General features: G+C 44.0%; 4 protein-coding genes and 1 pseudogene across 5 annotated transcripts; 2 read left to right on the top strand and 3 right to left on the bottom strand.

Annotated features, from left to right (window-relative positions):
- Nucleotides 1-14264: 14264 nt before the first annotated feature.
- LOC112267379 (myb-like protein X) lies at nt 14265-28013 on the bottom strand. Of its 2 annotated transcripts, none has more exons than XM_042297228.1 (6): nt 27657-28013; nt 17491-17531; nt 17187-17262; nt 16769-16828; nt 15452-16473; nt 14265-15302 (listed from the first exon to the last, which is right to left on the bottom strand). In XM_042297228.1, exons 1-6 carry the CDS (start codon nt 28003-28005, stop codon nt 15231-15233), a joined length of 1620 nt encoding a protein of 539 aa, XP_042153162.1. In that variant the 5' UTR covers nt 28006-28013; the 3' UTR covers nt 14265-15230. The 2 variants fall into 2 exon arrangements, with proteins under 2 accessions (XP_042153162.1, XP_024301427.2); XM_024445659.2 differs by having other exon boundaries at nt 16754-16828; nt 27657-28011.
- Nucleotides 28014-28815: 802 nt separating this feature from the next.
- Nucleotides 28816-34149, bottom strand: sars2 (seryl-tRNA synthetase 2, mitochondrial). Its single transcript, XM_024444744.2, has 16 exons — nt 33870-34149; nt 33511-33606; nt 33363-33392; nt 33117-33257; nt 32872-32926; nt 32704-32767; nt 31385-31490; nt 31026-31073; nt 30695-30803; nt 30500-30545; nt 30295-30382; nt 30065-30177; nt 29743-29836; nt 29495-29587; nt 29280-29345; nt 28816-29160 (listed from the first exon to the last, which is right to left on the bottom strand). Exons 1-16 carry the CDS (start codon nt 34137-34139, stop codon nt 29020-29022), a joined length of 1560 nt encoding a protein of 519 aa, XP_024300512.1. The 5' UTR covers nt 34140-34149; the 3' UTR covers nt 28816-29019.
- Nucleotides 34150-34357: 208 nt separating this feature from the next.
- LOC112266858 (kelch-like protein 12) lies at nt 34358-39783 on the top strand. The gene is made up of 5 exons (XM_024444742.2): nt 34358-34897; nt 35244-35397; nt 37082-37160; nt 37341-37568; nt 37748-39783. The coding sequence occupies exons 1-5, from the start codon at nt 34892-34894 to the stop codon at nt 39228-39230; spliced, it is 1950 nt and encodes a 649-aa protein (XP_024300510.2). The 5' UTR covers nt 34358-34891; the 3' UTR covers nt 39231-39783.
- Nucleotides 39784-42903: 3120 nt separating this feature from the next.
- On the top strand, nt 42904-52298 carry LOC112267560 (annotated as a pseudogene).
- Nucleotides 52299-53259: 961 nt separating this feature from the next.
- Nucleotides 53260-63110, bottom strand: fbxo46 (F-box protein 46). Its single transcript, XM_024444741.2, has 2 exons — nt 62973-63110; nt 53260-56705 (listed from the first exon to the last, which is right to left on the bottom strand). Exon 2 carries the CDS (start codon nt 56587-56589, stop codon nt 54553-54555), a length of 2037 nt encoding a protein of 678 aa, XP_024300509.1. The 5' UTR covers nt 56590-56705; nt 62973-63110; the 3' UTR covers nt 53260-54552.
- Between the last annotated feature and the right edge of the window lie 8233 nt (nt 63111-71343).

The following is a 71343-nucleotide window of genomic DNA, read 5'->3' as shown; positions in this document are numbered from 1 at the left end:
GCCCCTAGGAAGCTTGTTCAGCTCAAAGATGCTCTCTATAGCTGTATTCGCAGGCCTATGGGGAAACTCAGGTGTGTTAGCTCTGACAAAGTTCCTAGTCTAGAGATAGTGGAAAAAGTGGGATTGGGGGAGGTTGAAATGTTCCTGTAGCTGAGCAAAAGAGGCAAATGTATCATCAAAGAATGATTGGGCTAGTGAGGAGAGGCCTAGTGAGTGCCAGAAGGCCAAAGCCCCATCATTCAAAGATGGAGGAAATAAAATGTTCTGATTGATTGGGCCTGATAGAGAAAAGCCTAGGAGGCTAAAGGCTAAACGGAACTGATTCCAAATTTTAAGAGACTGCTTTACAATTGGGTTGACACACATTTTGTCTAGGGACACTGGGAGAGACAAGCACAACACAGACGAAAGTGCAGCAGGTTTACATGATTCAAACTCCATCTGGACCCAGAGTGTTCTAGGGCCAGTAGGATCAGTCTGCAGCCAGTACAAAAGGGCTCTGAAATTTGAAGCCCAATAGTATGTCTGAAAATTTGGTAGGCTTCTGTAAATGTTTTTTTACCAATCCATGGTACCTTGCCATCCCAAATAAAATACATGAATGTTTGATCCAGTGAATTAAAAAAATATTTTGGAGTAAAAATGGGTGAACATTGAAATAAATATAAAAATTTGGGCAACACATTCATTTTAATGACATTAATCCTTCCAATAAGAGAAAGAGGTAGCGAATTCCAAAAAGTAAAAGATTGTTTCAAACTGTCTGCTAGAGCAACAAAGTTTTCCTGAAACAAATTTGAATATTTCCTTGTCATTTTAACTCCCAAGTAGGTGAATTGATCCCAGGCAATCATAAACTGAAAACTTGTAAAAGAGCACCTTAATAAAGCAGCCTTATTTACAGGAAAAAGCTCACTCTTGCCTAGATTCACTCTTGCCTAGATTCAGCTTTTACCCTGAGATTGATCCAAATGTTTTAAGAATAGATAAGGCACGTGACAATGAGGTATCAGGGTTGGAGATAAACAAAAGGAGGTCATCAGCATTTAGCAAGATTTTCTGCTCTAAGCCAATCCTGATTATACTTTGAGCATAGTGCAATGGCGAGAGGCTCGATTGCCAAAGCAAACAACAAGGGGGAGAGTGGACAACCGTGTGTGGATCCGCAGTGCAAGGGAAAATAGTCAGAGGACAAGTTGTTAGTCCGTACCGAAGCCATGGGAGAAAAATAAAGAATCTTTATCCACGCAATGAATTTGGGGCCAAAGCCAAATCTATAAAGGGCAGCCGTTAGGTAATCCCACTCAGGGTAGCCTAGTGGTTAGAGCGTTGGACTAGTAACCAGAAGGTTGCAAGTTCAAATCCCCGAGCTGACAAGGTACAAATCTGTCGTTCTGCCCCTGAACAGGCAGTTTAACCCACTGTTCCTAGGCAGTCATTGAAAATAAGAATTTGTTCTTAACTGACTTGCCTAGTTAAATAAAGGTTAAAAAAAATGTATTTTTTAAAAACACTGTCAAAATCTTTTTCTGCATCAAGTGAGACCACCACCTCCGGGTCCCCCGACGCTGGGGAGTACAGTATATTCATAAGGCGTCTAATATTGAAAAACAAATGCCTATTTCTCACAAAGCCAGTCTGGTCAGAGTGTATTACTTGGTGCAGCGAGATGGCGAAAAGCGATGGCGAATGGTGAAAAGCTTGGCTAGGATTTTGTAATCACAGTTTAAAAGCGAGATTGGGCGATAGGATCTACATTCCAGGGGGTCTTTGTTTTTCTTTAATAGTAATGACATTGAAGCATGATAAAGACTAGGCGGTAGCTTTGAGGTATTAAGGCACTCTGCAAATAATTGAGACAAGAATGGGCAAAGCAGACCAGAAAATGTCCTGTATAATTCAGTTGGGAAACCGTCCGGACCCGGTGATTTACCACTTTTCATTGAGGACACTGCTGTTGCAATCTCCTCTGGTGTAAATTCTTCTTCTATACAGTCATGGGAGTCTGTATCAATTGAAGGCATATTCAAGGCATTAAAGAATTAATCAATCAGCAAAAGGTCTTGGGGAGATTCAGAGGTGTATAGCGCAGAGTAAAATTGTTTGAATTGATCATTGATCTCTTTATGTATAACTGTGGTGGCACCAGACAGGGTCCTTATTTGTGGAATTAAACGCGAGGCCTCAAATTTATGGATCTGATGTGCAAGGAGTTTACTGGCCTTGTTGCCTTGTTCATACACTCTGTATCGAGCTCGCAAGAGTAACTGTTCAGCTTGCCTGGTAGAAAGCTCATCAAATTCAGATTGGAGTAGTTGGCGCTCTTTATGTAGATCAGAGGAAGGATCCGTAGCATACTTCTCATCCAATGTGTCTATGGCTTTGCTCAGATCCCGAAGCCGCTGAGAGCGAGCTTTGTTTTGATTGGCTGTATAAGAAATAATTTGGCCACGTATGTATGCTTTAAGAGACTCCCATATGGTAGAGCAGGACATACCTACCGTTGAATTAGTTTCTAGGAATAAGGCGATTTCAGAAGAAATGAAATTGACAAACTCCTTATCTGAGAGTAAAATGGGGTTAAGACACCATTCATAACACATAGGAGGTCGCTGGGGAAACTCTCGTTCAAGCACTAAGGGTGATTGGTCAGAAATAACAATACTCTCATAAGGACACCGCTGAAGGTTAGGCAGAAGTTTTTTGTACAAAAATAAGTAATCAATGCGGGAGTATTTTTGATGAACATGAGAATAAAAGGAATACTGTCTATATGTATGCCTCACACATGGCATATTTCTGAAGAAAAGATTGAATAAGTAGGGCACATTTAGATGGGCCTGTAGTTCTTCGTGAGGACTTGTCAAGAACTGGAGTGGAACACTTGACCAACCCAGTCCCTACGCATCCTAAAACGCTCACCAGTCCTCAAGTGAGTCTCTTGTAGAAATGCAACATTTGCATCGAAACCCTTTAAGTGTCAGCACCCTCTTACGCTTCACAGGGTTCTCAACCCCTTTGATGTTCAACGAAATGGCCAAACCCGGACGATGCTGGGCCAATTGTGTGCCGCCCTATAGGACTCCCACTCACGACCGGATGTGATGCAGCCTGGATTCAAATCAGGGACTGCAGTGACACCCCCTGCACTGAGATGCAGTGCCTTAGACCGCTGTGTCACTCGGGAGCCATCAAAGCTCATCACTAAGCTAAAGACCCTGGGACTAAACACCACCCTCTGCAACTGGATCCTGACGGGCCGCCCCTAGGTGGTAAGGGCAGGCATCAACACATCTGCCATGCTGATCCTTAACATGGGGGCCCCTCAGGGGTGCGTGCTTAGTCCCCTCCTGTACTCCCTGTTCACTGACGACTGGGTGGCCAAGCATGACTCCAACACCATCATTAAGTTTGCTGACGATACAACAGTGGTAGGCCTGATCACTGAAAACAATAAGATAACCTATAGAGAGAAGGTCAGAGATCTGGCAGTGTGGTGCCAGAACAAAAACCTCTCCCTCAACGTGAGCAAGACAAAGGAGCTAATCGTGGACTACAGTAAAAGGAGGGCCGAACACGCCCCCATTGACATTGACGGGGCTGTAGTGGAGCGGATTGAGAGTTTCAAGTTCCTTGGTGTCCACATCACCAACAAACTATCATGGTCCAAACACACCAAGACAGTTATGAAGAGGGCATGACAATGCCTTTTCCCCCTCAGAAGACTTGGAATGGGTCCCCAGATCCTCAAAAAGTTCTACAGCTGCACCATCGAGAGTATCTGGTTGCATCACCACCTGGTGTGGCAACTGCTCGGCATCTGACCGTAAGGCGCTACAAGGGTAGTGCGTATGCCCCAGTACATCACTGGGGCCAAGCTTCCTGCCATCCAGGACCTATATACTAGGTGGTGGCAAAAAATTGTCAAAGACTCTAGTCACCCAAGTCATAGACTGTTCTCTCTGCTACTGCATGGCAAGCGGTACCGGAGTGCCAAGTCTAGGTCCAAGAGGCTCCTTAATAGCTTCTACCCCCAAGCCATAAGACTACTGAACAATTAATAAAATGGCCACCCGGACTATTTGCATTGACACCCCCCTCTCCTTGTTTTTACAGTGTTGCTACTCACTGTTTATTATCAATAAATCAATCAAATTGATTTATAAAGCCCCTTTGACATCAGCCGATGTCACAATGTGCTGTACAGAAACCCAGCCTAAACCCAAAACAGCAAGCAATGCAGATGTAGAAGCACAGTGGTTAGGAAAAACTCCCTAGAAAGGCCAGAACCTAGGAAGACAGTGTAGCTATTCCCTCCGCAAGGCAATCAAACAAGCTAAGCGTCAGTATAGAGACAAAGTAGAATCTCAATTCAACGGCTCAGACACAAGAGGTATGTGGCAGGGTCTACAGTCAATCACGGATTACAAAAAGAAAACCAGCCCCGTCACGGACCCGGATGTCTTGCTCCCAGGCAGACTAAATAACTTTTTTGCCCGCTTTGAGGACAATACAGTGCCACTAAAACGGCCTGCAACCAAAACATGCGGCCTCTCCTTCACTGCAGCTGAGGTGAGTAAAACATTTAAACGTGTTAACCCTCGCAAGGCTGCAGGCCCAGACGGCATCCCCAGCCGCGCCCTCAGAGCATGCGCAGACCAGCTGGCTGGTGTGTTTACAGACATATACAATCCATCCCTATCCCAGTCTGCTTTTCCCACATGCTTCAAGAGGGCCACCATTGTTCCTGTTTCCAAGAAAGCTATTTTTTTATATTATTTTTATTTCACCTTTATTTAACCAGGTAGGCTAGTTGAGAACAAGTTCTCATTTGCAACTGCGACCTGGCCAAGATAAAGCATAGCAGTGTGAACAGACAACACAGAGTTACACATGGAGTAAACAATTAACAAGTCAATAACACAGTAGAAAAAAAGGGGAGTCTATAAACATAGTGTGCAAAAGGCATGAGGAGGTAGGCGAATAATTACAATTTTGCAGATTAATAACACTGGAGTGATAAATGATCAGATGGTCATGTACAGGTAGAGATATTGGTGTGCAAAAGAGCAGAAAAGTAAATAAATAAAAACAGTATGGGGATGAGGTAGGTAAAAATGGGTGGGCTATTTACCGATAGACTATGTACAGCTGCAGCGATCGGTTAACTGCTCAGATAGCAGATGTTTGAAGTTGGTGAGGGAGATAAAAGTCTCCAACTTCAGCGATTTTTGCAATTCGTTCCAGTCACAGGCAGCAGAGAACTGGAACGAAAGGCGGCCAAATGAGGTGTTGGCTTTAGGGATGATCAGTGAGATACACCTGCTGGAGCGCGTGCTACAGATGGGTGTTGCCATCGTGACCAGTGAACTGAGATAAGGCGGAGCTTTACCTAGCATGGACTTGTAGATGACCTGGAGCCAGTGGGTCTGGCGACGAATATGTAGCGAGGGCCAGCCGACTAGAGCATACAGGTCGCAGTGGTGGGTGGTATAAGGTGCTTTAGTGACAAAACGGATGGCACTGTGAAAAACTGCATCCAGTTTGCTGAGTAGAGTGTTGGAAGCAATTTTGTAGATGACATCGCCGAAGTCGAGGATCGGTAGGATAGTCAGTTTTACTAGGGTAAGTTTGGCGGCGTGAGTGAAGGAGGCTTTGTTGCGAAATAGAAAGCCGATTCTTGATTTGATTTTCGATTGGAGATGTTTGATATGAGTCTGGAAGGAGAGTTTACAGTCTAGCCAGACACCTAGGTACTTATAGATGTCCACATATTCAAGGTCGGAACCATCCAGGGTGGTGATGCTTGTCAGGCGTGCGGGTTCAGGCAGCGAACGGTTGAAAAGCATGCATTTGGTTTTACTAGCGTTTAAGAGCAGTTGGAGGCCACAGAAGGAGTGTTGTATGGCATTGAAGCTCGTTTGGAGGTTAGATAGCACAGTGTCCAAGGACGGGCCGGAAGTATATAGAATGGTGTCGTCTGCGTAGAGGTGGATCAGGGAATTGCCCGCAGCAAGAGCAACATCATTGATATATACAGAGAAAAGAGTCGGCCTGAGGATTGAACCCTGTGGCACCCCCATAGAGATTGCCAGAGGACCGGACAGCATGCCCTCCGATTTGACACACTGAACTCTGTCTGCAAAGTAATTGGTAAACCAGGCAAGGCAGTCATCCGAAAAACCGAGGCTACTGAGTCTAAGGTAACTGAGCTAAACGACTACGCCCCGTAGCACTCACTTCCGTCATCATGAAGTGCTTTGAGAGACTAGTCAAGGACCATATCACCTCCACCCTACCTGACACCCTAGACCCACTCCAATTTGCTTACCGCCCAAATAGGTCCACAGACGATCCAATCTCAACCACACAGCACACTGCCCTAACCCACCTGGACAAGAGGAATACCTATGTGAGAATGCTGTTCATCGACTACAGCTCGGCATTTAACACCATAGTACCCTCCAAGCTCGTCATCAAGCTCGAGACCCTGGGTCTCGACCCCGCCCTGTGCAACTGGGTACTGGACTTCCTGACGGGCCGCCCCCAGGTGGTGAGGGTAGGCAACAACATCTCCACCCTGCTGATCCTCAACACTGGGGCCCCACAAGGGTGCGTTCTGAGCCCTCTCCTGTACTCCCTGTTCACCCACGTCTGCGTGGCCACGCACGCCTCCAACTCAATCATCAAATTTGCGGACGACACAACAGTGGTAGGCTTGATTACCAACAACGACGATACGGCCTACAGGGAGGAGGTGAGGGCCCGCGGAGTGTGGTGTCAGGAAAATAACCTCACACTCAACGTCAACAAAACTAAGGAGATGATTGTGGACTTCAGGAAACAGCAGAGGGAACACCCCCCTATCCACATCGATGGAACAGTAGTTGAGAGGGAGGAAGTTTTAAGTTCCTCGGCATACACATCACAGACAAACTGAATTGGTCCACCCACACGGACAGCGTCGTGAAGAAGGCGCAGCAGCGCCTCTTCAACCTCAGGAGGCTGAAGAAATTCGGCTTGCCACCAAAAGCACTCACAAACTTCTACAGATGCACAATCGAGAGCATCCTGTCAGGCTGTATCACCGCCTGGTACGGCAACTGCTCCGCCCACAACCGTAAGGCTCTCCAGAGGGTAGTGAGGTCTGCACAACGCATCACCGGGGGCAAACTACCTGCCCTCCAGGACACCTACACCACCCGATGTTACAGGAAGGCCATAAAGATCATCAAGGACAACAACCACCCGAGCCACTGCCTGTTCACCCCGCTATCATCCAGAAGGCGAGGTCAGTACAGGTGCATCAAAGCTGGGACCGAGAGACTGAAAAACAGCTTCTATCTCAAGGCCATCAGACTGTTAAACAGCCACCACTAACATTGAGTGGCTGCTGCCGACACACTGACTCAACTCCAGCCACTTTAATAATGGGAATTGATGGGAAATTATGTAAAATATATCACTAGCCACTTTAAACAATGCTACCTTATATAATGTTTACATACCCTACATTATTCATCTCATATGTATATGTATATACTGTACTCTATATCATCTACTGCATCTTTATGTAATACATGTATCACTAGCCACTTTAACTATGCCACTTTGTTTACATACTCATCTCATATGTATATACTGTACTCGATACCATCTACTGTATCTTGCCTATGCCGCTCTGTACCATCACTCATTCATATATCTTTATGTACATATTCTTTATCCCCTTACACTTGTGTGTATAAGACAGTAGTTTTGGAATTGTTAGTTAGATTACTTGTTTGTTATTACTGCATTGTCGGAACTAGAAGCACAAGCATTTCGCTACACTCGCATTAACATCTGCATGTGTATGTGACAAATAAAATTTGATTTGATTTGATTTGAGGTAGCATGTCGAGTGAACAGGTCAGGGTTCTATAGCTGCAGGTAGATCAGTCGAAACTGGAGCAGCAGCATGACCAGGTGAACTGGGGACAGCAAGGAGTCATCAGGCCAGGTCGTCCTGAGGCTTGGTCCTAGGGCTCAGGTCCTCCGAGAGAAGAGAGAGAGAAAGAGAGATAAAGAGAGAGAATACTTACATTCACACAGGACACCAGATAAGATAGGAGAAATACTCCAGATATAGCAGACTGACCCTCGCCCCCGACACATAAACTATTGCAGCATAAATACTGGAGGCTGAGACAGGAGGGGGCAGGAGACACCCACTCAAGTGACACACCCCTCCTAGGGATGGCATGGAAGAGCACCAGTAAGCCAGTGACTCAGCCCCCGTAATAGGGTTAGAGGCAGAGAATCCCAGTGGAGAGAGGGGAACGGCCAGGCAGAGACAGCAAGGACGGTTCTTCGCTCCAGTGCCTTTCTGTTCACCTTCACACCCCTGGGTCAGACTACACTCAATCATAGGACCTAGTGAAGAGATGAGTCTTCAAAAAATACTTAAAGGTCGAGACCGAGTCTACGTCTCTCACATGGATAGACAGACCATTGCATAAAAATGGAGCTCTATAGGAGAAAGCCCTGCCTCCAGCTGTTTGCGTAGAAATTCTAGGGACAGTAGGGAGGCCTGCGTCTTGTGATTGTAGCGTACGTGTAGGTATGTACTGCAGGACCAAATCGGAAAGATAGGTAGGCGCAAGCCCATGTAATGCTTTGTAGGTTAGCAGTAAAACCATGAAATCAGCCCTAGTCTTAACAGGAAGCCAGTGTAGAGAGACTAGCACTGGAGTAATATGAATAAAGAATGTGGTTCTAGTCAAGATTCTAGCAGCCGTGTTTAGCACTAACTGAAGTTTATTTAGTGCTTTATCCGGGTAGCCGGAAAGTAGAGCATTGCATTATTATCTATGCATAGTCACTTTACCCCTACCTACATGTACAAATTACCTTGACTAACCTGTACCCCCTGTATATAGCCTCATTATTGTTATTTTATTGTGTTACTTTTGCATTTTTTACTTTAGTTTATTTAGTAAATATTTTCTTAGCTCTATTTTCTTAAAACTACATTGTTGGTTAAGGGCTTGTAAGCATTTGGCGCATGTGACAAATAACATTTGATTTGATTTGATTTGTCTCCTCACACCTCACTATTCCTCTTCCTGTTAGTCTGTAAAACCAAGGTGGCTCATGAATCCAGCTCCCATGAGGTAAGAGACTGTCTGTCTTTCTATTGCTCAGAGTCTTTTTTGCATATTTTCCCATATATTCCATATATTTGTTTCAATTTTCTGCCTTTTTGTGTGGCTCTGTGTATTGCTGCTTTGTTGACACTGTGATCTCTCTCTATAGATGTGTATTGGTGTTTATTAGCCCATGGCTCTCACTCTAGTTCTTCAGACTTTAGTGTCCCTGTTCTCTCTCCATACCATAAATATCTCTGATCTTCAGTATGGCTGGTCTGTCAGAGGCCCGCCCTCCCTGTGTCCTGCAGAGCTTCGTCAACCACGGTGCCATGCTGCACAAGGTGTTTGTGTTGGGAGAGGACCACTTCACTGTGGAGAGGCTCTCGCTGAAGAACTTCTCCCCCGGACCCCGTGGTCAATGTGGACTCACCCTCACCTCTTCTTCTCCCTCTTGCACTTTCTCTTCCTTTCTCTCTCTCTATCGCTCTTTCTCATTCTCATGCTTATACTGTGCTTTTAATCATCTGTTTCAATAAAACGTCTTCCTAATGTCTATGGTGTGTTTTGTGACTCCAAGAGAGTAAGACAATCTTTTTCAACAGCCACCAGGTGTCCAAGCCAGAGTTCTCTCCAACCTCACTGCAGTTAGTACGACCTCCACATTAGACAATCAACCAGTGGTGGAAAAAGTACCCAATTGTCATACTTGTGTAAAAGTATAGATACCTTACTAGAAAGTTATTCAAGTAAAGGTGAAAGTCACCCAGTAAAATACTACTTGAGTAAAAGTCTAAAAGTATTTGATTTTAAATATACTTAAGGATCAAAGGTCAATGTAATTGCTAAAATATACTTAAGTATCAAAAGTAGAAGTAAAAGTATAAATAATTTTACATTTCTTATATTAAGCAAAGCCGATGACACCATTTTCTTGTTTTGAAACGTACGGCTAGCCAGAGGCAGACTCCAACACTGAGACATTATTTACAAAAGATGCATTTATGTTTAGTGAGTCCACCAGGCCAGAGGCAGTAGGGGATGACCACATGTTCTCTTGATAAGTGCGTCAATTTAACAATTTTCCTGTCCTGCTTAAGCATTCAAAATGTAATGAGATCTTTGGTCGTCAGGGAAAATGTATGGAGTAAAAAGTACATTGTTTTCTATAGGAATGTTGTCAAGAATATAAATAGTAAAGTAAAATACAGATACCCCCAAAAACTACTTAAGTACTACTTTAAAAGTATTTTTACTAAAGTACTTTACACTACTGCAATAAACTATGTTCAATTTGATTTACTGGTACTGATTCCTGTACAATTGAATTAAATCTGTTTTACCCTGTTCTACTTGACCCACTGTCTACAATAAGTCTTGTGCTATCCAGGGCCCGCATTCATAAAGCGTCTCAAACTTGTAGTGCTGGCCTAGGATCTGTTTGGTTTTTTAGATCATAAAGAATAAGATCAAATAGACCGGGGGACCTGATCCTAGAGCAGCAATCCTACTCTGAGAACTGATCATCTGTCCTGTGTCCTTTTGGTGTTGTGTCTCAGCTGGATGAGAAGGTGCCGAGGTTGCCCCCACCCCCCCCAGTGGTGAGGCCATGTTGGCCCCAGTGAGGAATCTGAGGGCAGAGCTGGGCATGGCTCTGTTCGGGGTGGACGTCATCATCAGCATCGACACACACACACAACCTCACTATCATCAACATCAGCATCTTCCCAGGCCACTGGGCTTTTCCATCTTTCATTTCCATTATACATTTAGGTCATGAACAGATGTTCTTAACCAGAGTGACTTCCAGTCATGAAAGTAAGTTAAACTGCTGTATTTGCTTCCATGTTACACTTTCACTCTTGCTCACTGTTACTCAATGTTATGTTCTCTCTCTATCTCTCATCATCCCTATGTTTCCATTCCCCTCTTCCAGGCTACGAGGGAGTGCCTCCGTTCTTCTCCTCCCTCCTCAGTCACATTGAGTCAGTATTGGACCCTCAGGAACTGGAAGTCCCCCAGGCAACATGTCCTCTTGCTCCCTCAGCACCCCAGGCTGACATCTGAACTCTGACGCGGGTTCACTGTTGACCCTTGACTCTGACCTGGCTCATCCTCTCTGATACATCCAGAAAGCCCCTGGAAGTAGGACACCTAATTGACAATGGTGGCATTTAAGTATATCCCATAAACCTGGTCTGAGTCACCTCTTCTTGCAGACACATAGGTGTCAGGATTTTGTATGAATAGACAGAGACTGTGATCAGTCAAGGAAGACAACCAACCACTACTATTATAGAAGTAACAATGATTGAGAAATATTATACACTGTGCATTTATTGATTGACATGTAGCATATAAGACACAGTAGGCACAGATGCAGGACTCTGATTGGGCCAGTACAATTACAAATGTTGACCTCCACTAATTTGTCCTTTACATCCATTTGTCCTTTACAATCCACAACCCTTTTGCTGGTAAAATTCATTTGGTAAATACATTTCTAAATGTTGAAATGATATACATTCTTGAGTAAATCTCACAACACATAGTGAGTAGCCTGTTTGACTTCTTACATGGTGTTGATGTGTTTTATATTAGTTTTCTATGAGTCCCAACAGTTACCAGTGTTATATAATTAAGCAATAAGGCCCGAGTGGGATTGGTATGTGGCCAATGTGCCACGGCTAAGGGCTGTTCTTAATCACGACGCAACGCGGAGTGCCTGGATACAGCCCTTAGTCGTGGTATATTGGCCATATACCACAAACCCCCAAGGTTCCTTATTGCTATTATAAACTGGTTACCAACAAAATTAGAGCAGTAAAAATAAATGTTTTGTCATACCCGTGGTATATGGTCTGATATACCACGGCTGTCAGCCAATCAGAATTCAGGGCTCAAACCACCCAGTTTATAATTGTAAATTAATGTTAGATAGAAAAGGAGTGTTTATATTTAAAAGTCTATTTATGATGCATTTTAATGACATAACAAAGTACATTTACAGGAAATCATCATCATTTGTTTTTAATATGTACATTCTTATAGCTTTATAGGTTTTAATAAGCTGACTTCATATTCTCATTCTTGTATTGCAATTATTGTTGTTCCTCCACCTATGTTATTAACCATGCAACTGTATAGCACATAATGCACTTATATTGATTTAACATGTGAGGGGACTGTTTCCTCACATGTCTTATTCCAACATGGCTGCGTAACAGTGGAGATCACAAACTATGAAAAACCATGACGATGAATGTCAATATCTTACCAATTTAAAAACAAAGTTTTGGAACAGTCATTGTTTATTATGACCAAATACTGGAAATGGCTTAGTGTAGTCGCTCCTCTATTTAGACTTCCTTGGCTGGTTAAGATAAGAGTGCAAAGCTGGGAGAAGAGCTGGGGCGCCACCCTGACCATAGAAATAGAATTATTAGAACGGACATTCCCATTCATTCCATTTCTATTACTTTTGACCACCTGGGTGACCCAAACTACAAACAAAAAGAACTAAAGGAACAATCCTCATCTTATTATATAATTGTTTTATATCATTATGTTTTGACCTTGTTCTGTTATAGCATAGGAAATACACTACCGTTCAAAAGTTTGGGGTCACTTAGAAATGTCCTTGTTTTTGAAAGAAAAACTAATTTTTTGTCCGTTCAAATAACATCAAGTTGATCAGAAATACAGTGTAGACATTGTTAATGTTGTAAATGACTATCGTAGCTGGAAACGGCAGATTTGTAATGGAATATCTACATAGGCGTACAGAGGCCCATTATCAGCAACCATCACTCCTGTGTTCCAATGGCACGTTGTGTTAGCTATTCCAAGTTTATCATTTTAAAAGGCTAATTGATCATTAGAAAACCCTTTTGCAATTATGTTAGCACGGCTGAAAACTGTTGTTCTGATTAAAGAAGCAATAAAACTGGCCTTCTTTAGACTGGTTGAGTATTTGGAGCATCAGCATTTGTGGGTTCGATTACAGGCTCAAAATGGCCAGAAACAAAGACCTGTCTTCTGAAACTTGTCAGTTTATTCTTGTTCTGTGAAATGAAGGTTATTCCATGCGAGAAACTACCAAGAAACTGAAGATCTCACACAACGCTGTGTACTACTCCCTTCACAGAACAGCGCAAACTGTCTCTAACCAGAATAGAAAGAGGAGTGGGAGGCCCCGGTGCACAACTGAGCAAGAGGACAAGTACCCTAGAGTGTGTAGTTTGAGAAACAGATGCCTCACAAGTCCTCAACTGGCAGCTTCATTAAATAGTACCCGCAAAACACCAGTCTCAACGTCAACATTGAAGACGCAACTCCGGGATGCTGGCCTTCTAGGCAGAGTTGCAAAGAAAAAGCCATATCTCAGACTGGCCAATAAAAATAAAAGATTAAGATGAGCAAAATAACACAGACACTGGACAGAGGAAGATTGTAAAAAAGTGTTATGGACAGACAAATCTAAGTTTGAGGAGTTCGGATCACAAAGAAGAACATTTGTGAGATGCAGAAAAAATGAAAAGATGCTGGAGGAGTGCTTGACGCCATCTGTCAAGCATGGTGGATGCAATGTGATGGTCTGGGGGTGCTTTGGTGGTGGTAAAGTGGGAGATTTGTACAGGGTAAAAGGGATCTTGAAGAAGGAAGGCTATCACTCTATTTTGCAACAGCATGCCATACTCTGTGGACGGCGCTTAATTGGACCCAATTTCCTCCTACAACAGGACAATGGCCCAAAGCACAGCTCCAAACTATGTAATAACTATTTAGGGAAGAAGCAGTCAGCTGGTATGTCTATAATGGAGTGACCAGCACAGTCACCGGATCTCAACCCTATTGAGCTGGTATGGGAGCAGCTTGATCGTATGGTACATAAAAAGTGCCCATCAAGCCAATCCAACTTGTGGGAGGTGCTTCAGGAAGCATGGGGTGACATCTCTTCAGATTACCTCAACAAATTGACAATTAGAATGCCAAAGGTCTGCAAGGCTGTATTTGCTGCAAATGGAGGATTCTTTGACGAAAGCAAAGTTTGAAGGATACAATTATTATTTAAATGAAAAATCATTATTTATAACATTGTCAACATCTTGACTATATTTACTATTAATTTTGCAACTCATTTCATGTATGTTTTCATGGAAAACAAGGACATTTCTAAGTGACCCAGAACTTTTGAACGGTAGTGTACATCAATACTAAAGAGGTTTCCGTGGTCACACACCTCTTTCTGAGGGAAGATCTCAGTTGAATACTCCTCATGTCCTCATCTCCTTCTCAAACACCATTGGAGGAGAAAGCCAGATGTCCCGCCCCTCTGGTCTTCTCTTACAATGAGTTTTGAAAAGGAGGAGAGAGGACGCAAGGATTTTGCAATTAAGATTCTCCTGGAGTGGCACCCCAGTTCTTCATTAACAGTCTGCTATTAACAGTGCATTAGCCAGATAGCACAATCCTCACATTTTGTTGACATGCACATGGAAATCAATCATAGGAATCAAAATGTCAATATTACAAATACCAGTGATACATTGCTTACATTAAAAGCCACAATGACCTTAACAAATCCCACACACTGATTTTTAATTATTGCACAAAATATATACACGAGACATATCGTAAAGGAGACCTCTTTCCCACATATTATGAGATGTAGACTAACTATAGCTTTGCAAGGTTGTACATTTTGCCTACTAAACCATCTTTGATAATGGCAGCACACAGAAAGACTGACATCTAAAGAACTTGTAATCTCTGAATGCAATATGAGAGTTAAGGGATGGGGAGAAGTGTACCTGTATGCTTGTTCTAAAATGCAACTACTTACAGAAGTACATCCCATCAAAAGCATTATGATTATACCATGTTACTAAGTAAGTTAGTTGTGTGTGTTTCTGTGTGTGATAGCATGAGAGAGAGAGCTGCATTGTGTCATTATCTGTCTGTTTTGTGTTGTTTGTCTTTCAGTGTGTGTGTGTGTGTGTGTGTGTGTGTGTGTGTGTGTGTGTGTGTGTGTGTGTGTGTGTGTGTGTGTGTGTGTGTGTGTGTGTGTGTGTGTGTGTGTGTGTGTGTGTAATTTAGAACTTAACGACTCCTGTGAAGCTCCCGAAGCTCTGCAGCCACTTTTCGCAGCTCTGCCTCAATCTCCAGAAGCTCCTGTAGGCACACAGAACAGTTAAGACAGTGTGTTAGGAGCACACACACACACACGCAGACGCACACACAGAGACATAGTCAATTAACAATTACAATATCAACTTTACAAGCTCAGTTGTGCTAAATCCTGTTGACTCTCGCCCACTTACCGCTCCTTCATCCTCCTCAACATCCTCCTTTTTGTCCTCATCCTCCTCTTCCTCTTCCCAATCCTCAATGTTTTCATCATCATCTTCCTCATCTGCTTCTTCATCATCGTCGTCATCATCATCGTCCCTGTTCCTCTCCTTTTCAAACTGACGGGTCGACTCATCACTCGCTTTCTCCATCACTCTCTTCTGCTGAGGCTCCTTAACCTCCTCACTCTCTCTTTCTTTCACCTTCTCCAATTCCTTGTGAATCTCTCCCTCCTTCTGGCTCTCTTTGTCCACTTTCACCTCATCCCTGGCATTCCCTCTCTTCCTCTCCTCCTCTTCTCGCTCCTCCTCCTCTTGCACACGTTTCATCTTTTTGAGGAGCTCCTCCAGTTCCTCCTGTTTTTCCTCCCTCTCTTTCTCCTTCTCCACATTCTTCATGCTGTCCTGTTCCTCCAGCAGCTCCTTGAGCTCCCGCTCCACCTTCCCTTTCTCCACCAGCAGCTCCACCTCATTGTTCTTCCTCTCCTCGCTGCGTTTCCTCTCTTCCTTCTCAAGAATATCTAGCTGCTCTTTCTCTCCCTTTTTCTGCTCCTCCTCCTCATCCTTCTTCCTCTCCTCCTCAGCTTCTGACCCTCTCTGGAGCTCTTTCTCCTTCACAGACTCGTACCTTTTCTTCTTCAGCTCCTTGAGCAGCTCCTCAAGCTCCCTGTCCTCTTTTTCCTCCTCTCCTATCTTCCTTATCTCCTTTGCGAGGAGCTCCTCCAACTCTTTGGCGCTCTCTTCCTCATCCCCCCTTTTCTCCTCCAGTCTGGGCTCTTCCCTTATCTCCTCATTTGTTCTGTCCTTCATCTCCACCTTCTCCTCCTCCTCTACCCCATCTGCCTTCGTCTCTTTCTCTCTCAGCTCTTCTTTCTCAGTCTCCTTCTTGTCATTATTCTGCTCCTCCTTCCTCCCCTCTCTGTCCCTCTCTCCCTCAGCCTGGTTCTCCTCATATCGCTCGTTCTCCCTCCCATACTCTCTCTCTTTTTCCCTCTCTGTAAGAATAAAGTCAATTGAGGTAGATAGTTACTGTACAATTTAAAGCATATTACAACAAGTACAACAAAACATGTTTATAAAGATTTGATCTGGGTTTACATGTTATTTACATGTATAATTACCTGACTCTAAAACCAACATAGCATAGCAAAGCTATTGCAACAATTAGACTGATTCTCTTAATAAATCAGTATATTTTGATATTCCATATCGCTGTGTACCAATTTCTGATCCCAGTCCGTCCCTGGGTACTTCACTAGTAAAGTATTAGCTAACCGTAGTCAGACTGACCCTCCTGGGCTAGATCCTGCAGCTCTCTCAGGAGACCCTGGTGCCTGTTGACAGCATCATCTGCACAACACAACACAACACTGGTTGCTCAACACCGACCATGTCCATCTTATCAAAATAAACATAATCATACCTATCTGGCTGAGTGACAGGTGTTTCCATGAATATTTGTAATGGAAGATTGATTCAATTGATGAAATAATGAACAGTATTATAGTCAAACAGTATTATAGTCAAATGTAAAGGGTATTCCTCGCGTACAGTAAGTAATGATTCCATCATCATGATAAACTAAATCCAAATTTTGACGCATTACAATGTCATAGTGAATACAGGTGAAAAGTGCACTGTGTGACCTAGTGCATTTGTGCAGCTGAGAGAGGTTATGTCAGATAAGAGATAAGGTAGGCACTGTCACCTGTTCTCCGTTTGTCACAGCCAGAATGTGGCACACCGCTGTTACTCTTCAGAGAGTCCTGAATACAGTCAGCAACCTGAGGGCACACGCACACAAACACACCCACACACAAACACATGCACACACAAACACACCCACACACAAACACACCCACACACAAACACATGCACACAGAGGACAGCCGGACACAGTCAATTAGCTATTGCAGCATCAATATCAATATCAATTACCACAATATGTTAGCAGTGTTATAGTACACTCGTAAACAAAATCAGAGAGATAACACAAATGATTTGTCTCTGACCTTTCCAATCGGTAGAGAGGAGGATAGAGGAAGGCATCCCACTAGAGAGAGAGAGAGAGAGAGAGAGAGAGAGAGAGAGAGAGAGAGCGAGAAAGAGAGAGAAAGAAAGAAAGAAAGAGAGAGAAAGAGAGAGAGAGAGGGAGAGAGAAATGTAGTCTCCAAATAATTGCATATTTTGCCAACAATAACACACCAACTGATTAATGGTCTGCTGAATGTTAGTTTTTTTAAAATCTTGCTTTGTTTGCTCTTTTACATATTAAGTCTATCTATGATAAGATACCCAGGAAAGGGCTGACAATAGCCCATATTAAAATATGTAGCCTTAGAAATAAGGTTCATGAAATCAATAACTTGCTCACATCAGATAACATTCACATACTGTATAAGCGCATACAGCCATTTCTGAGACTCAATTAGATCATTATTTTGATGATACAGTAGTAGCAGTATGAAGATATAACATCTGTAGAAGAGGCGGGAATGCTTATAGGGGAGGTGTTGCTGTATATATTCAGAGCCATATCCTTGTAATGCTTCGAGAAGATCTCATATCAAGTGTTATTGAAGTGTTGTGGTTGTAGGTTCACCTGCCTATTCTAATGCCTATTCTTTTGGGGTTGTTGCTATAGGCCACCAAGTGCTATCAGTCAGTATCTAAAAATGTTGTATGAAATGCTTGATAGTGTATGTGATGTAAACAGAGAGATCTACTTTCTTGGGGACATGAATATTGTCTGGTTTTCATCAAGCTGTCCACTCAAGAGGAAGATTCTTACTGTAACCAGTGCCTGTAATCTGGATCAGGTTATTAATCAACCTGCCAGGGTGTTTACAAACACTACAGGAACAAGATCATCCACATGTATGGATCACATTTTTACTAATACAGTAGAACTTCGTTCTAAAGCTGTATGCGTACTCATTGGATGCAGGGATGACAATATAGTGGCTATATCCAGGAAAGACAAAGTTACAAAGAGCTGGGACTAAAATAGTGTATAAGAGATCATACAAAAGATTGTGCTATGACTCTTATGTGGATGATGTTACAAATATTTATTGGGCTGATGTGATTAATAAGGAGCATCCTGTACTTTATGAATTTATGAAATTGATTCTTCCAATTATTGATAAACGTGCACCTGTTAAGAAATTGAATGTTAGACCTGTTAAGGCTCCATGGTTTGATGAGGAATTGAAAAACTGTATGGTTGAAAGAGTTGGGGCAAAATGAGTGGCTAATAAGTCTGGCTTCACATCTGACTGGCTGATTTACTGCAAATTGAGAAACGATGTGACTAAACTCAACAAAAAAAAGAAGAAACTGTATTATGAAGCCAAGATAAATTATATGAAAAAACAGATTCCTTATTCATCACAAAACCATCTGACGTTGCCAAATATTTAAATGATTATTTCATTGGCAAAGTGGGCAAATTTAGGCAAGAAATGCCAACAACGAACAGTGAGCCATCGTATTTATGCAGAACAAAACGAATAATGAAAGAAAAGCATTGTAAGTTTGAAAGTTAGTGTGGGAGAGGTGGAACAATAATTGTTGTCATTCAATAATGACAAACCTCCTGGCATTGACAATTTATACAGATGGAAAGCTACTGAGTACCTGACTCTATAGCAACTCCTATCCGTCATATCTTTAATCTGAGCCTAGAGGAAAGTGTTTGTCCTCAGGCCTGGAGGGAAGCAGTAGTCAGCAGTAGAGTATGATATGTTACGTTTGGTATGTTTACATAAGACAGATGGTTACTTAAGTAGGGTGGCTGGTTGCGAGTTCAAATCTCATCATGGACAACTTTAGCATTTTAGCTAATTAGCAACTTTCTATTACTTTTTAGCTACTTTGCAACTACTTAGCATGTTAGCTAACCCTTCCACCAAACGATAACCCTAACCTTAACCCTTACAGCTAACCCTTCCCCTAACCCTAACCTTAACCCTTTAACTTAACTCCTAAACGTATCCCTAACCGCTAGCCAAGCTAACATTAGCCACCTAGCCACCTAGCTAGAATTCGTAACATATCATACATTGAGCAAATTTGTAACATAATGTACATTTTGCAAATTCGTAACCTATTGTACATTTTGCAAATTCGTAACAGGACTCGCTTCCATTCAGCCACAAGAGCATTAGTGAGGTCGGGCACTGATGTTGGCCGATTTGGCCTGGCTCTCAGTTTGCGTTCCAATTGATCCCAAAGGTGTTTGATGGTGTTGAGGTCAGGGCTCTGTGCACGGGGCATTGTCACGCTGAAACAGGTGAGGGCCTTCCCCAAACTGTTACCACAAAGTTGGAAGTACAGAATTGTCTAGAATGTCATTGAATGCTGTAGCATTAACATTTACTTTCACTGGAACCAATGGGTCTAGCTCGAACCATGAAAAACAGCTCCAGACCATTATTCCTCCTCCAACAAACTTTACAGTTGGCACTGTGCATTGGGGCAGGTAGCGTTCTCCTGCCATCCTCCAAACTCAGATTAGTCTGTCAGACTGCCAGATGGTGAAGTGTGATTCATCACTCCAGAGAATCCGTTTCCACTGCTCCAGAGTCAAATGATGGGGAGCTTTACATCACTCCAGCCGACACTTGGCATTGCGCATGGTGATCTTAGGCTTGTATGCGGCTGCTCGACTATGGAAACTGATTTGATGTAGTTCTTGTGCTGTCATTGCTTCCAGAGGTAGTTTGGAACTCGTTAGTGAGTGTTGCAACCAAGGACAGATGATTTTTACACACTATGCGCTTCAGCACTAGGCGGTCCCCTTCTATGAGCTTCTGTGGCCTACCACTTCGCGGCTGAGCTGTAGTGGTTCCTAGACGTTTCCAATTCACAATCACAGCACTTACAGTTGACCGGGGAAGCTATAGCAGGGTAGAAATTTTACAAACTGACTTGTTGGAAATGTGCCATCCTATGACAGATACACATTGAAAGTCACTGAGCTCTTTAGTAAGGTCATTCTGCTGCCAATGTTTGTCCATGGAGATTGCATAGCTGTGTGCTCAATTTTATACACCTGTCAGCAACAGCTGTGGTTGAAATAGTTGAATCCACTCATTTGAAGGGGTGTCCACATACTTTTGTATATATAGTCTATTATTGACTATAACCAGTTGTTGAAAAAATGTATGTGTTATGGCTTTTCCACCACCATATCATGGATTCATGGCTATCTATCTAATAGAATTCAGAGTGTTTTCTTTAATGGAAGCTTCTCTAATGTCAAACATGTAAAGTGTGGTGTACCGCAGGGCAGCTCTCTAGGCCCTCTACTCTTTTTTATTTTTACCAATGACCTGTCGGTGGCATTAAACAAAGCATGTGTGTCCATGTAGGCTGATGATTTGACCATATACGCATCAGCAACCACAGCTAATGAAGTCACTTAAACCCTTAACAAAGACTTGCAGTCAATTTTGGAATGGGTGGCCAGTAGGAGTGAAAGTAAGGCAGTACAACAGCCCAGTAAAATAAATTGTGAGGGTACGCCTACCAGTAAAACATGAGCCTATCACAATTAACAAAACATGCCCAAAAAACTATAGGTTATTACACCATTATTTAACATTACTGCATATCAGCCGCATGACAAATTAGCGGATTGACTGGAAACCGGGTGGTATACCTTCAAATTGTGCTGTGGTTTGTGGAGAACAGTAGGTTTTGTCAAGGCGTAGATGAGTGGCTGAGACCGAGGTGCGCGTGGACAACAGTGGATGCATCAATTCAGGCTACAAGTGTAGGCCTAATGACAATCACAGAATTTCATTACACTCCACGTAGGTGTTTTGTAACAGCTGTCTCTTTCCATTCATCAAATTGCGTTGCACGGTGCACTGTTGGGGTTTGGATGCTGAAATTATTTTGTGAGTGAACGCACGGGTAGCCTACCGGAGCGCCTTTGTTGAGTGATTGTTTGACAATCAGATGAAAACATCATGACTAGTTGTGTTAATGCCATGTTTTTTATTTTATTTTATTTCACCTTTATTTAACCAGGTAGGCAAGTTGAGAACAAGTTCTCATTTACAATTGCAACCTGGCCAAGATAAAGCAAAGCAGTTCGACACATACAACGACACAGAGTTACACATGGAGTAAAATAAACATACAGTCAATAATACAGTATAAACAAGTCTATATACGATGTGAGCAAATGAGGTGAGATAAGGGAGGTAAAGGCAAAAAAGGCCATGGTGGCAAAGTAAATACAATATAGCAAGTAAAACACTGGAATGGTAGATTTGCAGTGGAAGAATGTGCAAAGTAGAAATAAAAATAATGGGGTGCAAAGGAGCAAAATAAATAAATAAATAAAATAAATACAGTAGGGAAAGAGGTAGTTGTTTGGGCTAAATTATAGGTGGGCTATGTACAGGTGCAGTAATCTGTGAGCTGCTCTGACAGTTGGTGCTTAAAGCTAGTGTGGGAAACAAGTGATTCCAGTTTCAGAGATTTTTGTAGTTCGTTCCAGTCATTGGCAGCAGAGAACTGGAAGGAGAGGCGGCCAAAGAAAGAATTGGTTTTGGGGGTGACCAGAGAGATATACCTGCTGGAGCGCGTGCTACAGGTGGGTGATGCTATGGTGACCAGCGAGCTGAGATAAGGGGGGACTTTACCTAGCAGGGTCTTGTAGATGACATGGAGCCAGTGGGTTTGGCGACGAGTATGAAGCGAGTGCCAGCCAACGAGAGCGTATAGGTCGCAATGGTGGGTAGTATATGAGGCTTTGGTAACTAAACGGATTGCACTGTGATAGACTGCATCCAATTTGTTGAGTAGGGTATTGGAGGCTATTTTGTAAATGACATCGCCGAAGTTGAGGATTGGTAGGATGGTCAGTTTTACAAGGGTATGTTTGGCAGCATGAGTGAAGGATGCTTTTTGCGAAATAGGAAGCCAATTCTATATTTAACTTTGGTTTGGAGATGTTTGATGTGGGTCTGGAAGGAGAGTTTACAGTCTAACCAGACACCTAGGTATTTGTAGTTGTCCACGTATTCTAAGTCAGAGCCGTCCAGAGTAGTGATGTTGGACAGGCGGACAGGTGCAGGCAGCGATCGGTTGAAGAGCATGCATTTAGTTTTACTTGTATTTAAGAGCAATTGGAGGCCACGGAAGGAGAGTTGTATGGCATTGAAGCTTGCCTGGAGGGTTGTTAACACAGTGTCCAAAGAAGGGCCAGAAGTATACAGAATGGTGTCGTTGCGTAGAGGTGGATCAGAGACTCACCTGCAGCAAGAGAGACATCATTGATGTATACAGAGAAGAGAGTCGGTCCAAGAATTGAACCCTGTGGCACCCCCATAGAGACTGCCAGAGGTCCGGACAGCAGACCCTCCGATTTGACACACTGACCTCTATCAGAGAAGTAGTTGGTGAACCAGGCGAGGCAATCATTTGAGAAACCAAGGCTGTCGAGTCTGCCAATGAGGATGTGGTGATTGACAGAGTCGAAAGCCTTGGCCAGATCAATGAATACGGCTGCACAGTAATGTTTCTTATCGATGGCGGTTAAGATATCGTTTAGGACATTAAAAGGCATAGGGGGCGTGTTCATAAGGCTGGTGGAACTAAGCTTTCCCTAAAGTAAATTGAATTAAATTGCCAAAATGATGTATCCTAATTAGTTTACTCCTGTCTATACAGTTATTTTAAGAAATTATCATTCCAAATAGGCCACTACACCAGAAAGCATGATTTGGCCACAGAAGATCATTTGCTTCTTTAAAAAGAAAGCTGTGGATTGTTTTTAATTGCATAGCCTACAGTCTGAAAGATTTGGGCAGCGCGCCCTGCAAATACCAAATAGATGATTGTTGAGTTGCGACTGTCAGTGAAAAGCAGAGACCCAGCCAGGCACATCGCAATATTTAAAAATGCAATTGCGGAAAAACTGTTTGGAAACCAAATGGCTATTGCTGTAAAGAGATGACAATGAAAAGCCTCCAATCTGTCTTGTAGTTATCAAAATGATTAATTGAGCGAACAGTAGCCTATCATATTGGAACCCGTGGAGAACATCGGCCATATCCCTGGTGAGTGTGCATATTCACTGTCTTTATCATTGGGTCAGTGCCACTTTTGTTTGTTTTTGGACAGTAATTTCTTCCTCCAGGTTAGATGGACGTCATATTGTATTTGTGTCTCCCCTTTTCGTAGGCCGATTATATGGATCAGACAACATCGTTTTTATTGATCTGTTTGACAGTGTCAGCAGAGAAGGCCACCCTGTAATTTTTGGAGCAAAAACCAAAATGTGTGTCCGGACTTCGGTGTCCCGTACCTGTAAGAAATGAAATCCACTTTCAACCCTGGTGGCCAGTAATAAACTGGTCCTGAACATCTCTAAATCTAAAAGCATTGTATTTGATACAAATCAATCCCTAGGCTATAGATCTCAGCTGAATCGAGTAATGAATGGTGTGGCTGTTGAACAAGTTGAGGAGACTAAATTATTTGGTGTTACCTTAGATTGTAAACTATCATAGTCAAAACATATAGATTCAAAGGTTGTAAAGATGAGGAGAGGTTTGTCCGTAATAAAGAAATGCTGTGCGTTTTTGACATCACACTCCACAAAGCAAGTCCTGCAGGCTCTAGTTTTATCTTATCTTGATTGTTGTTATATGGTCAAGTGCTGTAAAGGAAGACCTAGTTAGGCTGCAGCTGGTCCAGAACAGAGCAGCACATCTTGCTCTTCATTGTAATGAGAGGGCTAATATTAATACTATGCTGCCAGTCTCTCTTGGATAAGAGATGAGGAAAGACTGACTGCATCACTTCTTGTTTTATAAGAAACATTCATGTGTTGGAAATACCAAATTGTTTGAATAGTGAACTTCCACACAGCGCTGAAACACACTTACCCCACCAGACATGCCACCAGGGGTCTTTTCACAGTCCCCAGGTCCAGAACAAATTCAAGGAAATGTACAGTATTATACAGAGTGCATGGAACGCCCTTCCATCTCATATAGAGCAAGAGAACAGAAAACCTGGTTTCAAAAAACAAATAAAGCAACACCTCACAGCACAACTCCTCTCCTCATGTGACTTACTTGTTGTGTGTATGTACTGACATGTATGTGTAACTGATAGACACACACACACACACTACATGTTCATGTTTTTAAATGTATAGTTGAAGTCGGAAGTTTACATACACTTTGGTTGGAGTCATTAAAACTCGTTTTTCAACCACTCCACAAATTATAGTTTTGGAAAGTTGATTAGGACATCTACTTTGTGCATGACACAAGTAATTTTTCCAACAATTGTTTACAGACAGATTATTTCACTTATAATTCACTGTATCACAATTCCAGTGGGTCAGACGTTTACATACACTAAGTTGACTGTGCCTTTAAACAGCTTAGAAAATTCCAGAAAATGATGTTATGGCTTTAGAAGCTTCTGATAGGCTAATTGACATCGTTTGTGTCAATTGGAGGTGTACCTGTGGATATATTTTTCAAGGCCTACCTTCAAACTCAGTGCTTCTTTGCTTGACGTCATGGAAAATCAAAAGAAATCAGCCAAGACCTCAGAAAGAAATTTGTAGAGCTCCACAAGTCTGGTTCATCCTTGGGAGCAATTTCCAAACGCCTGAAGGTACCATGTTCATCTGTACAAACAATAGTACGCAAGTATAAACACCATGGGACCACGCAGCCGTCATACCGCTCGAGTTCTGTCTCCTAGAGATGAACGTACTTTGTTGCGGAAAATACAAATCAATCCCAGAACAACACCAAAGGACCTTGTGAAGATGCTGGAGGAAACAGGTACAAAAGTATATATATCCACAGTAAAATGAGTCCTATATCGACATAACCTGAAAGGCCGCTCAGCAAGGAAGAAGCCACTGCTCCAAAACCACCATAAAAAAGCCAGACTACGGTTTGCTTGGTGTACATGGTGTTTGCATTCTGTACATGAGGACAAAAATGTTACTTTTTGGAGAAATGTCCTCTGGTCTGATTAAACAAAAATAGAACTGTTTGGCCATAATGATCATTGTTATGTTTGGAGGAAAAAGGGTGGAGGCTTGCAAGCCGAAGGACACCATCCCAACTGTGAAGCACGGGGGTGGCAGCATCATGTTATGGGGGTGCTTTGCTGCAGGAGGGACTGGTGCACTTCACAAAATAGATGGCATCATGAGGTGGGATAATTATGTGGATATATTGAAGCAACATCTCAAGATATCAGTCAGGAAGTTAAAGCTTGGTCGCAAATGGGTCTTCCAAATGGACAATGACCCCAAGCATACTACCAAAGTTGTGGTAAAATGGCTCAAAGACAACAAAGTCACAAAGCCCTGACCTCAATCCTATAGAAAAGTTGTGGGCAAAGCTGAAAAAGTGTTTGCAAGCAAAGAGGCCTACAAACCTGACTCAGTTGCACCAGCTGTCAGGAGGAATGGGACAAAATTCACCCAACTTAGTGTGGGAAGGTTGTGGAAGACTACCCAAAACATTTGACCCAAATTAAACAATTTAAAGGCAATGCTACCAAATACAAATTGAGTGTATGTACCCCCTGGGAACTTCTGACCCCCTGGGAATGTGATGAAAGAAATAGAAGCTGAAGTAAATAATTCTCTATCTACTATTATTCTGACATTTCACATTCTTAAAATAAAGTGGTGATCCTAACTGACCTAAGACAGGGAATTTTTACTAAGATTAAATGTCAGGAATTGTGAAAAAGTTGAGTTTAAATGTATTTGGCTAAGGTGTATGTAAACTTCCGACTTCAACTGTATACATAGTGAGGTGATTGAACATTGCCAGGAAATAAAAAGAAAGTCATTGGATTGTTTGGCCTAAAAGTAGATGGATCTATTTTTAAGGCCACATGCCAAGCAGCTAACAGGACAGAAAAGGACCTTGTAATCCTCCCCCAAGGAGGAAGTGGAAATCTCCATGTTATTAGCTCACAGCTTCACAGGGAGTCCAATGAATTGTACACAAGCGCTAAACGACTGAGTCACTGGACCCCTGACATATCTTATTAAAGCCACTGCCTTCTTCTATGTGTCAATCAAGCTAGTCCAGTGGTGCATGAATCAATTGGTCATTGATAATGGAGGTCAATGGTAACGGGGCTGTTAGTTGTGTGGGAGAGAGAGAGTGTTTCTTCCTAAACTGGGACACAGATCCTTTAAAGCTGCAATCCCATGTTGATTGGCTTGGCAGGCCTCCAGTCACCCTCTGTATACACAAGGCAATTGGCAAGGAGATTTGGGTCTGTATGTTCACACACACATAGGTGACTTTAACACCTCTACACAGTGCGCACTATGCACAGAGCATTAGCCTTAAGCTCAGTTGTATTTTCATATAACACTGTTATATAATACATGTACAGCCTACCCTCCCGTTCTCACAACATTACATCCATACATCTTTACTCCCAAAACACTCCCTGACACTGATACAAAACTGCTCACATCAAACCATGGTCATCGGGTCAATATTTGGCTGTTCAAACAGGACATGGTTGTAAAAGATTTAGGTTTAACAGTTACATGAGTGCACGTGCACTGTTTTCGTCACCTGTCGTGCGCGACAACATAATTCACATTTAGGTTGATATAGAAATACACTTGATTTATTATGTCATTTTTACATAAGAGTATTTCCAATACACACACATGCGATAACAATCAATATGTAGGCAATCCCAGGGAAAACCTAACTCGCTTTCTGGATAGATTTAGCGTGACTGACCGACCGGATAAGGTGCGCTCTAAACAAATTATGTAATAAGTCGATCTTGATCGATCCTAAATCTTAAAAGCGAAGATATATCCTACCAATTTACCTTTTTGTACTTTAGTCATTTTGGTTGAATTGCCGCATAATCCATTCTCCCCTCCGTTTTATTTATAGGCTATATTATAAAAATATAAACATGCTCTAAATAGCATAAACATTTCACTTAACTGCAATCAATAGCCTACAATCACACGTTTTAGCTAATGTCCCAAGCAAAGCTATAACCAAAATGCCTATAGGCTGTTAGAACAGGCAGGCTATGGACTCGGTTAACATACGCGTTATCTAACACTGGATGCGCTCATACACGGATTGATCAGTAGCCTCACAAATGAATCCCTGATTTTCCTTACCTCCACTGAAGGTCCAAAGCAACGCCGTGAAAATAAGAACTCCCATAGGATCTGAATATAAAGGCCTTAAAGAAAAGGAAATAACCTTGAAATAATAATGCGGCGACCTCATTTTCAAGTCGAGCGAGGACCCGCTGAGGAGGAGCTGAGAGGCGCGTGTGCTTGGCTCAAAGGGACAGGTGATACAGGACAGGTCGGGAGGATGATGCCCCGTCAAGGCGTAACAACTAACGCGGTGATAACGAGAGGATTGCTCGCACCAAGCTGTTGACCACATCTGACCGGAGGTATCGCCAATTCTCTGGTGTCCAATCTCATGGCTCAGCAGCAGATTTGTATTACAACACATAACCTGCCATGCTGAAGGCATGTAGGCTTTACGTGAAGAGGGGGACGGGAGACACATTTGTTTTATTTTAACAAGGAGTGTACATTTCAATTATGTGTTGACAGCCATGGTATATCAGACCATATACCAAGGGTATGACAAAACATTTGTTTTTACTGCTCTAATTAAGTTGGTAACCAGTTTATAATAGCAATAAGGCACCTTGGGGATTTGTGATATATGGCCAATATACCACGGCTAAGGGCTGTATCCAGGCACTCTGCTTTGCATCATGCATCCCGGGCCTTATTACTTAATTATAGTAGTGTCTAGCACAATTAATTACCCATTTAGAGTTGACATGTAATGTCCATGTAATGCCCAGCCTAATGGGCACAGCATTTTGTCCACTTGTTTTCTGACTATTGGAAGGAGCACATTATACCTCTGGGCTTCATTAACAATTATATTCTAATCTATTTCCCAGAATTAAGGATAGGAACACAGTCATTACAGCACTATTTGGTGTCTCTTCACTCAGTAATTCCAGTGTGCTAGTACTTCCAGGCAGTGGACATGAAGGACCCTGTGTTCCCTCTCCTGAATGATAAGCCTCTGACACAGCAAGCACTACACCTATGTGGGACATAAACAGGGGTCCAATGAATAAAACCACCAGATCTGAAATACTTATTTGCCATAATGTTGTTTTTGAGTATATTTACATATAAAAGCATTTAGATTTGTTAGAGCAGAACTGTGTTCTCTGAAAGTAGCCTACTGTGTGGTTGCAGATCCTGAATTGTTTTAATGATCAACATGAATTGTGAGAAAATTACATTTTTGTTTAATTTAATACCATTTCATTCTTTTGCAGACAGAAACAGGACAGTTTATGATAGTGTCATCGTGACACACATTCACAAACAGTATGGCATTAATATATTTACATGGCAGAGCAACACAGAATAAGTAAACGTGCAGATGGAAAAGGCTTCAGTTGTTCTCTTGATGTAAGTGTGTTGGTGCATGATGTCATCTGGGCTTTGGGACAGGGCGGGGCATGCGATTGGGCTGGTTTGGTCCGATGTATTTCAAAGGAATGTATTTGGGCTTTTCAATCACCTCCAACCCCAGGAAGGGCTGCAAGGCAGGAGGCACTAACACAGTCCCTTCCTGAAAATGGACATGTGAGTGAGATATAGAAAGTAGCATGTTATCAGAGACACTTATTTTCATGGTGGGTGAATGTATTCATCAATAGTATTGGGAATACAGTCAGTGTTCTCTCTTACCTTGGTCTGATGAGTCTCCAGTATAGCAATGATAGTACGGGGAATAGCACACGCTGTTGCATTCACCTATAGAGCAGAACACAAATAATTTGACATTTTCTAATAAAAAAATTAGAAAACACTTAGAAAATCTGTTCTTGTAGAATCTATTACATTTAGTGCATCAGAAATACTGAATCTCACAACATAAAGAATATCCCCCTTCCTGGTCTCACCGTATGAGCATAATGTAGGCTACCATCCTCTCCCTCATATAGGATATTGAGGCGTCTGCTTTGGTAGTCTGTACAGTTAGACCCGCTGGAGATCTAAGGCAAGCCAATGGAGAAACAAAAACATCAAGCCTGGATAACAAAACTGACCCCAATGCTCTGACAGAGCAATAATGGGAAATTATTTTCAAACAAAAACAATATTCATCCAGGATATGATTAACCAATCATAGTAGTGCCATCAATCCCACCTCGCCATAGCTGTCCCTCCCTGGCATCCAGGCCTCAATGTCGTACTTCCTGTGTGCTGGGCGACCTAGCTCCTGGGTGGGCATGTCCAGTACTCTACAGGTAGAGAGAACGCAGCGGTTACAGGAACACTCTTGCTAGGGGTTTAATGAGTTAAATCAATAGTGTGTGTGAGTAATTGCACAAATAATATACGTATATGTAAATATATGACTATGGTGTGTACAAATGGCAAAATACACTGTAGTGTATGACTCAAAGAACAAGCTACGCATCTATCCAGCCAGATTGAGTGTATGCAGAGAGTCAGAGAGGAGCACTGACCTATAGTGGAGCTCCAGGGAGGAGAAGATCTCCTTCTGCAGGGACAGGAACTCCTCCAGCATCTGAGAGCTCTCCTCCCCAGTCTCATCTGCAGTCACACCAAACATCTCCACCTGGACAGACACACGAACAGAGGATGAGAACACAAGGGTTCTTTAACACCATGCATCAAATATGGCGGACAATTGGTTCTTGGTTGATTCTAAAGATTTGCCGTTGTTTCCTGTTACCTTGTTGAAGTGATGTACTCTGTAAAGGCCCCAAGTCTCTCTGCCTGTGTCCGTCTCAGCCCTGTAACATGTGCTACTGCACACAGACCTACAATGGAAAAACCAGTCCATTCAGCTCTAATAAAAACACATAGGAGGTACATGTATATGTTACACTGGGTTGTCAGAAAACCAAACGTACAGTATTACAAATAAAGTGCCTCACCTGACAGGAAGGTCCTTCCAGTTAACAGCATGGTCCATAAAATAACCTAGAAGAGAAAAAGGACACTTTCTGGTTACAGCAACAACGACACACTAGTACATCACTACTAATCATTAAGGTTTTTCCATTCTCACCCACACAGATGACCGTACCCCACGACCTCCCCATCACAGCCTAACTCATACATGGCCTCACCTGCTATGCCCACCTCCCCTGTGCCAGCCAGGTTGAGGTCAGGGAAGCAGGCGGGGTCCAGAGAGTACACCTGAGACCTGTGGGCATGGGGCTGCATTCCACAACCCTCCTGTATGTATGAGAGAGGGAGACAGAGATGAAGTGAGAGAGTCTCCGGAGAAAGAAAGAGAGAACGTGTCAGTTTGGAGAAATGTTACTTGTGAAAACTGGCTCACTACTAGGTACACACATCGCACCTTCATCTCGGAATGCTTTACTCTCTTTTTCCAGTTTGAATATTGTTATGCATTCATGTCTGCAGTGTAAATGAAGGATAGAGTCAGATACTCACAAATACAGCCCCCTTCAGCATGTCTGGCACAACCATAGGTATAAACCCCTGAGATGGAAAAAAACAGATTCGCTTTCAAAGTAGGGAGACATGCATTTATTCATCACTGCTACAGTTGTTATAATATATATAGTGCTATTTCTATTGTTTTTTTATTATCATTTTCATTATTTTATTTCACTTAGTCCTGCATGTTGGAGCTCGAAACCTAAGATTTTCATTGTACCCTGCAATCACACCTGCAACCTTGTACATGTGACTTTTAAACACTCAGAATCTGAAATGATATTCACACATTTTGCAGATATATCAATCTATTCTCCCTGATAACACAGTCAAACAAAGGGTATCTTACACACCCGCTGCTGCAGTGTTTCCAGGGCAAAGTTCTGTAGAGCAGACTGGAGTCTGGCCCCCACTCCCCTTAGATAGTATGACCTATGACCTGAGACATGGGCAAGACGCCTGCAGAGAGAAGATAGGAGTAAACCACATGATTTAAGCTTTATTTAACTAGGCAAGTCAGTTAAGAACAAATTCTTATTTATAATACACGGCCTACCGGGGAACAGTGGGTTAACTGCCTTGTTCAAGGGCAGAACAAAATATTTTCACATTGTCAGCTTGGGGATTCGATCCAGCAACCTTTACGGTTACTGGCTCAACGTTCTAACCACTAGGAATATTTCAGATGACTGAAGTTCATATTTAATTTAGACAATGTTATGCATATTTGGAGTTTCTGTACACATGATTTCCAGTCTTCTATTTGTTACACTGAAGGTGCAGGTTTATGGTCACTAAGCTTGAAGCAGAATGTTCTGAATGACTTGATATTGATTGATGACGCTAGACTGGAGATACAAGGACCGAGGACACTGATTATTATTGTACTCTGTCAAACAGTGCGATTCTGTAGCAGCTGACAAAGTCACTGCCTTTCGTTTTGACCTCCTAAAAGCCTCTCAGCTGTTCTGTAAACACCAGCCTATCTGCTGATTAGGATTTAAGGACCTTCTCAGTGCAGGCCAGTTAGACATTTCCTTTGCTTCTGTGCTGGAGGTGTCTCCCTGCTGCAACATGTAATAAACAGGATAGATTTTTTTATCGACTTTACCAACGACGGCTCTCCTTTATGTTCACCTGGAAATTACAGAGGGTGAGAGTTGGTAATTAAGTTTAAAAAATATATATAAAGATAAGACATTAATCTCAAGGGGAAATTAGAACAAAAGATTGTTCATCTGAAAATCTAGCAAAGACCCTGGCCATTTGCTGTAGCAAAAAAAAGATTCTAGACAAAGAAACAACTCATACAATATTAAGCACCCATTTACTAACGACAAGCCCTAGGCTACATATTGTTAACAACAATACCAGAGGATAACGCTGGTGAGCCCCTGTTTGGCTGCACTGTTGATGAGGTTCAGTTATGTGTTTTACCGGTAGGCCTTTGCCAAGAATACTGGGACTGGAGGATCAACTGATTAAAATTGAGAGAGATAGTATTGAGGAACAACGAGAGAGAGAAAGAAGAAATTTTGATATAAAGAGAAAAAAAGACAATAAACAGTGAGGAGAGAGAGTAAGCAGAGTGACATGAAGAGAGAGGTGTATGGAGAGAGAGACAGGAGGAAGAGAGAACAAAAGCCAGAGAGCAGACCAGTGTGTGTCTAACCTCTGTCTGATAAGACCAAGCTCCTCCCCGATCTCTAGGTGTCCCCTGGGTTTGAAGTCAAACTCTGATGAAAAAGGTCAGAGATAACTGCATATCAAATACTGCCCTACTTTGTACGTTGATGAGATCATGAGGACAGCATGTAATTGTATTGTTCCGCCTCCTCACCTGGCTTCTGTCCAACCAGCTCCACCACTCTCGCTTGGCTCTCATCTCCAATTGGCTGAAAGAGGGAGATGGGGGGGGTGAAAATTAAATTAGTTACAAACTATAGATTTTTTCAGATATGCAAAAAAATGTCTTCCAATAGTTGAAAGACTGTCTCTATGCATAGGTCTCTCCCAGAATGATTCTCTAACAACATACATTTGCCCCACACCTGTGTGTGTGTGTGTGTGTGTGTGTGTACTCACCACATCGGGGTGTGTGGTGTTGGGCAGCCTCAGGGCTCGGCCATAGTGCTCCTCCTCCAGCTCACTCTCTCTGGGGTAAAGCTGGCTCAGCCGATGACGGATCTCCCGACCCTCCTTTGTAGCCTCCTTGAACTCAGGAATCTGAACAAAATAAGGGGCTACTTACTTCAAAAGGGTATTATTTCTGTTCAGCCTTGATGTTAAGTGCAAATACCATAAGGCCACAGCAGGCAAGGCAGAACTTACATTAGCTAGGGATTTCTTGTCATTCTGATCCTGTGAAGAGAAGGGAAATGTTTATCACAATAATTCCACAAAATAATATCTCATCATAACATTAAAAAAAATGTTTTGAAGCACAGGTATTGGTATCATTGCCAACATATCAACTGACCACAAGAGCCCGAACTCTATGGCTGATCACTTTCTTCTGCTTCTCCAGATGTGAGATTTCCTTTCGCACTGCCTCAAGTTGCTGCCAAACATACACCTGCAGCACACACTTACATCAGAAACACCCCCCTAAAATAGGCATATAGAGATCAGGCAATGTGCTTGATACTAATGCAGTAGGCTACACCGCATGCATATACTTCAAGGCAAATGACACACAGCATATGAAAGCACAGAGGCAATCTCTCAAATACACATTAATGACTTGAGGGTCAAGAGAGCATGCAAATTGCATGGAACTAGGCTGCATCTACAGTATTCAACATGGTGTGGTGAGATGGGATATACAGAAAATCTTACGATCTCCCTGACATCTGCTCCCCGTAGGTCCCCTTTCCGAGTCTCCACATTGGCAATGACTTTGTCGGTCTCCTCGCACACAAGTCTCATGTCCAAGTCTGGCTTGTCACTGTAGCCCTCGCGGACATGTTCGTACAGACTACTTCGCACCTCATGTGTGGAGCGGCTGTGGGTAAACACTTTTGTCCCCTGCCTTTTAAAGTGTCTTGAAACAGGTTTTAAGACATTCAATGTGCCAAGCCGAACAACCATGCCAATGCAAGTCGCCATGTTTCAATGCGGAAGTAGGTTGGTACATAAGGCGGAACCAAATAAGACAACCAATTAATAAAATTTATTTTTATTTGTAACAAATGTAATGTACTGACTGTGTTTATAAAGTCTAAAAACAAAATATCTCTTACATTTGCTTTAGTTATAAAAGAAGGAACACGAGCGAGTTCAAAACTAAACGTCACATCCGTGCACTGGTTCAAAGGCTAGCCAATGAGACTAGCGAAACCATTGCATTGCGGTAATGCGGTTCAGAGAGGGAGACAAGTGAATTGTGCGGCCGACAACAGTCAGGCAGGTCTCTGGGGCAATAAAAACAGTATTTTATGTTCGTTTTACATCCGTAATGTGTTTGAGATGTTTGTGTTTTATGCCATGATTGACTAATTCCTCTGATAAGACAGAAAGGGGTGCTTTGGCGGATGATTTTTAGAGAGCTGCATTCAGCAGTTGCTAACAAACGTTAGCTAGCCGCCGCCGGGCGGTCTGTTGTTATAGTCTGCATGGTGGTTCTGAGAACCATGAGCCGTGCTGCACCCCACACTGGAGGCCGTACTCACTCAAACCAGGACAGGCAAGGCGGATCGGAGGGTGGGACACACGGATGTCAACTGTCAGCTTCCCTTTTTGACTGACTACAGACAATCGGGCCCAAAGGAGAAGCTACTAACAGTAACTGTCTGGCCCCTGGTGACATCCACACAATCAGAGCCCAGGACAGGACCACCAAGTAGGGTAGTCTCACCTTAATGAAGGTAACGTCAACCACATTGTTGTCATTTTGTGTCACTTCCTGAATGTACCCTGTTGATTTTCCCAATAAGAGAGAGGATTAGGGAATGGTACCTTAGAGCTTTGCAAGACACTCATTCAGCCTTTAGCTCAGAGTTGGATATGATTTATTAAGGGCTTTGAAGTTGATCTTGACCGTGACCTTCTAATTACTCATAGATAGATGACCTATATCTATCTACATCAAATTGTAATTATAATTGGCCACCATCTTGTGTATTTGGCTCCTTGACATAAATGTTTTTTGTTGTTGTTGTTAAAGGTTCCTGATATTCCTGTTTATCTATGTCAAATCTTGACTATTTCCAGATGAGTGCAGTCCGTGGAGGAACAATCACCTGGCGGCCACAGCCCTGGCAGGACGGTGACAGTGGGGGAGGGGAGCCCCTTTCGGACAGCGACTCTGAAGAAGAGGACTTTCCCGACGACAGCACCACTCCTTTAGGAGACTACGTCACACATGGTATGGTAGAATGGGAACGTCCAAATGATTGCATCAGTCATGTTACTCAGAGAGCTCATCATGTGCTGTGTGTGTGTGTGTGTGAAAAGTTTGGCCACATCTACTCATTCAAAGGTTTTTCTTTATTTTTACTATTTTATACATTGTAGAATAATAGTGAAGACATCAACAATATGAAATAAAACACATGGAATCATGTAGTAACCAAAAAAGTGTTCAACAAATCTAAATATATTTGAGATTCTTCAAAGTAGCCACCTTGATGACAGATTTGCACACTCTTGGCATTCTCTCAACCAGCTTCATGAGGAATGCTTTTCCAACAGTCTTGAAGTTCCCACATATGCTGAGCACTTGTTGGCTGCTTTTCCTTCACTATGTGGTCCAACTCATCCCAAACCATCTCAATAGGGTTGAGGTCGGGTGATTGTGGAGGCCAGGTCATCTGATGCAGCACCATCACTCTCCTTGGTCAAATAGCCCTTACACAGCCTGGGTGTGTTTTGGGTCATTGTCCTGTTGAAAAACAAATGATAGTCCCACTAAGTGCCAACCAGGCTGGGATGGCGTATCGCTGCAGAATGATGTGGTAGCCATACTGGTTAAGTGTGTCTTGAATTCTAAATAAATCACAGTGTCACCAGCAAAGCACCCCCACATCATCACCTCCTCCTCCATGCTTCACGGTGGGAACCACACAAGCGGAGATCATCCGTTCACCTACTCTGCGTCTCACAAAGACATGGCGGTTGAAACCAAAAATCTCAAATTTGGACTTATCAGACCAAAGGACAGAAGGTCTAAGGTCTAATTTCCACCGGTCTAATGTCCATTGCTCATGTTTCTTTGCCCAAGCAAATCTCTTCTTCTTATTGGTGTCCTTTAAGTAGTGATTTCTTTGCAACAATTCGACCATGAAGGCCTGATTCACGTAGTCTCCTCTGAACAGTTGACATTGAAATGTGTCTGTTACTTGAACTCTGTGAAGCATTTATTTAGACTGCAATCTGAGGTGCAATTAATTGTAATTTATTTATCCTCTGCAGCAGAGGTAACTCTGGGTCTTCCTTTCCTGTGGCGGTCCTCATGAGAGCCAGTTTCATCATAGCGCTTGATGGGTTTTTGCGACTGCACTTTAAAAGTTCTTGAAATTTTCCATATTGACTGACCTTCATGTCTTAAATTAATGATGGACTGTCGTTTCTCTTAGCTTATTTGAGCTGTTCTTGCCATAATATGGACTTGGTCTTTTACCAAATAGGGCTATCTTCTGTATACCACCCCTACCTTTACCTTGTCACAACACAACTGATTGGCTCAAATGCATTCAGAAAAAATAAATTCCACAAATAAACTTTTAACAAGGCACACCTGTTAATTGAAATGCATTCCAGGGGACTACCTCGTGAAGCTGGTTGAGAGAATACCAAGAGTGTGCAAAGCTGTCAAGGCAAAGGGTGCTACTTTGAAGAATCGGAAATATATTTTGATTGGTTTAACCCTTTTTTGGTTACTACATGATTCCGTATGTGTTATTTCATAGTTTTGATGTCTTCACTATTATTCTACAATGTAGAATATAGTAGAAATAATGGAAAAACCCTTGAATGAGTAAATGTGTCTAAACTTTTGCCTGGTACTGTAAGTCTCATTTGCCTCACTTTTTACCTATTCTCACCCTCAGGGTTGAAGCAGCTATTGGATGCTCAGCAGCTGTGTGATGTCACTCTGTTAGTGGAGGGGAAGAGGTTTATGTGTCACAGGTGGGATCAAAGACCTTCTCTTAATTCTAGTGTACTAGATCCAGACAGTGCATGTTGCTACCCACAAAGGAATATGTTACACACACTTGGATGCCTACTGCTGTTTCAGTACTCTAGTCTCCTGCAGTTCATTGTAGTCACACCCTATGTGAATGACGTCATGCTTCTACCTCTCTTCAGAGTCCTCTTGGCAGCGGTCAGCCCGTATTTCCGTGCCATGTTTACTAGCCCGTTGGTGGAGTCCCGCCTCACTGAGATCCGATTGGAGGAGGTGACGCCGTCAGTCATGGAGACTGTCATCCAGTTTGTCTACACTGGGGAGGCGGGGCTCTGCCTGGACACGGCCGAGGACCTGTTTGTGGCGGCCAATCGGCTTCAAGTGATGCCCCTGCAGGACCTGTGCTCCAGGTAACTATATAGTCAGTGCTGCCTGATATAGATGCGTTGTATTTTCCCCGGTCCAGAATGCTGCTCACACTCCTAAGCATATGCAGTTCAGTAACTGCCACAGAGTTTTGATAGCATTTTTTTTTTTAAACATATTTTATTGTCTGGTTTTCCATCCTCAAATATCTGTGTGTCCGTAGGTTCCTGTTTGAACACCTGTCTGTGGACAACTGCCTAGGCATGTACTCTCTGGCCCGCTCCCACCACGACCAGCTGCTCCTGAGGGCTTCTCTGAGGCTGGTGGCCCAGCACTTCCCACGTGTGGCCCGCCAGAAGGACTTCCTGCTGCTGGACCCAGGTACCCTGGGAAGCCTGCTGGGCTCTGACCGCCTGGGCATAGACTCTGAGGCAGAGGTGTACGACGCAGCGCGCCGCTGGGCCGAGCACCAGCCCCTGGACCGTTACAGCCACATGCCGGCCCTGCTCCACCACCTCCGCCCTGGCCTGCTGTCCCTGGAGGAGAGCCAGCGGCTGAGCCAGGAGCTGGGCCCTGCGGCAGCCGGGGAGGGCCTGGGGGGCCCGCTGAGGCCCCGAGAAGGCATGTTCGAGAAGAAGATAGTGTGTGTGGACCTAAAGCCACGGGAGGACGAGTCGCTGAACGAGAGGGACTTCACGGTGGACTGCTTCGACCCACGCACAGGAAAATGGGAGAAGCTGGCTGCCCTGGGCTCCCTGCTGTGCCCAGGTTGCACGGCCATTGGGGGGCGGCTGTTCGTAGCGGGGGGCATCCTGCGGGGGGGCACGGTGTCCACGGAGGTCCATGAGTATGACTCTGTGTTGGATCGCTGGCAGGAGCGGTCGCCCATGGTGCAGCCCCGGGCCATGCTGGGTCTGCTGGGCTGTGGGGAGTCACTCTACGCCCTGGGGGGCTGCAACAGAGGAGCCATGCTGGACTCCTGTGAGATCCTGGACCTGGCCACTCTTCAGTGGGGCCCTGGGCCCCGTCTGCCCCTGCCGCTGCGCTCCTTTGCCTGTGCCGCCCTGCGCGGCCGCATCTACCTGCTGGGCGGCACCACGCTGGAGCAGAACCGGGCGGTGGTGCACGCTGGCGTGCTCATCTACCACACCCTGACTGACTCATGGACCCGCGTGGGACTGGACTCTGGCGCCACCTGCCTGGCCGGAGGGGTGGCAGTGCGGGGAGGGGTCTGTGCCATTGGAGGCTACATGAGGGACGCCACGAAGTTTATAGATGGAAACTACACCCATCTGGAACCTCTGGAAGCCACGGGGCGGGTGCTGTTCTTCAGGGAGGGCCGGGGCACAGGGGTGGAAAGGGAGGTGACAGGGGCAGTGGTGTCTGAGAGGGGTGGGGGTGGGGGGAGTGACCGAGCCCCCAGTCCGGTGGTTTTCCCGGGGTTGCCCAGGCGGATTGCTGCCGGGGGCGTGGCCAGGTGGAAACGCAGGATATACGTGCTAGGCGGGGAGAACGGCTCCCGTTTCTATGACAGTGTGTACTGTTGGAAGCCTGGCTGGCGCAGCTGGGTCCAGAGACGGGAGAAACTACCCGGAGACACGGGGGGAGTCAGCCAGTTCGGCTGTACCACCCTCAAGTTCCCCAAGAAACACATCCTGTCCCGGCTGAGACTGGCTCGGGAGGACCGCAATCCTGATGATGACTAGCCACAGCCGGATGAATGAGTTGTGGCTAAGACCAGCATTCTTGGGGTTTCAGTAATGAAATGTTATCAACTTTTTACACTTGAGAAAGTGGGGGGGAAGGGGACTCGCATCTGAATGTAACCACCGAATGCCACAACAACACTAAAGTTCAAATCAAAAATGATTTGAATGCATTTCAATGGTCTGAAACTTGTCTGCCTGTTGAACACACATCCTCAGCCTTTGCCACCTTCTATAGGAATTTAACGACTGCATAGGGCTATGTTTTGGATGACTGGCTGCGAATGTTATTTGAATTGTTTTATTTCTGCCTTTTCTATTCCAGACATTCTGAAATTCACTAAAGCATCCCATGTATGTAACTTTAGTCTTTCACTTTTCAATGATTCCAGGGCCATGTTCATTAGGCATGAAATGGAAGAAAATGAACTGAAACAGGGAAGGACTACCTACCAGGACTTGCCCAATAACCTAAACATTCATTTTCCATTGCAACATGTTTTGTAATGTTTTTATTTTATTTAATGCGCTAATAAACATGACCTAGATTTCAGTCACTTGTTATTTTTGGTCAGTTTCTCTTCATCGCTATTCACCATAACACTTATCCTCCTCCAATCAGATATAGTGTTATCATCAGAGGGGATAACGTGGTTTCGTAATCATTATTGCCCCCAAGTCGCCAAATTATGTTTTATTTAATTTTCAGATGCATGGGTTACTTACCGCAAGAGCATGCAGATCCGGCAGAATACCTGACACCTAAATATTTGTTTTATTTTAGATTTGAGTTGAACACGCCCCTTTACTCTATAGAGCTGTGTGAAGATATTTGGAGTTTAAATGTGTATGTGTGTTGGGGTGTGAATGTTGGATTATGGTATGTAACAACAGGGGAGTCGTCTCTTCCCCCCCAATCCCTCACACCCCTGAAGAGAAACGTCATCTGACTGATGTAATCTGATGTTTTTGAACTGAAAGTCAAATTGATAATTTGATGACAGTTATGCTATCAAATGATTAAAGGGATATTTGCTTAAGAGTTTTGGGATTCTCCTGTTTTACAATTTTCCTCTGGGCTACGACAACAGGTCCTTTTGTCCTTCTGTCATTTTGCGTATGTTACTAAAAGAGAAGAAATCATTAACCAGATTTACATTATAATGAACGGTCTTGTACTCATGCACACATCTCGTAGTCTCCCTCAACACATTTCCAGCAGGGTGGGGGTGAAACCATTGGTCAGAGACCGACAGGACAGAGGATGTGGTCTTTGTTTGTGCTTTAGGCATATTTTGGGTCACGGTAAACCAAATGTTAACACCTGTAACATTCATTTGATTAAGTTACCAATAGAATTTGCACACGGAAGAGAAAATCAAGTTTGACCTGTTACGATAGGTTGAACTGAACTAATGGGGTTTATTTTACTACAACTGAACCGTGTGTGTACTGTAAGTGAACATTGAAGAGGCTAGGCGTTAATTATTACTGTCATTAATAAACCTCTGAATCAGCCTCTTTTCTGGTGACCAAAAGGTCTTACTGACCAACCACTCTGACCATTCTCTCCTCCTTCACCTGACCACTCTCCTTCACCTGACCATTCTCTCCTTTACCTGGCCTTTCTCTCCTTCACCTGACCATTCTCTCCTTCACCTGGCCTTTCTCTCTTTCATCTGGCCATTCTCCTTCACTTATGTCCTTTCTCTTATGCCTTATCGTCCGTTAGAATGTGAGCAGCGCTAGTTAATAGACACTAGTATTATCATTATCCTTTGCTCCAAGTCTTGGACTGATGTCCCTTGGTTTGACATTATTACGGCCGTTGACACCTTTCTTCCTTTCTGTTGAGAAATGGAGAATCCTTCGTCTGAAACCACACCCGAGAAGGGGACCATTAATAATCTAGCTGATATCTTGGTCATCATCGGCTACTTCATTCGGGTCATTGGAGTGGGCGTCTGGGTTAGTACACCTATCTGTATATCTGTCTACAGGTCTGTAGCCTACAAAAACTCAACAAAAAAAACAAACGTCCCTTTTTCAGAACCGTGTCTTTCAAAGATCATTTGTAAAAATCCAAATAACTTCACAGATCTTCATTGTAAAGGGTTTAAACACTGTTTGCCATGCTTGTTCAATGAACCATAAACAATTAATGAACATGCACCTGTGGAACGGTTGTTAAGACACTAAGAGCTTACAGACGGTAGGTAATTAAGGTCACAGTTATGAAAACTTAGGACACTAAAGAGGCCTTTCTACTGACTCTGAAAAACATCAGAAAAAGATGCCCAGGTTCTCTGCTCATCTGCGTGAACGTGCCTTAGGCATGCTGCAAGGAGGCATGAGGACTGCAGATGTGGCCAGGGCAATAAATTGCAATGTCCGTACTGTGAGACACCTAAGATAGCGCTACAGGGAGACAGGATGGACAGCTGATCGTCCTCACAGTGGCAGACCACGTGTAACAACACCTGCACAGGATCGGTACATCCCAACATCACACCTGCGGGACAGGTACAGGATGGCAACAACAACTGCCCGAGTTACAACAGGAACGCACAATCCCTCCATCAGTGCTCAGACTGTCCACAATAGGCTAAGAGAGGCTGGACTGAGGGCTTATAGGCCTGTTGTAAAGGCAGGTCCTCACCAGACATCACCGGCAACAAGGTCACCTATGGGCACAAACTCGTTTTGTCCCACCAGGGTTGATGGTCGGATTCGTGTTTATCATCGAAGAAATGAGTGTTACACCGAGGCCTGTACTCTGGAGCGGGATCAATTTGGAGGTGGAGGGTCCGTCATGGTCTGGGGCGGTGTGCCACAGCATCATCGGACTGAGCTTGTTACCATTGCAGGCAATCTCAACGTTGTGCGTTACAGGGAAGACATCCTCCTCCCTCATGTGGTACCCTCCCTGCAGGCTCATCCTAACATGACCCTCCAGCATGACAATGCCACCAGCCATACTGCTCGTTCTGTGCGCGATTTCCTGCGATTTCCTGTGTTCTGGAATGGCCAGCGAAGAGCCCGGATCTCAATCCCATTGAGCACATCTGGGACCTGTTGGATCGGAGGGTGAGGCCTAGGGCCATTCCCCCCAGAAATGTCCGGGAACTTGCAGGTGCCTTGGTGGAAGAGTGGGGTAACATCTCACAGCAAGAACTGGCAACTCTGGTGCAGTCCATGAGGAGGAGATGCACTGCAGTACTTAATGCAGCTGGTGGCCACACCAGATACTGATGGTTACTTTTGATTTTGACCCCCCCTTTGTTCAGGGACACATTATTCCATTTCTGTTAGTCACATGTCTGTGGAACTTGGTCAGTTTATGTCTCTTGTCTAATCTTGTTATGTTCATATTTACAAATGTTAAGTTTGCTGAAAATAAACGCAGTTGACAGTGAGAGGACGTTTCTTTTTTTGCTGAGTTTAGTTTTGAATCTACATAGTTTTAAATTATACCTGATTCTCTCCATGTGTAATTTATCATAATGATGTCTTATGTCAAACTGGGTATTTGTATAGCTCCATTTATTGACATATACAATACTGTAGAGTAAGCCACTGCTTAGGGCTTACATCCAGGGAATGTCCCGTCTTCCAGTCTATGTTTCAGACCAACGGTGGCACTGTGGGAGGGTACTTTTTGGCAGGACGGACCATGACTTGGTGGCCAGTGAGTTCAACTTCATCTTTAACCTCTTTGCCAACTCGTGTATTTTAACCCTTATTAACCTGTATTTTAGCTAACCCTTTGGGACTCTGCAGTCACCTTTCTTGTCTTGCTCAGTCCCATTGTCTATATTACAGCCTGTATGTGAGAGGACAGTACCACTCCAAAATAATTTTGGGATATTTGTTTCATTAGTCCAAAAGCGTTTTGCATGTCAGCAGACAAGTTTTCAAGAGCCAGGATTTTCAAGAAGCAACGTGTCACATCATCACGACGATGTGTTTTTCCTTTAACAGTTCTCCCCCTTCTCTCTCTCTCTCTAGGTTGTAGCGTCACTGTTTGCCAGTAATATTGGTAGCGGTCACTTTGTGGGCCTTGCTGGTACCAGAGCAGCAGGTGGAATTGCTGTGGGGGGATTTGCATGGAACGTAAGTATAATTTGACGCCTAAAAAGATGTTGTTACAGGGTTTCAAGTACACAACACAGTGACAATACTTTCTAATATATGCTGATCAGGAAATTGAGATTATTCTGACATTGGAGCCCTCTCTCTGCCCAGGCCTTGTTTATTGTGCTCCTATTGGGCTGGATGTTTGTCCCTGTCTACCTCACAGCGGGGGTAAGTTACACAAGACCCTTGTATGCCAGCAAACATGGCATACTGGAGAGATTTGTGTCCATTGGTAATTTCTGCATTTCTTGTTGCTTAGGTAATTACAAAAGATCTCTGTGAGTGTAGGACAGGGCTCCCCAACCCTGTTCCTGGAGAGCTACTGTCGTGTAGGTCTTCGCTCCAACCTTAATCTAGTGCACCTGATTCAAATTATTAGCTGGTTGATGGGTTAGTTACAACTGGAGTTACAGCGAAAACCCACAGGAGGGCGGCTCTCAAGGAACAGGGTTGGAGAGCCCTGGTCCGGGACAACACTATGAGGCACTGTTTGTAACATGCTATAAACGTCCGACACAGTCCTTTATCATGACATTTTCTTCAATGTTGATAGTATCTGTGGTATTTCTAAGTCTCCTGAGTTCCGTACATTTGATTGAGGTATGAAAGGCATTGCGATATAAACATACCCGTGGACCAGTCTGACTGTCTCCTCATCTCATTTCGGTGTTCCTCATTGTTGTCGGAACTAGAAGCACAAGCATTTCGCTACACTCGCATTAACATCTGCTAGGTTCCGTTTTGGGACCACTATTGTTTTCACTATATATTTTACCTCTTGGGGATGTTATTCGAAAACATAATGTTAACTTTCACTGCTATGCGGATGACACACAGCTGTACATTTCATTGAAACATGGTGAAGCCCCAAAATTGCCCTTGCTAGAAGCATGTGTTTCAGACATAAGGAAGTGGATGGCTGCAAACTTTCTACTTTTAAACCTGGACAAAACAGAGATGCTTGTTCTAGGTCCCAAGAAACAAAGAGATCTTCTGTTGAATCTGACAATTAATCTTAATGGTTGTACAGTCGTCTCAAATAAAACGGTGAAGGACCTCGGCGTTACTCTGGACCCTGATCTCTCTTTTGAAGAACATATCAAGACCATTTCAAGGACAGCTTTTTTCCATCTACGTAACATTGCAAAAATCAGAAACTTTGTGTCCAAAAATGATGCAGAAAAATTAATCCATGCTTTTGTCACTTCTAGGTTAGACTACTGCAATGCTCTACTTTCCGGCTACCCAGATAAAGCACTAAATAAACTTCAGTTAGTGCTAAATACGGCTGCTAGAATCCTGACTAGAACCAAAAGATTTGATCATATTACTCCAGTGCTAGCCTCTCTACACTGGCTTCCTGTCAAAGCAAGGGCTGATTTCAAGGTTTTACTGCTAACCTACAAAGCATTACATGGGCTTGCTCCTATTCTCCTATCCTGTTCTGCCTTATTATTATACGACCATGCTGGTCATTTATGAACATTTGAACATCTTGGCCATGTTCTGTTATAATCTCCACCCGGCACAGCCAGAAGAGGACTGGCCACCCCACATAGCCTGGTTCCTCTCTAGGTTTCTTCCTAGGTTTTGGCCTTTCTAGGGAGTTTTTCCTAGCCACCGTGCTTCTACACCTGCATTGCTTGCTGTTTGGGGTTTTAGGCTGGGTTTCTGTACAGCACTTTGAGATATCAGCTGATGTACGAAGGGCTATATAAATAAATTTGATTTGATTTGATCTCTCTCTCTCTCCGGGTGGACATGTTCTCTGGGGCTGTGTTCATACAGCAGGCTCTAGGCTGGAACATCGATGTGGCTGTGATAGCCCTCTTCTCCATCACAGCTCTGTACACAGTCACAGGTAACATCTGTTTGATCAAATTATACACAAAACGCTTTCATTACTTGTGGTAGAAAAGGCTGTCCACGATTAAAGAGAGGTCATGTTTGGAAAAGATTAACCATAGGAAAAAAACAGGGCCTTAAGCATTTTGTCTGTTACCCTCGACCCACAAGCACAGCTGATTCTACTTGTCAACGTATCATCAAACCCTTGACAAGTTGAATCAGGTGTTTTCGTACAGGGCTACAATGAAAATGTGTGCTGTTGGGGGTACTCGAGGACTGGAGTTTGGAAACACTGTCCTGGATAAGGAGTTCCCAAACTCGGTCCTGGGGCCCTCCCTGTGTGCACATTTTGGGAAACCCTGTCCTAGATGACCTCTGTAGTTTGTTCATCAACTGGGTTATTGTTGCCTAGTCACCTTACCTCTATGCACATCTACCTCAGTCACTCCCGTATCCGTGCACATGTAAATATGGTATTGGAACTGACTTTAAAAAATATTTCCTGTATATAGTATGCTTGCTTGCTTACTTTGTGTATTTAATATTTCTTATTCTTATTTCTCGTGTTTTTTTCTATTACTACATTGTTAATGATTATTGCATTGTTGGGTTTTGAGTTTGCAAGAAAGGCGTTTCACTGTATGTGACATTGTAACTTGAAATGTGTTCATCTGTAATGATCTGTTTTGCTCACTAGGGGGCCTAGCTGCTCTGATGTACACAGATACCGTCCATTCGTCATCATCGCTGGCGCCTTCAGCCTCACAGGTTTCGGTAAGTTTTAGAGTCCTGTGTCCAGAGTCCAAACACATTCCACCTCGTTGACTCCACTTGTTTCTCAACGCATGACGGAGTAACAAGAAAATGTCCTTAAATGTCCTTTTATCTCCTGCACTTTTTGTTTATGCTTACATGTGTATAGATGACATGTGTATAGATAATGTATAAAAACTGGTACCAATGATGTATCGATGATGTTATGTATTATAGATAGTGTACCTCCAAATGAAATACTGTACCATGTTTTGACTATGACTGCATTTAGTGTCTCAACTCTATTTGAGTGGTCCACAATGTGACTTTTAAAATGTGTATTTTGTATTGTCAACTATTCTATCATTGTGGAATGACACTTTAATAAATATTTTAAACTCATGACTCATCTGGTCATGATGAATTAGTTGCTGTGTCTAGTGGATCTGTTAGTGCAGCCCTTCCTCACTCCCTCCCTCCCTCCCTCCCTCCCTCCCTCCCTCCCTCCCTCCCTCCCTCCCTCCCTCCCTCCCTCCCTCCCTCCCTCCCTCCCTCCCTCCCTCCCTCCCTCCCTCCCTCCCCTCCCTCCCTCCCTCCCTCCCTCCTTCATTCAACCTCCCTCCCTCGTCTCGCATTCACCACCTTTAGTAAACCACTTCCTTGATCCAGCCTCACACTAGGCTACCCTGGGGCGGCCGTCATTGAAAATAAGACTTGCCTAGTTAAATAAAAAATAAAACTGTCGACCCACTATACAGTGCCTTGCAAAAGTATTCATCCCCCTTGGCATTTTTACTATTTTGTTGCTTTACAACCTGTAATTTAAATGGATTTTTATGTGGATTTCATGTAATGGACATACACAAAATAGTCAAAATTGGTGAAGTAAAATGTAAAAAATATTAAAAAACGGAAAAGTGGGGCGTGCATATGTACAGTTGAAGTGGGAAGTTTACATACACTTAGGTTGGCGTCATTAAAACTTTTTTTTCAACCACTCCACACATTTCTTGTTAACAAACTATTGTTTTGGCAAGTCGGTTAGGACATCTACTTTGTTTTTCCAACAATTGTTTGCAGACAGATTATTTCACTTATAATTCACTATATCACAATTCCAGTGGGTCAGAAGTTTACATACACTAAGTTGACTGTGCCTTTAAACAGCTTGGAAAATTCCAGAAAATGATGTCATGGCTTTAGAAGCTTGTGATAGGCTAATTGACATAATTTGAGTCAATTGGAGGTGTACCCGTGGATGTATTTCAAGGCCTACCTTCAAACTCAGGCCTCTTTGCTTGATATCATGAGAAAATCAAAAGAAATCAGCCATGACCTCAGAAAAACAATTGTAGACCTACACAAGTCTGGTTCATCCTTGGGAGCAATTTCCAAACGCCTGAAGGTACCATGTTCATCTGTTCAAACAATACTACGCAAGTATAAACATCATGGGACTACGCAACTGTCATACCGCTCAGGAAGGAGACGAGTTCTGTCTCCTAGAGATGAACGTACTTTGGTGTGAAAAGTGCAAATCAATCCCAGAACAACAGCAAAGGACCTTGTGAAGATGCAGAAGGTACAAAATTATCTATAGCCTATATCTTAATATCCTATATCCTATCCTAAGTCAGCTCAGCAAGGAAGAAGCCACTGCTCCAAAAGACTATGGTTTGCAGCTGCACATGGGGACAAAGATCATACTTTTTGGAGGAATGTCCTCTGGTCTGATGGAACAAAAATATAACTATTTGGCCATAATGACCATCGTTATGTTTGGAGCAAAAAGGGGGAGGCTTGCAACCTGAAGAACTCCATTCCAACCGTGAAGCATGGGGGTGGCAGCATCATGTTGTGGGGTTTCTTTGCTGCAGGAGGGATTGTTGCGCTTCCAAAATAGATGGCATCATGAGGGGAGAAAATTATGTGGATATATTTCAAGGCCTACCTTCAAACTCAGTGCCTCTTTGCTTGACATCATGAGAAAATCTAAAGAAATCAGCCATGACCTCCACAACATCTCAAGACATCAGTCAGGAAGTTAAAGCTTGGTCGCAAATGGGTCTTCCAAATGGACAATGACCCCAAGCATACTATCAAAGTTGTGGCAAAATGGCTTAAGGGCAAACAAAGTCAAAGTATTGGAGTGGCCATCTCAAAGCCCTGACCTCAATCCTATAGAAAATTTGTGGGCAGAACTGGAAAAGCGTGTGCGAGCGAGCAGGCCGACAAACCTGACTCAGTTACACCAGCTCTGTCAGGAGGAATGGGCCAGAATTCACCCAACTTATTGTAGGAAGCTTGTGGAAGGCTACCCAAAACGTTTGACCCAAGTTAAACAATTTAAAGGCATTGTTACCAAATACCAATTAAGTGCATGTAAACTTATGACCCACTGGGAATGTGATGAAAGAAATAAAAGCTGACATAAATCATTCTCTCTACTATTATTCTGACATTTCACATTCTTAAAATAAAGTGGTGATCCTAATTGACCTAAGACAGGTTTTTTTTTACTAGGATTAAATGTCAGGAATTGTGAAAAACTGAGTTTAAATGTATTTGGCTAAGGTGCATGTAAACTTCAGACTTCAACTGTATTCACATCCTTTGCTATGCAGCCCCTAAATAAGATCTGGTGCACCAATCACCTTCAGAAGTCACATAATTAGTTAAATAAAGTCCACCTGTGTGCAATCTAAGTGTCACATGATCTGTCACATGATCTCAGTATATATACACCTGTTCTGAAAGGCTAAAGAGTCTGCAACACCACTAAGCAAGGGGCACCATCAAGCAAGCGGCACCATGAAGACCAAGGAGCTCTCCAAACAGGTCAGGGACAAAGTTGTGGAGAAGTACAGTTCAGGGTTGAGTTATAAAAAAGTATCTGAAACTTTGAACATCCCACAGAGCACCATTAAATCCATTATAAAAAATGGAAAGTATATGGCACCACAACAAACCTGCCAAGAGAGGGCCGCCCACCAAAACTCACAGACCAGGCAAGGAGGGCATTAATTAGAGAGGCAACAAAGATCATCTAGAAGTCTTTACTGGGTATAGCTCTGCCTTATCTCAGGCGGATTGGAGTATCTGTCCATAGGATCACTTTAAGCCGTACACTCCACAGAGCTGGGCTTTACAAAAGAGTGGCCAGAAAAAAAGTAATTGCTTAAGGAAAGAAATAAGCAAACACGTTTGGTGTTCCCCAGAAGGTATGTGGGAGACTCCCCAAACAAATGGAAGAAGGTATTCTGGTCAGATGAGACTAAAATTGAGCTTTTTTGCCATCAAGGAAAACGCTATGTCTGGCGCAAACCCAACACCTCTCATCACCCTAAGAACACCATCCCCACAATGACGCATGGTAGTGGCAGCATCAGGCTGTGGGGATGTTTTTCATCAGCAGGGACTGGGAAACTGGTCAGAATTGAAGGAATGATGGATGGTGCTAAATACAGGGAAATTCTTGAGGGAAACCTGTTTGTCTTCAAGCGATTTGAGACTGGAACAGAGGTTCATCTTCCAGCAGGACAATGACCCTAAGCATACTGCTAAAGCAACACTCGAGTGGTTTAAGGGGAAACATTTAAATGTCTTGGAATGGCCTAGTTAAAGCCCAGACCTCAATCCAATTGAGAAGCTGTGGTATGACTTAAAGACTGCTGTACACCAGCGGAACCCACCCAACTTGAAGGAGCTGGAGCAGTTTTACTTTGAAGAATGGGCAAAAATCCCAGTGGCTAGATGTTCCAAGCTTATAGAGACATACTCCAAGAGACTTGCAGCTGTAATTGCTGCAAAAGGTGACTCTACAAAGTATAGACTTTGGGTAGGGTGAATAGTTATGCACGCTCAAGTTTTCTGTTTTTGTTGTCTTATTTCTTGTTTGATTCACAATACATTTTTTGCATCTTCAAAGTGGTAGGCATGTTGTGTAAATCAAATGATGCAAACCCCCCCAAAATCCATTATAATTCCAGGTTGTAAAGCAACAAAATAGAAAAAATGCCTAAGGGGTGTGAATACTTTCGCAAGCCACTATACATCCCCCAGTCCACTCCTCTGACCTCTGTAACCTATGTGACAGTGTGTGTGTGTCCCTCTTCCTTTCTCTTCCTGTCCTCAGCCTTCTTTGAGGTGGGGGGCTACAATGTTCTGCTGGAGAAGTACATGTTAGCACTGCCCTCCACGTACCAGTCCCTGGAGCCCCTGCTCTACAACATCTCCCCCCAGTGCTTCACCCCCGAAAACGACGCCTTCCAGCTGCTGGGACCTGCCCTGGCCGGGGGTCCTCTTTGGCATCACCATTGTGGGCGGCTGGTATTTGTGCACCGACCAGGTGAATAAGCTCATAGGAACACAGTGGATGGAATTCATATGTGCGTTTATTTCATATTGCATTCACTGTAGATGGCACATTCAAAACTGTGATTAGATTTGAGTTGGCACATTGCTGACAATCTAATTTGCATGTGTTACATAATGTTGCTGTCAGCTCTGCTCATTCTGTTGCTATGGTGAGAGATACTTAAATTAGATGGATGTGAAACAACATGGATCAGACAGAAAGATTGAATTGTTGGTTGAGGTGATCTAGGATCTTCCCCCATGTCTGTGTATAGGTGATCATGCAGCGCTGCCTGGCGGCCTGCAGTCTGACCCATGTGAAGGCGTCTGCATCATGTGTGGATACCTGAAACTGCTCCCCAGGTTCCTTATGGTGTTCCCTGGAATGATCAGCCGCATGTTCTTCCCAGGTGAGTTCCCAAAATATGCCGTCATAGGATTTACAGAGAGGATTGGAGAGTTTGATCTTTTAGGTTAATTAACAGGGAAGCAAGCACACAGCAAAAAAAAAACTAAATTAATAACAGTTTGTCGAACTTTTGATGCCTTTTTCTTTTACCCTGAAGGGGTGTGTGTGTGTGTGCGTGTGTGTGGGGTGTTTCCTCTCTTTTCCTCCTGTCATTATGGGCTCCATGGTGACAGAGCCTGTCTTCTCTCTCTGTTGACAGATGAGGTGGGTTGTGTGGTGCCAGAAGTGTGTGGGACGGAGGTGGGCTGCTCCAACATCGCCTACCCCAAACTGGTGGTCTCTGTGATGCCCAATGGTGAGTAGTCTCTCTTCTCTGCTGAACTAGTTGCTCAGATCTGGGTGACACTTTTACTGTATAATTGTTATTTTTACACATAATTTACTGCGTGCAGTTGTGTGTTGATGGCTACCAAGGTTTTTATCTCTCCCATCATCTTACCTTAATCTTCCTTCCCCCTCCTCTCCCCCAAGTCTGAGGGGCCTGATGCTGGCGATCATGCTGGTGGCCCTGATGAGCTCCCTGGCTTCCATCTTCAACAGCAGCAGCACCCTGTTCACTGTGGACATCTGGACCCGCTTCAGACCGCAGACCAGAGAGAGCAAGCTCATGGTCGTTGGCAGGTCTGGGCCTTTTTTCACTTGGTTTAAATAGGAAAACTGTTTTATGTAGAAAAGTTCAGCTCTCCCAGACCATTTGCTGGAGTAGGTCAATATAACGTACACTCCAATAAAATGGCTGCCTCTCACTCCGTCTCACCCTCTGAGAGTGCGGGTCCTAGTCATCGTATCCGTCAGTATCTGCTGGATCCCTGTGGTCCAGGCGGCCCAGAGCGGTCAGCTGTTTGACTACATCCAATCAGTGACCAGCTACCTGGCCCCTCCCATCGCCTTAGTCTTCTTCCTGGCTGTGTTTGTGAAGAGGGTCAATGAGCAGGTGAGGTCAGAGGGTGTGTTTTCTAGTTACAGAGCAAATTGTTGTGAGATGACATAGGGAAAGCATTGTTGAGTATGAGTGTGAAAGACATCTGGGCCCATATTCACAAGGCATCTGAAGGTAGTACTGCCAATCTCAGATTAGACCCCCCCTTCATAAAACCTTGATCAAAAATGCCAAACTGATTCTAGATCAGCACTCCTACTCTGAGACTCTTTGTGAATGCAGACATATACCACTGGATTAACTTTTCCTTCTTTGATTACTTTGGTACTAAATTGACATTTGTTTCTTTCAGGGGTGTTTTGGGACCTGATGGGGGGAGCCTAGCTATGGGGCTGTGCCATATGGGGCCAGAGTTTTGGTTTGGCTCAGGCAGCTGCCTGTTCCCCTCACACTGCCCCACTCTGGTGTGTGGAGTCTATTACCTCTACTTCACTGTCCTCTTCTTCTGCACCTTCATCCTGGTGCTGCTTGTCAGCTACTGTACACTGGCCATAGACAACAGGTGAGCGCTTGCCTCAATTGTTTTATCAAATGCCTGCATCCATATCATTAATGCAGGGGACTCTTACCCACTATTATGAGAACTTATTATAAGCCTATGGTGGTATGCATCTCCCCATATAATGCTCTGAGGTCTGATGGAACTGAAGTGCTGGGGAGGATAGCACACAGGGAGGCAGAGGAGAAAAGCAGAGAAGTCTGACAGCCCAGGTATGAGAAACGTCCACTACACACGGCGCAGTCGAGCGGATCTAATCCATGATGCATTGTGGGTAAGTTGACTGACATCTAAATGTGTTATGCAAGGTGATTTGTAGATCAGTTAGTCTTGACTCGCCTGCAAAGTCTAACAAGCCCATTACCCTGTTTTGATTTCTTTCCTTTGCTAGTAGATGCTGAAGAACCCATATCTGTTGTCTCATTGGCTGGTTCTGTGGCATCAGCAGCTCGCAGGCCCAGAGCTCACAGGAGGTTACTGAGGCATCCAAAGAGCTGCCTGACATCAGTGAGGAGCCCTTCTGGAAGAATGTTGTTGATGCTAATGCCCTGGTTATGATGGCTGTGGCAGTTACTATGCATGAGGGGGCTAGTAAAAAAACGGCAATGTGACCATTGATAATCATTTTCACTAGATTCTGAATTAAACCAAACTGTATTGTCTCATACCTTTTGTTAGTGTACACATATGTGCAAACATCTACTCGTGAAAAATAGTCCTTTGTAGGACTTTTCCTTGTCCCTTTCTTGTAATATTATTATTATAAAAATGCAATTCAAGTTATGAAATTGGGTATGATTACCAATAATCCACATTCCTTTGCTAAACCTGGACATTAGCATACACATCTCCCCTCTAGTGGCCACATGATGCCATTGCATATATCAAGTGTCACTGTCCTCCGCAAGACAATTTCAAATCTATAAATCTAAATGAAATCAATAGATTTTTCAATTAGAAGTTACAGTGTAGGCCCATCAAAAGTTACCAACAAGTCATCATGCAGAAAGAAATGTCAGGGGTCATATTCCAGTTATCATTTCTGTTTATTTGAGAAGCACATATTCCCATTAGCATTGTACATCTGAAACCTACAGTGGTCTCCCAATACCCAGTCAGAGGGGTCAAGTGAACAAAGTTCTCTATACTGTATTTGTCAAGGTTTTGCAGATTTAGGGAGTGTGAGTGGGACCAGCGGGGTTAAGGCTGGAAGCTGGTGTAGAGAGATGGTCAGGGTTTCTTTTCACCCGCATTGACGCAAAGACTGCCCTCTGCCAACTAGCAGGGAGTTGGGACTGGGGGTTAGTGGGGAGGGAGGGGCAAGAAAATAGAGGCGGGAGGGAGAATAGTCCTCAAAAAACAGCAAACATTCGCTCACACACCAAAAAAACAAAAGCATTGATATCAAGCTGTCAAAACCATTGTACAAAGTGACACCAGAGCTTTGCAAAGTGACAATTTGCCTTCTCTTGCCCCCACACTGTTAAAAAAAGTCTCAATCATTAAAGGCCCAGTGCAGTCAAAAACATGATTTCCTGTGTTTTATATACATTTTTGCACAGAGGTTGGAATTATACTGTGCAATTGTGAGTTAAAGCCCTTTTAGTCTAAGAGCTGTTGGAAAATGCCACCTGAAATTTCAGCCTGTTTTGGTAGGATGGATTTTTGGCCTGCCTGGTGACATCAATAGTTAATAGAGCAATAAGAAAGAGTTGAAAACCTCTGCCAGCAACAGCTAGCTCTGTTGTTTTCCCCTCCCCAACCAGACCCAGACAGTCCAAGCAAACATTCTTGTTTCAGAAAATGCTCTTTGCCAAGATGCTATTTTTTCTTTTTGACCATTTTAATTGAACACAATCACAGTAAGGTACTTAATTGTTACCCAGAAATGATTTGATATTGAGATAAAAACAGCTGCATTGGACCTTTAAAAACTTTCACAGACTCCCTCTGTGAGCCAGCCAGTTAGTCCTCAGTGGCTGAGCCTCTGGTCAGTAAGGTTGGGGTCAGCTCCAGTACAGACAGCATGGCTAGGACGTAACTGTCAGTTGACCAATAGGCAGAAACGTTGAGCATCAGGCCTCATGCACACAGAGCACCAAACCATACCACCAACATGGGCCCACTCATCAGGTGTCCAGTTTTCACATGTATTAACAACCGAGTAGGGAGCTTGTCGACTGCTAAGAACAAGGTGATAGCGAGCAAAGAGAGCGCTGACAACACAGGAGAGGACCCCAACCCTGGTCTGTAGCGTGCCACCAGGTGCAGTGGGTCTAGAGGGAGTAAGAGGGGTGCTGGGACCCAGGAAGGGCCCCCTTTACCTCCCGTCCTCCCTCTTAGCGCGGGTCTGCACCAGCTCGCAGGGCTGCAGTACCCAGTTGTTGTCATGCAGCCCCACGCAGCAGCCTGGTGTGTCCTTGTCCGTGCGCCGGCAGCACATCCAATAGGAGCGTCCATAAGGCAGGTCGTGGTGGTAAGGTTTGGGGTGCCAGCGGCAGAGAGACACGTCGCCCCGTTCGTACTGCCGCTTGCACTGCTTGCAGGGGTCGTCGCGGTACAGCGGGTCCTGGTTCCAGCGCGAGTCGGTGGCGGGCACACCGTACGTCTCAATCAGAACCTTGAAGTCGTAGCAGGTGCACTTGAGGGCGGCCAGCGAGCGGGTGGGCAGGTAGCTGAAGATGTTGACCATGATGTGGTCGGGCAGTAGCAGCATGTACTGACGAGGCTCCAGCAGCCGCTGGATCTGGAAGCGGATCTCCAGGAAGTCGTGAGAGACGTGGCGGTAGAGACGGCACAGGGAGGGGTCCGAGCAGTCCTCCACGCCGGCCAGAGGGGAGTCCGGCCGGTCAGCAGCATCCCCAGCAGGATTGTTGTTATTGGCGCAGTCCAAAGAGCACATTCCACTGCTGCTGCCGGTGCCACTGTCCTCGTCAGACCCTCTCTGGGGCTGCAGGAAGAACAGCTGGCCTGGAGGGGGGTCCTCTGAGCCGTCGGCAGGGCTGACCCCACTGGGCATGGCGAAACACACCGTCTCCTCTTGCACATTCTCTGTGCTGTCCTTGCCATAGAACACACACTGGTCCACAGCACCCGTGACCACCACCTCCACGTGGAAGCCAGTCACCCTCTCCCGGGCCACAGGCTTCTTCTCCCCAGAGCCGAGCTCCTGGCTGGGGTCAGGGCTGCTGGAGCCTGGCCGGTCCGTATGGCCCTCCCCATGGGGATCAGCTTTTGGAGAGCCGGCCAGCAGGAGGCTGGGGTCAAGTGACGAGGGGCTGACCAGCTGGTAGAGATCACAGGTGATCTTCTCGTTGGCCCGGGCCCCCGCCTGCCCCCCTCCTCCCCCACAGCTCATGAACATGCAGCGGGGCCGGCCTGCGGGCTCCGACTGCGAGCGAGGATCCAGGCTGGACACCCGGAAGGCTATCCTCACTTCGCCTCGGCCGTGGGTGGGCCCGGCGCGGCCAGAGTCCCCGCTCCGCTCCCTATCCCTGGGAGAGTCCAGGCCCGACGCGGGCCTCAATGTGTTCTCCAGGAGTTGATGTTGGGACTCAAAGTGGGCTACAACCTGAGCCACACGCCGCGACTCCTGCTGCTCCTCCTCCTCCAGGGCACCATGCGAGGGGTGTGGGGGGTCAGGGCTCTCTGACAGGAACACCATGGGGCTGGGGTCGGAGACTGTGCCCCGCAGGAGTGTGTGCTCGGGGTCTTCTGGGGCAGTCTGTCCCTGGGCCACCATGCCCTGCAGGGCCACGGCTGTACGCTGCTCTACCAGGGCCACCATCTCCGCCACGGACAGCAGGTCAGTCTCACTCACGCCGGGGAGGTCCTCTAGGGTGGAGGGCTCTGGGGGTGGGGGGGCGGAAATAACGTGGGCCCGGGCAGGGGGGTCATAGGAGGAGCAGCGCCGCCTGCGCTTGGCCTTAGTGCAGTCCGTGGCCCAGTTCCCTTTCACCTTTAAGGCGCTGGGTCGAGGCAGGCCCACCCCACTGAACTGGTGGGCCACGAAGAAGGCAATCTTCTCCTTGGTGTTGCCCGGCTTGATGACGTACCAGGTGTCCAGCAGCACCCTCCCATCCTCCATCTGTGTGGCGCCGGGAGGGGCGGAGGGGGCCTGCGGTGCCGATGCCGGGTCGGCATCTGGGGGAGTGTTCTCGGAGCCGGCATCCTCCTCCTCCTGGCCATCCACGCCTCCCCCGGCCTCCAGCGACGTGTGCCCCGCAGTGTCAGCCTTGCAGAGGGAGGGGGCTGCCCCACTGCCCCCCGTACCCGTGCTTCGGGGCTTGTTCTGGGAGTAGGTGCCAAAGGGGCGTGGGCACCACAGTCGGATGTGGGAGAAGGTATCTCGGTCCATCACGGGCCGGAGGGAAGCATATCAGCGGCGTCTAGGCTGGGCATCTGCTGTGCACCATGCCACTCATTCTCTCTGTGCGAGCCAGTAGGCACCGTCACAGGAAGAGGGCATACAATCTGTAGGGAGAGGGAGAGGAGTATTACAACATTAACCATCATAGGTCATCTAGCCGGGGGAGATAAACAGGAGTCATGTCATCAAGTTGTATTACATTACACATCTAAAAATCTAATTTGATGGCCAATTTCTTCCCATGCATTCTACATGTTGCATTAGTACTAAATACCGAAGTCACCTAGTCTAATTCTGTGACCTCTATGGAAGGGTGTGGAGACACTCACCGGATCAAATGTCACATCTTCTAGCCATTCATTACAGCAAGAGTACAGCAAGTCAGCTTCTAGCCTCTTGGTGGTTCAGAAACCAAGTCGCAGTGCACAAGGAAGTCAGGAGGACTCGTGCTTTCAGACAGCCTCAACAGCTAAACTCAATTAGTCAATTATCTCGCCTTGAAGGCTTTCAATCTAATTAAAGGCTTCCATTTCAGGGCCTTGTGTCTGGGGCAGATGAAGGGAGGAATAAAAGAGCTAATGGATTCCCATCCTGACACTTCAAAAGAGGACCTGCCTAATAAGAGGTGAGGAAGAACAAGGAAAGCATATGCCTAGTCTATTTTTAGAAGGGGAGAGTAGTGGAATTGATATTGCCTGCCAAGCAGAGTCTAAAGGATCTTGGCTGCGGCCTGCAGGAAAACTGTTTACCCGGGGTGCCCGTGCCATTTCATGTTACCCTGCCAAAAATGTGACACTGGGTGCTTAAGAGGAACAAGTGGTGCAAAACTGTTTCAACGAGACCTTTAGACCTCCATGTTGACAAATGTGTCTGTTTTTCTTATGTATATTGTATGCGTTTGATGTATTTATGCAGGGCTCATCTGTAAAAGACACCCTAGTCTCAGTAGGACGTCCCTGTCCAAAAAATAATATCACACACTGTATATAAAATGTATGAAACATCTTGTAACAAAAAAACTGAACAAGCCCCACTCCTTCCATCTCGTGATTCCAAACAAGTTGAGACAGACACCACTAGTGTTACACTATTGTTTGGCCCCTGAGATGACGCTTACCAGCCAAACGTAGGCTAGATATAGACCTATCTATACGCGTTGTCAGTAGAAAGCATGAGAACGTGTACCTTCGGCTGAAGAGGAATGTCTACACGGAGTAGTCTGCTGCCCAGGCTGTGTGTGTGTGTGTACGCGCATACTCCTGGGTTGGTTAAGGGCTTTATAAATCACACAGCTCCAGCTAAGAGCCTGCAGATTACACCCTGTATGAAGTACATCCCAGGGCCACCACCCCACTCCGTTTTTATCCCCCCACATAAAAATATTGGTTGGCGTAACAGGGACAGTGAGTGTCAGTCTGTTTGTCCATCTTTGAAACAAACACTGGCACTTCCTGAAGCAGACAGTGAGTGATTCATTTGTCTCCAGTCAGATTCCCTCTCTATTGACCAGTATCTACTATTTAGAGCCACCAACTTTGCTTCAGAAGATGGAGAGATGGAGGATGGCAGTCACACAACCAGTCACCCAGAAGCTGGAGTCAGTGGCTATAATCAATGCTGTAGTCATAGCCTATTTATTGACTGCGATCCCACAATATCCCCTGCAATTTATTTAGGAAGTAAGGCGGCTGATGAAGATGGTAGTAAAATGCTACAATAGTAATAAACGGCATGCAGTATGCGGTTCTATTCTACACGTGTTTCCATACGAGCTGAAACAAAGCTGAACTCTGCAGGGAGACACCATCTAATACAAGCAGTATGTTTAAAGACATCTATACTGGCTTAATAACAGGTAGTGAGTAATAGCCTGAACGATGACAGAGTCCACAAAATGAGGACATGAGACTGGTACACCGTTTATCGTATCAAAGTGATATCCATGGACCAAAACACGGCCGATACTTTGCCGAAAATCTGTATTCCCCGACAGCTGATAAAAACTGCATTATCATTGCACAGGTTTTCCCCTCTCATTTGAAACAATTCCTGCAAATTAAGGCTGGTTTTAAGCTTCTTTTTTTTTGTTGCCTAATCCTCCAAATCCTGTCCATGCCAAGCAGCAGTACAGAAATAGCTGAGTGCCGTGCCAGAGGCTCGTCTCTCACTGGCTCCCCAAGTTGTCTGACCGACTGCTGAACCACACACACACACACACACCAATGCAGGAGGATTCACTCCTCCATCATGTAGTCATCAAACAATCCTGAGGCTTTCTGCTGGAGCATATTCAGCAGGCTCCACATCATAACAGAATGCTCCAGATTTAACAGGGAATGTATAGAAACAAAACAACGGTTGTCAAATGCCACAGAATGCATTTCAATTCCACAACTTGCGTTTCTATCTGCGCCCACTAAAATACCACCGTTAGAATAGTCTCAGGCAGCGATGGAATGTTTAGCACGACATCATTCCTATCACAGAGAAAATATAATATTGAGAAGAAACAGTTTAGGCATACTAAGCAGGGAAGGACCTTTCAGGGAAAAACACTTGTTAGCCTGGATTTTTTCCTCAGATAATTCAGACAGGCCCCTCGTTCGCCTCTAGTGATATCCTCCCTCTCAGAGGCTTTGAGAATGGTGGACTATGCAGAGAGGTGATAAATTACTCCAGCCACTGGCCCTCGCCTTGGCTGCGCCTGCAGGGACAATACAGCAATAGCCCGTGCCAAGGTGAGGCTGATGATGCTCGTCTACAAGAATAATGGACTCCACCCACCCCGATAAAATGAACCCAGAGTGCCTTTGTCGCGAGAGGGTCAGGCAGACAAGCTGGCTATAGAAGTGTTTGGTATGTCAGCTGTGCTTCTCTGGCAGTGAACAGCACTGTGCTGTACTGCAACGGATATTGAGGCCCTCCTTTTAAACTAACGCTCTTCATCAGGTTGTTTCTTTCCACCATTTGGCTTCAATGAAAAGGGTTCATCATCAACCCCCTCACTCAAATAGTGTTGGTTGTAAAGGGGCCAGGACAGTGGTCGTCATAATGGTGATTTGTAGTTTCTCTGTAAACATTGAAAACAAACCCTATCAATACAAAACTGTTCTGAGAGGATTTTAGGCTGAACCAAGCGTTAATGGATGAACCCTGGAATTTAACTATTGAATATAGACCTACATGTGAAGATGAATCATGAAGATGCCCAAAGCCTGTTTCAATGCCCCATTGCTCCACTATTTCCATACTTCTGATTCTAGTACCAAAGATAAAAATGTATAGGCCTAGTTCTCAGTTGAACAACATGTGCTTTTCCTGTAGTTCGATTATTTCTTTCATCTTTGAGAAAATAAGAGCATTTCAATGTAAAACCGGACCCTTGAGCGCCACCAAGTTCATAGGATGATGTTAAATATGGTGTCTAATGAAAGCTACAGCATCTATATTTAAGAAATCAAGGCATATATGTACACAGTTTAACTATTTTCTATCCTAAATATTAGGACTAAGCAAAGGCTTCGAACTCTATTCAAACAGATGGAAAAAGGGCCTTAGAAAACATTTACCAGAAAAAGTCTTAAGAGGTATCAGTAACACATCAAAACACAATCATGTTGATGTGAAGACCCCTGCCAGCTAACATCAACACACACACTGCCCTGTGCCTTAATTCTGTTATCAAAAACCCACATACCTAAGATATTTTCCCATTTCTCGCATGAGGGAGGATAATGAAAGTTCACAAAAGTAACAAGTAAAGGTAAACCTACATATTAGCGATTTTACTAATATCTATTTGGTTATGAATTATTAAGTGATTAAAAACAATTATTTTACAAATTACTGCAATTGAATTGGCAACAATGGGAAATCATAGTCACAAACCACTGTTGGGTCACCTGCTACAGTCCTTCCTTCCACAACTCATAACGGTTCTCTCTCTCGCTCTTTCTACCATTTGGTGGTCAAAGCAAGTGTGACTACAGCAAGCCCTCTCCATCCAGTTAATGTCACCTCTCCCATCTACCTACTGACACCTACCCATGAGCCCCCGCTCTTTCCATTTACTGTAATCAGCTTCCTTACTCACTGAGCACCAACTGACATCGGACATCCATGGACATTGAGAAGTATTCGGAATTTGGTCAGTCCCCCCATGGCCTTGATTTCAACGTCCAAAGACGTTGATTTTTGGTCCGGTCCAGACCGGCCTTGATTTGGCCCAAAACAGACATCCATGATTGGTTCAGATTTGGTAAAACATTTTTTTTATTAAAGTATAGTACAGTAGAATAGAGTTCAGTACAGTACACAGTAAAGCACACAAGTTGAGTACACTAATTTACTGTACTCTACCGAACTACACTTGCACTTTCCATGACAGACTGGACCTGGTGAAAGCTATGATCCCTTATTGATGTCACTTGTTAAATCCACTTGAATCAGTGTAGATGAAGGGGGAAAATAATGATTTTAAAGTCTGGAGACATGGTTTGTGTATGTTAGCCATTCAGAGGGTGAATGGGCAGGACAAAAATATGGAAGTAGGTGCCAGGCGCACCGGTTGGTGTCAAGAATTGCAATGCTGCTGGGTTTTTCACGCTCAACAGTTTCTCGTGTGTATCAGAAATGGTCTACCACCCAAAGGACATCCAGCCAACTTGACACGACTGTGGGAAACATTGGCATCAACATGGGCCAGCATCCCTTCGGAATGCTTTTGACAACCTGTAGAGCCCATGACCCGACAAATTGAAGCTGTTCTGAGGGAAAAAGGGGAAACAGATATTTATGACTGATTCGGATTTGGTCCAGTCCAAACAAATTTGGTCTTGGGTGCTTGAGGTGTCACTACAGACACCCCGGTTCAATTCCAGGCTGTATCACAACTGGCCGTGATTGGGAGTCCCATAGGGCGGCGCACAATTTCCCCAGCGTCGTTCGGGTTTGGCCGGTGTAGGCCGTCATTGTAAATAAGAATTTGTTCTTAACTGACTTGTCTAGTTAAATAAAGGTTACACACACATACATACATACATACATACATATATATATATATATATATATATTTTTTTTTTAAATTTAAATAGCCAGTGTGTAGAATAATACCAAAATATGCAGAGGTCTATATTGCATATATCTACATTTGTGCGCCTATTTAAGATACAACTTTCTAATATCCATAATTATGCATTTATTTCTGCATAGTACAGATCAGGGACCCATGATGAAATTCTGTCACCAGCTGTAAATCCACTTCACTTCAATTAACAAAATAGATGTTTTCAATGTCAAGGTGTCACATGTCATAGCTGACACCCCATTGTTTCGGCAGACAAATTTGAATCTTAATTCAGAGTAACGTTAGATATTTACCAGTGTTTGGAAAACATGGTAACCTAGCCAATACTGAATTAAGAAGCTGAAAATCAAACAAACGAAACAGAGAAACGTTACTGCACTGAGGAAGTACAGGTGACATGGACTCTGGCTATAAACAAAGCACCTTCAGAATTTAACGGAACATTTCCATTAGGTCGTAACTTACAGGTAGGTGGTCTACATGGGTAACCATGAGTAGCCAATTACTAATTATTGACATCCCCATATGTGTTTATTCAATTGTCTAACAATTATCAACCAAACAATGAGTTGAAATTACCAAAAATATGATACAAATGTAACAATAATTGCGCAATCTAGCTAACTTAGTTACATAGCTAGCTAGGAATAGGACGAAACAGAAACCCTGGCTGTAGTTTAACCAGATGGTTTAGTTATTCTTATAACATTAAGTCAACCCCCTAGGTCCGTACCGTGGTTAACTAGCTAACTAATGTGAGCTTACATTAGGTTAGTTATATGCTAATCAATTATGCTAACGAGCAACTACCTGACGTGCAGGCCGCAAAGAAGTAAACACTAACGTCAGCTGGCTAATGTTAGCTAGGTAGCTAACACAACCAGCTAACTAGGTACAGTAACGTTAGCTAACCAACTTCATTTCCTAGCTGCTAGCTAGCTTAACGTTACCAATTTATCTAAGTTAATGTTAGCTGGCTAGCCAACTAGGCTAAGTTAGTTAGAGCGTTATAGCCCAAGACGCCAACAACAATCTCGTTGTTACATGGTTACAAACACTCGCTTTGGCGCGGCTAACTGATAGGCACCACATCGGTCTTTGAAGTAAACATTAAAATCAGTTAGCCAACTACGTTAAGGGTTGTGTCGTGTAACATTGTGTGCTGGCTAGGCTGCCAAACAAAATTGCAATGGAACCCATATTGTATGTTGCTGGCTAACGACATTGAAATGCAGCTAAGAATTGCTAACGTAAAGTGCAATTATTCATGTTATCTTCGTCTTACCTGTAGATCCGCAAACTCTTGACCTGCAACAGTGCGGATGACAGCACTAGCAAGTCACCCCGTCTTAGGCCCGTTTTCCTCTCAACAACCGACGGAGGAACCCGATTGAGCAAGGATGGGGGTGCAGGTGACTCGGGTTATCTTTTAGCGTTACGTGTCCACGTAGCTAGCTATCTGCAGAATATAGTACTTACTTTCTAATATCAACCTAATGTTAACCTCGAAGCCTACTGTCCGTTTTTTGATTGTACACAACCTGTACTGATCCTGAGCCTGTTTCACACTCTTCCTCGTTCATCTGGCTACCTTTTCAGAGCTGACACAGGCTGGCCTTTACGGTACATTCTCTGACCAACCAAAATAATCGGAATCAGAACATCCGTGGAGAGGAAGGCCATCTTGTTGACAGGCAGCTGCACAAGGCCCACAGCCAATAGCAAGGCAGAGTCGATGGCGTGCCCATATATGGTATATATTGCCCCACTCACCCCCCTCTTTGCTCTCACCCCTCCCAATCTCTCTCTCTCAATTAAATTAAAAAGGGCTTTATTGGCATGGGAAACGTATAAGTACATTGCCAAAGCAAGTGAAATAGATAATACGTTTCAAAGGAATAGACATTTCAAATGTCATATTATGGCAATGTACAGTGTTATAATGATGTGACAATAGTTAAAGTACAAAAGGGAAAATAAATAAACATAAATATGGGTTGTATTTACAATGGTGTTTGTTCTTCACTGGTTGCCCTTTTCTTGTGGCAACCAGTAACAAATATTGCTGCTATGATGGCACACCGTGGTATTTCACCCAATAGATATGGGAGTTTATCAAAATTTGATTTGTTTTGGAATTCTTTGTGGGTCTGTCTAATCTGAGGGAAATATGTGTCTCTAATATGGTCATACATTTTGGCAGGAGGTTAGGAAGTGCAGCTCAGTTTCCACCTCATTTTGTGTACAGCGTGCACATAGCCTCTCTCTCTGACACACATACACAATGCTGCCGTAGATCCAATTTACAGTCATCAGCATTCAATACAACATGCTAGCAAATTGCAATACAACAAATGCAAAAGCATCATAAGTTGCACATGCTATTCACTAAGCAAAACAAGTTGACATGACATCATGTAATGTCAACTAAAAAACTGTTTGCAATGAGAATGCAGAATAGCCTACTATGGAATGATATATGGCATTAGTTTTATTACTATATATACACATGAAGGAAAAAGTAAGGAACCCTCAATGTGTCCCAGGTACATGTATATCATTATCCCAACATAATTATCTGACTGGTAAACAAATTAAAATTTTCTCCCACTGTATTTACAGTTTGAAGGAAACCATCAGCAATGCCAATTTGTTTTCCCCTGATTGAAACAATGTGTGAACTTTCTCTCAACAAAACTGTATACACTGACAGATGACATTTGTATTTAAGGCTTTGCAATAAAAGAGCTCAGGATGACGTACTATCAGTGTACAAAGAGTAGAAGATTGTTATAAGTCCTGTACATGTATTTGGAGATTTGATCATTGCTTGAGATTTGACAACAAAATACTAATGCTTTTAAGTGATTTATAATAAAAAACTGTAAGAAACTAATATGCCAACATTTTATACAGCCTCTTCTTCAAATGCAAGATGGCCATGCATGCAAATGGTAGCACAGGTGGGTTTGTGTGTAGAAGGAGCTTAGAGCAGCTGATTACAGCCCAGCAGAGGGCCAGACGGAACTGCTGAGTGTTGGGCTCCATGCATGAGCGCGCACTCACTTGTGTACACCAGCTTCAGCTATATATTTCACAGCAGTTTAGATGGTACAATGATTCTATACACTCTACTTGCTTATTTTGTCACAAACTGAAATTAAGCAAAATATTAGAATTTGATTAAACAGAAAATGGCGGAGTGATTTCAGTATAGTGCGTCTTTAATACTTTTCAATTGTTTTCAAATGGCTTTATGGTCACCACCACACCACAGTGTACAGAGTTTGCATACATATTCCCCAAAAAACTATCAATGGTTCCATAACATTATTGCCATGTTTTTTTTTCATTGCACAAACATGGCCCAATGTAGGCTACAGAGGAGCACAGCTGGTGGAACATGCCAAGTTTGTAGCGTGCAATCAAAAGGTAAGCTATCTAATCATGGCATGGGGTTGTTCAATGACAGGCATTTATTTGTTTAAAATCTGTCACTTGATGATTTCATTTCAGAGACAAATAATTGTTTTTGTTTTTTTTGCTAAATGCTATATCCGCCTCACTCTCAGAGAAGTAGTACTGCTAGATTTTGGGTTTTACAGTCAAATGGAACAAATAACTAAATTTTTTACCTTTTAAGGATCCGCCCCCCCCCCTTTTTTTAAAATAAATCGCGTAAAATGACATACCCAAATCTGACTGTAGCTCAGGCCCTGAAGCAAGGATATGCATATTCTTTGTGGAAATGTGAAAGGAATGTAGGATAATATAGCACAATAGATCTGGTAAAAGATAACACAAAGAAAGAAAAAAAAAGCGTTATTTTGTACCATCATCTTTGAAATGCAAGAGAAAGGCCATAATGTATTATTCCAGCCCAGGTGCAATTTAGATTTTGGCCACTAGATGGCATCAGTGTATGTGCAAAGTTTTAGACTGATCCAATGCACTTCCGTTCAAAATGTTATATCAAGACTGCCAAAATGTGCCTAATTTGTTTATTAATAACTTTTCATGTTTAAAATTGTGCACTCTCCTCAAACAATAACATGGTATTCTTTCACTGTAATAGATACTGTAAATTGGACAGTGCAGTTAGATTAACAAGAATTTAAGCTTTCTGCCAATATCAAATCAAATCAAATTTTATTTGTCACATACACATGGTTAGCAGATGTTAATGCGAGTGTAGCGAAATGCTTGTGCTTCTAGTTCCGACAATGCAGTAATAACGAGCAAGTAATCTAACTAACAATTCCAAAAAAACTACTGTCTTATACACAGTGTAAGGGGATAAAGAATATGTACATAAGGATATATGAATGAGTGATGGTACAGAGCAGCATAGGCAAGATACAGTAGATGATATCGAGTACAGTATATACATATGAGATAAGTATGTAAACCAAGTGGCATAGTTAAAGTGGCTAGTGATACATGTATTACATAAGGATGCAGTCGATGATATAGAGTACAGTATCAACGTATGCATATGAGATGAACAATGTAGGGTAAGTAACATTATATAAGGTAGCATTGTTTAAAGTGGCTAGTGATATATTTACATCATTTCCCATCAATTCCCATGATTAAAGTGGCTGGAGTAGAGTCAGTGTCATTGACAGTGTGTTGGCAGTAGCCACTCAATGTTAGTGGTGGCTGTTTAACAGTCTGATGGCCTTGAGATAGAAGCTGTTTTTCAGTCTCTCGGTCCCAGCTTTGATGCACCTGTACTGACCTCGCCTTCTGGATGACAGCGGGGTGAACAGGCAGTGGCTCGGGTGGTTGATGTCCTTGATGATCTTTATGGCCTTCCTGTAGCATCGGGTGGTGTAGGTGTCCTGGAGGGCAGGTAGTTTGCCCCCGGTGATGCGTTGTGCAGACCTCACTACCCTCTGGAGAGCCTTACGGTTGAGGGCGGTGCAGTTGCCATACCAGGCGGTGATACAGCCCGCCAGGATGCTCTCGATTGTGCATCTGTAGAAGTTTGTGAGTGCTTTTGGTGACAAGCCGAATTTCTTCAGCCTCCTGAGGTTGAAGAGGCGCTGCTGCGCCTTCCTCACGATGCTGTCTGTGTGAGTGGACCAATTCAGTTTGTCTGTGATGTGTATGCCGAGGAACTTAAAACTTGCTACCCTCTCCACTACTGTTCCATCGATGTGGATGGGGGGGGTGTTCCCTCTGCTGTTTCCTGAAGTCCACAATCATCTCCTTAGTTTTGTTGACGTTGAGTGTGAGGTTATTTTCCTGACACCACACTCCGAGGGCCCTCACCGGAGTGTGGTGTCAGGAAAATAACCTCACACTCAATATCAGATATGTCTATGTCCTGGGAAATTTTCTTGTTACTTACAACCTCACGCTAATCGCATTAGCCTACGTTAACTCAACCATCCTGTGGAAGGGACACCGATCCCGAAGTTAATAAAGAACTGTACAAATGATACATGTGACATCAATATAAACATTTTTTTTTAAATATAATTAAATACAGTAGTATGATACAGTAGTATGTAAAACATTTACATTTGACATGAGTCATTTTGCAGATAATTTTAGACTGGATACGAACATTCCATTCCAGTATTTACATCAAATACAGGTATATTGAGGTATTTTGGAATTTAGATACAAAATACATTTGCAACTACACGCCTTCCCTATAACAACATTCTCAGTAACAATAAAAAACAATTGTTTTACTTGCTAAGACTGTGAAATGCAGTTGCTTATCTACCTCTGTTAAATGCACTGACTGTAAGTCACTCTGAATAAAAGTGCCTGCTAAATGACCAAAATGCAAATGGGAAAACACACTGGGTATTATTATTGGCCTTGTTTCATAGGCTCATTAGAATAGTACCCAGCATGCCTTGCAAGTGTTCATTGGGGTGGGGTGAGGGGTGGGGGGGTTGGAGTACAGGAGTAATAAAGGCCTAGTTCACAAATCTTGTTGTGTAATTATGTTTTACTTTTTAGGGAGTGATGCATTACCCTCAGCACCCCTACTTCCCACGGCTATGTTTGCAGGAGGTTTCATGGACAAATGTGCCTTTGTTTAAAGTAGAATATTGTTGAGCTATTGCATTACTTGGCTGCTGTGTTGGAATTTCCTATGTTTATCCCAAAAGATACTCAGCATCAGCAGTCGTGGTGTGCAGGTAAAATCCCCAGGGAAGCCAAGCCAGGGGGGAAAAATGCCCTATTAAAACCTGTGTTGTGATAATAGAGTACCACAGTATGAGTCATAATACCTATAAAACCTAAAGGTCAAACAGGGAAATGGTTCCAATCGATTTTCCACCATTCATTTTTCAATTTTAGAAACACTTAAAAGAAGGGAATAAGGGCTGTTTCGTGTAGGCTTACCCTGGCATGACGTTTTGAAAACCATGTAAATCTCTCAAGAACAAGGTGATTTTTATCAAGATATATTTGCCTGTTTTTACCCCCCAAAAATGAAATGTTAATTAGCTGCTAATGTGGCTATCATAAAGAACTACAAATGCCATGATGATCTGGATGAGACTGCCGAATCGAGGCAAAGGTAAGAATATGTTCCGGGATTCTTCCGATGGCATTGAGGACTACACCACATCAGTCACTGGCTTTATCAATAAGTGCATCGAGGACGTCGTCCACACAGTGACCATACGTACATACCCCAACCAGAAGCCATGGATTACAGGCAACATTCACACTGGGCTAAAGGGTAGAGCTGCTGTTTTCAAGGAGTAGGACTCTAACCCTGAAGCTTATATAAAATCCCGCTATGCCCTCCGCCGAACCATCAATACAGGACTAAGATCGAATCGTACTACACCGGCTCCAACGCTCATTCAATGTGGCAGGGCTTGCAAACTCTTACAGACTACAAAGGTCAAGCACAGCTGAGAGCTGCCCAGTGACACGAGTCTACCAGATGAGTTAAGTAACTTCTATGCTCACTTCGAGACAAGTAACACTGAAACATACATGAGACCATCAGCTGTTCCGGACGACTGTGTGATCACACTCACCGCAGCTGATGTGAGTAAGACCTTTAAACAGGTCAACATTCAGAAGGCAGCAGGACCAGATGGATTACCAGGACGTGTACTCTGAGCATGCACTGACCAACTGGCAAGTGTCTTCACTGACATTTTCAACCTCTCCATGTCTGAGTCTGTAATACCAACATGTTTCACGCAGACCACCATAGTGTTCTTGGGCACAGGGAACAGGGACTAAGACAACCTGCCTAAATGACTACCGACCCGTAGCACTCACAAATGTAGCCATGAAATGCTTTGAAAGGCTGGTCATGGCTCACATCAACACCATTATCCCAGAAACCCGAGACCCATTCCAATTTGCATAGAGCACCAACAGATCCACAGATGATGCAATCTTTATTGCACTCCACACTGCCCTTTCACACCTGGACAAAAGGAACACCTATGTGAGAATGCTATTCATTGACTACAGCTCAGCGTTCAACACCATAGTGCCCTCAAAACCCATCACTAAGCTAAGGACCCTGGGACTAAACACCTCCCTCTGCAACTGGATCCTGGAGTTCCTGATGGGCCGCCCCCAGGTGGTAAGGGTAGGTAACAACACATCCGCCACGCTGATCCTCAACACGGGGCCCCTCAGGGGTGCGTGCTCAGTCCCCTCCTGTACTCCCTGTTCACTCATGACTGCACGGCCAGGCATGACTCCAACACCATCATTAAGTTTGCTGATGACACAACAGTGGTAGGCCTGATCACCGACAACGATGAGGCAGCCTATAGGGAACAACCTCTCCCTCAACGTGATCAAGACAAAGGAGATGATTGTGGACTACATGAAAAGGAGGACCGAGCATGCCCCCAGTCTCATCAACAGGGCTGTAGTGGAGCAGGTTGAGAGCTTCAAGTTCCTTGGCGTCCACATCACCAACAAACTAACATGGTCCACGCACACCAAGACAGTCGGGAAAAGGGTACGACAAAACGTATTCCCCCTTAGGAGACTGAAAAGATTTGGCATGGGTCCTGAGATCCTCAAAATGTTTTACAGCTGCACCATCGAGAGCATCCTGACGGGTTGCATCACTGCCTGGTATGGCAACTGCCCAGCCTCCGACCGCAAGGCACTACAGAGGGTAGTTTGTACGGCCCAGTACATCACCAGGGCCAAGCTTCCTGCCATCTAGGTCCTCTATACCAGGCGGTGTCAGAGGAAGGCCCTAAAAATGGTCAAAGACTGTGTTATTGGAGACTCTGATGTGAAAGCAGGTATTGTTCTTACTCTTCTCAACGAGCAGCGGGTGCTGCCGTGGGCCCAACCTTCATCGAAAAGCACTCACAGGCGGCCCAGTCCTCGCGCTGCAGTCAGAGCAGGAGATGTTCACCCCTCTGCGTCCAGACTGCAAATGAATCACGCATGCAGGAAGCCGCTGCTGGCTGATCCCGCCCTGCTTACATTCAGGGCGGGATGTAAATGTAAAATGTTCTTTGTCTAAAAATAAATCACTGCACAAAAATATATCACTGCATTTGACTCACACAGCCTCTGTCACTTACTCACCTTGTCCACTGTGTGTGTGCCTCTCTGTGACACAAGCTAAACATCTACCTGGCTAGCTCATCATGTCTCAGTCTAAACTGTACACTCAAAAATACAGAAAGTAGTGGGAATCAAACCCTGAATTTAAAGGCTGGTTGAAGCCGTGTATTGGAGATGATACACGGGCATACTGCCTGTATTGTAAGGCTGATTTCTACGCCAAACTTAGTGATGTAAAAAAAACACATGACAACTCAAAAACATACTCAAAAGGCAAAGCCTTATAACAGTTCCACTCAAAACAAGCTGCCATTTATGGTTTAAAAAATTGACTCTGCAAAAAAGGCTGAGGCCACCATGGCATTAGCTATCGCTGAACACTGTTTGTTCCATGCTGGCATGTGATCACATTGGAGAAGCATGTAGAGCTGCTTTCTCAGACTCCACTGCTGCTACCCACTTCAAAATGCACAGGACAAAGTGTGCAGAAATGATTAATGGTGTTCTATCACCATACTTTCTGAAAAGGTTGGTTGCAGATGTGGTTGACCAGCGTTTCAGCCTCCTCCTCGATGAGTCCACAGGTGTGGGTGACCAGCGTTTCAGCCTCCTCGATGAGTCCACGGATGTGGGTGACCAGCGTTTCAGCCTCCTCCTCGATGAGTCCACGGATGTGGGTGACCAGCGTTTCAGCCTCCTCCTCGATGAGTCCACGGATGTGGGTGACCAGCGTTTCAGCCTCCTCCTCGATGAGTCCACGGATGTGGTTGACCAGTGTTTCAGCCTCCTCCTTGATGAGTCCACAGATGTGGTTGACCAGTGTTTCAGCCTCCTCCTTGATGAGTCCACAGATGTGGTTGACCAGTGTTTCAGCCTCCTCCTCGATGAGTCCACAGATGTGGTTGACCAGCGTTTCAGCCTCCTCCTTGATGAGTCCACAGATGTGGTTGACCAGTGTTTCAGCCTCCTCCTCGATGAGTCCACAGATGTGGTTGACCAGCGTTTCAGCCTCCTCGATGAGTCCACGGGTGTAAGTGTTTCTAAGTACCTGGGGGTTGTGATAAGGTACTTTAGTGACACCAAGCAGACAATTGTATCAACATGTCTGGGGCTTGTTG

This window comes from Oncorhynchus tshawytscha, linkage group LG14 (genome assembly GCF_018296145.1).
Source record: "Oncorhynchus tshawytscha isolate Ot180627B linkage group LG14, Otsh_v2.0, whole genome shotgun sequence".
Taxonomy (NCBI): domain Eukaryota; kingdom Metazoa; phylum Chordata; class Actinopteri; order Salmoniformes; family Salmonidae; genus Oncorhynchus; species Oncorhynchus tshawytscha.
Note: the sequence above shows the minus strand (reverse complement) of the source record. Positions and strands in the feature narration are given on the sequence as shown.

Bases quoted from the DNA above. Each gene is read 5' to 3' on its own strand.
- sars2 (XM_024444744.2), bottom strand. From the start codon at position 34,139: ATGGCGACTTGCATTGGCATGGTTGTTCGGCTTGGCACATTGAATGTC. The intron at 33,258-33,362 runs GTAAGTTCTGCC...TATTTTGTTCAG, and splicing joins ACAAGAAATCCCTAGCTAAT to ATTCCTGAGTTCAAGGAGGC. The intron at 29,588-29,742 runs GTGGGATTGATG...GGCTTGCCTTAG, and splicing joins GGAGGGACAGCTATGGCGAG to ATCTCCAGCGGGTCTAACTG.
- fbxo46 (XM_024444741.2), bottom strand. From the start codon at position 56,589: ATGGACCGAGATACCTTCTCCCACATCCGACTGTGGTGCCCACGCCCC.
- LOC112266858 (XM_024444742.2), top strand. The intron at 35,398-37,081 runs GTATGGTAGAAT...TCTCACCCTCAG, and splicing joins AGGAGACTACGTCACACATG to GGTTGAAGCAGCTATTGGAT. The intron at 37,161-37,340 runs GTGGGATCAAAG...ACCTCTCTTCAG, and splicing joins AAGAGGTTTATGTGTCACAG to AGTCCTCTTGGCAGCGGTCA.
- LOC112267379 (XM_024445659.2), bottom strand. From the start codon at position 28,005: ATGTGTTGTAATACAAATCTGCTGCTGAGCCATGAGATTGGACACCAG. The intron at 17,532-27,656 runs GTAAGGAAAATC...CTCTCTCTCTAG, and splicing joins GCTTTGGACCTTCAGTGGAG to TGGGATGCCTTCCTCTATCC. The intron at 17,263-17,490 runs GTCAGAGACAAA...GTGTGCCCTCAG, and splicing joins CCTCTCTACCGATTGGAAAG to GTTGCTGACTGTATTCAGGA.